The 60,948-nt window shown below is 38.6% G+C and overlaps 2 protein-coding genes across 7 annotated transcripts in view; one reads left to right on the forward strand and one right to left on the reverse strand.

The window, feature by feature from the left end:
• LOC115629094 (RNA-binding protein 1) overlaps positions 1–5,452 on the reverse strand; it is a 9,240-nt gene extending 3,788 nt beyond the window's left edge. Inside the window, exons 1-2 of one of the 2 annotated variants that reach the window (XM_030525411.1) lie at positions 4,975–5,452; positions 1,729–4,398 (exon numbers count right to left, since the gene is read on the reverse strand). In XM_030525411.1, the coding sequence (XP_030381271.1) occupies positions 3,687–4,398; positions 4,975–5,318 (1,056 nt within the window). In that variant the 5' untranslated portion in view covers positions 5,319–5,452 and the 3' untranslated portion in view covers positions 1,729–3,686. Of the gene's footprint in view, positions 1–1,728; positions 4,399–4,974 lie in introns of those variants that run through there. The other variant, XM_030525412.1, reaches the window with a different exon arrangement.
• Positions 5,453–17,852: 12,400 nt separating this feature from the next.
• LOC115629153 (6-phosphofructo-2-kinase/fructose-2,6-bisphosphatase 1-like) lies at positions 17,853–55,089 on the forward strand. 5 transcript variants are annotated; one of them, XM_030525518.1, is made up of 7 exons: positions 17,853–17,972; positions 18,660–18,779; positions 42,902–43,234; positions 43,305–43,381; positions 45,168–45,394; positions 48,443–51,781; positions 53,500–55,089. In XM_030525518.1, exons 3-7 carry the CDS (start codon positions 43,050–43,052, stop codon positions 54,787–54,789), a joined length of 5,118 nt encoding a protein of 1,705 aa, XP_030381378.1. In that variant the 5' UTR covers positions 17,853–17,972; positions 18,660–18,779; positions 42,902–43,049; the 3' UTR covers positions 54,790–55,089. The 5 variants fall into 5 exon arrangements, 3 of the variants coding, with proteins under 3 accessions (XP_030381378.1, XP_030381381.1, XP_030381380.1); XR_003995868.1 differs by lacking the exons at positions 42,902–43,234; positions 43,305–43,381; positions 45,168–45,394; positions 48,443–51,781; positions 53,500–55,089 and adding an exon at positions 33,292–33,426; XR_003995869.1 differs by lacking the exons at positions 42,902–43,234; positions 43,305–43,381; positions 45,168–45,394; positions 48,443–51,781; positions 53,500–55,089 and adding an exon at positions 33,292–33,426 and having other exon boundaries at positions 17,953–17,972; positions 18,701–18,779.
• The last annotated feature ends 5,859 nt before the right edge of the window (positions 55,090–60,948 follow it).

Below are 60,948 nucleotides of genomic sequence, written 5' to 3' on the forward strand. Positions count from 1 at the left end.
TAATTCAAGTGTGACTCGAAACACACACATACACGCGCTTTAAAAGATTGCAATTAAAGTATATATAACTACGCATGTCATATACACATACAAGTATGTAGTATAATAATGGTATCGCTTATTTTTTGAGCTTGAGTTTAATGCCTTTTGAATAAAAAGTTTTAATTTTAAGGATTTTTTCAAATAGGGAACAGGTGTGTTTTGAGGTCTATTTGCCCATTCCATATACAAATTTACCTATTTTACCGGTTGATAAAATCAAAAACTTGCCAAACAGTCGGAATCAAAAAAATTCTTAGAAATTGCAGTCATTAATTTATTCAGGGTATTTCTTTTAAGAAAAACGGAAGGATCAATTACATGGTCTAAAAGCATATCGAGCAACTGTTTATCTCGTTAGCCGGGATGGCGTTCACGATGTCGGTAAAAGCCTTTTGGGTGGCTTCTACGTCCTAAAAACGCTTTTTTCATCGGCAAATGCATTTTTCCGAAAAGGTAAAAGCGACACGGTGCCAAAACAGGCAAATAAAAGTGACGAACATTTTTTAACAGCGTACTCATGAACTCTGGTAATAAGTTTATCAATTGCACCGTTTCGGTAAAATATTAAAACAAAACTTAGTTCAATGCTGATTTTTGTTTCGATAACACAAACACTTTAGACGCAATACCTCCTCCTAAAGTGGAGCGAATGCCATTAAACTTGTACTGAAAGTCGGTAAGGGATGTACCTTTCCGACTAACCGTCACATACGGATGGCGCCATCACAAATGCCCTATGCCTGTTTGGAACGGACATAATGACGGTTAGCATAATGTTTATTGATATTAAACAAACTAACAATGGAATTGAGAAATCAGGCATGGAAATAGACCTTTGTGTGTAAGCCATAGATTCTTTAGGTTCGTATGACGAGCCTTACAATTTTGCAGGAGAAAAAACTAAGCTGAGCAGGAACAATCAAATTTGTATATAAACAAATTTAAAATTCACCTCTAAAAGCTAGACAAAGCAATTAGACAAGAATTTGATTAAAATGCTATTAAAGCAATGTTTTTTGCTTTTTCTGCCATAAAAGCAATTAGACAAGATCTTGATTCAAATGCTTTAAAAGCATTGTTTTTTGCTTTGTTTCCGATAAGTGATACGTATTCGATGTCATTATACAAGGTTTTATAAACATTGAGCGCGGCTGAACAAAATATTAGAGGACAAACGAAATTGGGATATGGTATTTTTCCAGCTTGCACCTATAGTTCCTATACAGAGTTGGAACAAATGTCTGTACATGACCGATTCAGAAATAAGTATGTATCCCTATACACGCAGTGTTAAGCCCTGTAACACAGCTGTTTCACATCATGTCAGATATATTTACTTTTTATAGACTTTTGTTGAACCTTTCACCAGTTATAAATAACATACAAGAATTTTAAGAAAAGGCCTACACAATGCAAAAGTGCGACAGCTTTAAAACGGGGATGTCAATGCTATAAAAACTAAGATCAACAAAGACTTTCAATATCAGGGTATGGTGTGGGACTTTAAAATGTAGCCTATATAGAAAACAACACAAGTTGAAAAAAAAAAAAAAAACATTAAGCTTAAGTGATTTTTATAAAATTAAAATATAATAATTTCAACTTTATCTTCATTTTCTTTAAATTGTCTGATTCTGATCAACGAGGATTTTTTTCAGAGATATCAAATTATTATTATAAATTGTATATTACATTGAAATTTACCCGTGTAGCAGATATAACTACTATCTATTTAATTCATGAAACCCATTAAGCCTTTATACCCGGGGAGAAAAAATTGGCATTCCGGCCGAAATTCAGAATTTCAAAAATATTAGTAAATTAGGAGAAACGTAACGAAGGATAAAGTAAAGGATAATTCAAGCGAATTTTCAAATGTTGCAAAGCACCTACAACATTTGTACAGATTGTACGTTTTTCATTTTTGATTCTTAAAGCTAGCAACATTTACTAAATTTTAAATTGACAATTCGACACATGTAAGAGTTGCTTTTTTACAGCGACCTTGCAATGCTTAAATTTAATGCCATTTAGATCTATAGAAATAATATACTATAGGTTCTAATATTGCACTTAAGAGCGGTACGTTGCCGTAAGATTTACACATATTTTACATGCATATAAGTATATACATCTACGTATGTATATACTTATATATATGTATGTATTTCCGGCCAGGCGCTGACGGAAGTAGGATTTTGTCGCCGAGAAATTATTTAAATGCTGATGGAATGCGTTAGTCTGTATTGATTAACACTTATAATTGTGCAGTTTTAATACGAAAAAAGTAAAAACACAATCTGTAAATATTTACACATACAAGTAGTATATACGTACACAGACAGACAGTATATGTATGTATAGTGGCGAGCAAAATTGAGTAATAAAATGACCGTATATTTGTTAGATTATTAGCTATAAAGGAGCAAAACTACTATAGCGATAAATGAGGCGGGATATATAGGAAAAAATAAATACCAGCTAAAGTCTAAATAATGAACTTGATCACGTGCTTCCTTTTCCTGCTAAATATATTCCCACAAACTTAAGGGCATTGAAATATTAAGAATTCTGTATCCACAAGCGCTTGTTAATTTAACCGTTATTTGCTTTCATTCTACTATATTCTATAAATAAGTTATAAGAATATTATTTTATTTGTGCCGCATTGCACGTAAGACAGATATTCATGAGAAACTCCCCTAAATTAGATTGAAGTTTGTGCTATTGGCCGACTAATCCATTTACTTAAATTCTTACTCTGATAACGTATACTGCACGTCATCATCTATTGTCGAAGACAAATGATTTAGCAGGCAAAGCCGTGAGCGAGGGGACTATGTGATTCGAATCAGGATTATTAAAAGGAACAACCTTTATTGGAGAACAATACAAGACTACATCGAAAACGTGGTTAAAATAATATGTATGCATTGAAGCGGCCGCATTATCTGTATGTAATTAATTCTACAACAAATTATGCCCCACAACAAAAATGTTATTTTTGTTTTTTGATTACAGGCTCGTTGTTTTCTTTTATTTTTCTGCTTTGCTCAGTTCGGCGAAGCGACAAATCAATTAACTCAGTTTTGCTCGCCAATGTATGTACGACTTATAAGCACCCTAACAAGAGCACACAAATTTGAGTTAGTAATTAAGCAATTTTTCGGTTATAAGCTTGGTCTATTATATATTATTTGCGAATTTATATACTTGCGGTTGGAGAACTAGAGTGAAGCAGCAGTAAAAGTTGGAGTGTTGTGATGTTTTTCTTTTATCAATAGTTCTTTAGCAAATTTTGTGCTCCCGAGAGTGAAATATGCAACACAGGCGTTCGGGAAACTCTAATGTGCTTGTAAGATGGGGCAGCAACAACTGAGGCCAGAGCATTTACACGTAAACGGTAAACTAACTGAACATATTACGCTGGAATTGTGCTTCCGTCGCATTTAGTTATGGTAGCTGTTGTGGTTGATTGATCGCTGGCGTTGGTGTACATATTTGATTTAGATTTGCTTGAGTGGTTGCTGGATTGCAGTTGGTTCTTGTTGTTCTTATGATGGTGAAGGTTGATGATTAGTTTTGTTAAATATAAAAAGTTATTGTGCTGTAATAAGATACTAAGGATGAAGGCTTTCGGTGCTTCATAAAATAAATCGACGCCTGATGCTGCGATGGCTGATTGAAATTTGTTGAATCGTAGAAAAATCAATCGAGGGTGTTTGATTTGGACATGTTGGTTTCGCACACATAAATATGTTTATATTTAAATATTGCAGTTGATACATGTGTCGATATGGCAATTTGTGTTGAATGTATCTGTAGTCGTGTTGAAAATTATCTATGACTGGAGTATGTTTATCATGGGTATGAGTATGCGCTTTATTCCTTATTATGTTGTTGTTGCTGTGATTAAATTTTAAATATATATTACAATATAGGATGCCTGACTGCCTGACTGACTTTTGAGGATTATGATCTAGAGGAGCGTATTTATGTACTGTTTTAGTTTTTAGCCCGTGCCAACAAAATGTATCATGCTTATTGTAATCTGCGTCTATTTTAAAGGTACAATTTTGTTTTATTTTTTGACTAGCGTTTGATATTGTGTAGTGGTGGTTGTAGCTATTGCTGTGTATATTGGTGTTGTTGTTGTTGTTCTTGGTGATATTGGTAAGTTTGATTGTTTTGTTGGTGAGATATGTGTAATAATAGGAGCAGGATCTGTAGTAGTTGTGAGACGTGAAGATGTTCTTGTTGTTGTAGTAGTAGTTCTTGTTGAAGGAAGAGGAGCTAGTAGTAGAAGTTCTAGTAGTAGTAGCTGTTGTTCTTGTCGTAGTAGAAGTAGACTTTATCCTGCAAAATGATTGTGAAACCACATTTAAATTTCCTGCATTTGAATTTTCATTTACGCATTACTATAAGACTACAATTTACCTACGGCTAAGCCGCATATAACAAATTGAATTAAAAACAATAAGCTATAAGTCACAAAAAACATTACAACAGCCGTGCGAAAGGGAGATTTACTGAAATCGTCTGATTCTGACATTTCCCTTTATTTCTACATACATACATATGTATATGGACAATCGGGTCTTCGGCTTATATGCAAAATAAAAATAGATTTATAAGCCCCCGAATTATTAATTCCTCTTCTATCAAATCGCAATTAATATAAACACGGACTTCACAGCCAAGAGGCTAAATAAACAACGTATTCCATATACGCACCATACCTGTGCGTGCACAGACGACATTTTTTTTTTGTGTATTTTATAGGTATGTATGTATGTATACACACGTTTTCTATCGTGTTTGAGTATATCGATTTTTTTTTGTCTGCTTATACATATGCAATGGACTATTCTTGTAGCTATGTTGCGATATATAATTTATGGATTAATTAGCCCAAGTATTCTATAAACTTACCTATAGCGGCTACTATCGCCTGCACGGGTGCCGCCACCGCTGCCACTGCGGCCCCCGCGACGACCACCACCACCGCGGCCTTCACGAGAACGCCCTGAAGACATTTCGACACGTATTCTAGTTCCACAGCAGCGTGTGCCATCCAGACCTCGCGTTGCATCCTCAGCATCTCGACGATCTTCGAACTCGACAAAAGCAAAGCCTGGGGGATTTCGAGCTACCCAGACATTTCGCAACGGGCCGTACTTGCTAAAGGCATTTTCTATTTCATATTTCGAGGCCGATGATCCCAAATTACCCACGTAAACTTTACAGGCCAGGTCCCATTCACGATAGCGTGGCATCTCTTTACGGTTTTAACTGTATCTTAGTTTTAATTTGATTGTATTTTGCCGTAAACCAATGCTGATGTTTCCAAAAAACTATTCTTTAGGTATACCTGATACACACAATGTCCGTACCAATGCGAACACAAGCCACAGGAAAATAGAGAAAATGTTATGAGCTCTAGAGATGAGCGATAGTTATATAACATAAACTTGTAACGAGCTATTCATAGTAGTGAAATTATACTAACAGTCCCCAAATAAATGAAAACTTATTATGTTAAGAAACAATATTAACTTTTATAACAAGACGACCACAAATTATTATTATTAAAAGTAATATTTGGAAAAAAGGGTAATATCAAAATTAATTTTGCTTGCATATATGAATTTCAAATCAGTCATCTATGTTAGTATTTCGAGACTAAAAGTTCTGTTAAAGTAAGTATTAAACTTCTGATGACAATTTTAGGATCGTTTTGACGCAAAGCAGTAAACCTATATCGCTACGCACATAATAATTAATAATTGATCTCGAGGGACTAGTTTTTAAAAAACTTCTAGCATTAACAATGTAAAAATGTGTGCTCTCTCCGCTTATTGTTGTATTCTAATATATTACAAAAAATACTGCAACTCGATCAAATTTTTACATTTAATTAATTAATAAGCAAAAATAAAAAGAAAATTCAAAGGAACACATGGAGTGTTTGTATATATGGACATACGTATGGACAACATATACATACGTACCTCGCTTAACACGGTACGTTCCTACAAAACGTCGTGTTAAGCGAAATCGTGTTAAACGAGCCATGTACTCCATAAAAATACCATTTCTTTTACGTTCCTAGACTTCGAAAAAGGCATACAAAATAGTTTTACTATTTAAATTATTAGTTTCCAAAACATAAAAAGGTTTATTCAAGTGGCAAAAGTTTTCCAAAAAATAAAAAGAGAACACATATGTACTATATATTACATATATTAAAATAAAGTGGAAATCCATTTGGTGGCATTTATAATCTGTAACGATGCTACTTTGCCGCGGGTATACTCGCCGTCCAGAGTTGGCTTAATTTTAATTGATGGGCATCCCAAAGTGGAAATATTGAAAGGCGCGTTTGCGATTTTCCAATTTTACTTTAACTAATTCACATGGCCTATATTTTCACGTCCACTCCTGAACACCTCCAGACTTCGACTAACCTAAAACTAAACTCAAGCCACGTTTCTTACTTACCTTACTACAGAATTCAGTACATATCAATTTATATACTAAACTTATAAACTAGGCTTACAACTTCACCCACGCCTTATGCGCCTACAGCCATCTCGCTCGTAACGACGCCCTGCGTGTCGCAGCATCCAACGAGCGCATCGTCACACATCCCCCTTTCCCCAAGGGGCCGAACGGGCGCGATCGGTGGTGTTTTCGAATTCTGCCAGCATCGCGCCACAATCGAAAGGCAGGTGACTACCGGGTGGGTGGCAGCGCTACCACCCCTCGCATTTGGCAACGTGCCGACGCCACCTATAACTTCACAGTCAGCTACTCGCGCTGCCGTTCTGTGGCTTCGCTGTCTTCACTCTGGCAGCTCGTCATTTCCGCCACGCGTTTGAATTCAAATTCCGGTGTGCGGAATATGTTAATGATTGCTGGGAAACGATCTGCATCTCGCTTCAAAATTACTGACCATATCTTCTAGTCGCAGCGTGCGTGGCCTGTCGCCGATGGACTACCTGTAGTAGGCGTCAGCTGGTTATGTGCCAGTGGCATGCACGTGCGGTTTAAAACTCGGTGTACATTTTATGAAGCGTCGACTGCAGCCAGTGCAACGGGCCTCCCAACGGTGCCGTCGATGTATCATTTGTGCTACATGTGACTGAAACGTAATAAAATCGATTACGTCTGCAGGCTTACGTGGACGGTATTTTTCTGCTTAGAACGCCTGCTTAGATTGTACCGACGCTTGACCGGCTGTGGCTGTGCTGGCATCGCCGCCATGGCAGCCGCTGCGGAGCGTTGCCTCCACTGTTGTCGCCACCTGTCATTGCGGCTGCCCGCGTCGCCACTACTGTCTTCATCAATATTGCCGCAGCCGATGCTGCACTGTTGCCGCTGCTGTTGATGTCGCCACCGCTGCTAACGTTGACGCCGCCGCAGCCGCCACTATTATGTTGCTTCTGCTTACGCGGCATCGCACTCGTCGCTTTGCCGCTGCCTCTGTCAACGTTCCTGCTGCAGCTGGTCTGTCGCTGTTGCATGCATTTAATGCCTTTAGATCTCGCACATGCGCCGCTCTGCCTCTGCCGCCCGCTACTGGTCGCTAGCGCACTATGACGTCTTCTTGTCCGCTTCTAGCCACTGCTAGGCCTTGTAGCACTTTCACAACCGGCACCGGCGCATATACAGTGTCCTTTAAACATTCCCTTCAGCAGTGAGACTTCGTTCCTGCACAATTTTATAAGGTCGTGTGTCCTTTTTGCGTTCAGGGGACGTCCATGTGAATCGAGCCCAATCACACGTGTGTGTACGGCCCCAGCGCTGCTGGGTCATTGAAAGGGCGTGGTGCTTAGTCTGCAGCCAAAAGAAAGCTAAAGGCATACTTATACCCTCCTTTTCAGGATCGATGAGTACGGTCGCTCTCTCCCTCGCTAGCTCATCTGCGATGCAGTTCCACTCAAGGTTGCGATGTCCCGGTATTCATATAAGATAGTCCCGGTAGTCTGTGATCTGTGAATACATTGATGGCGTCGGATCTGATTTGTGACTGGCATTCCAATTCTGTTCTTGTGGGAATCCTCACCGTGTACTCTTTTTCAAAGGTTGCGCTCGGTATGCAGCAGTCCGAGTGGGTCGCAACCCCCGGGTGACGGCGCAGTATGCTAATGCCCCTTGGCTGAGTCCTTCCTGAAACAGTTCTGCAAACAGCTGTGGGCAGAGCTTGGCAAAGAGTATACTTATTGATCTTCCTTTTTATTTGATCTATTATAACGAGACTTAACATGACAACACATAAGCACTATTTAAATGTAATGGTCGAATTCGAGTACATGTTCCAATAACGGCCTGATTTTTCCGCTAATAAGTCCTGGCAGCCAAATAGGCCGCTGTGCCCCGACTCACAGCGAGTGATTAGTATTGCATTAGTGCAAGTGTATTTAATAATGGTTAGTTAAGTATAAAAGTGCTTAAGTTACTAGGGGTTTGTATAAAATAAATTAAATGGTAGAGTTAATTATAATTTGAACACAGAACACGACAAGAAGAGTAAAATGCGAAATTTGACGTACAGTGCTGAAGATGTAGAGGCCTGAAATTTCTTGAAGGTCTAGAGGGAACTATGAAGCTTATAAGATTAATTAGGTTGCTTGAAGAGATTTCTCCCGCCAGTAGCTTGTAAATAAAAATTACGCCATGACAGGTTCTACGATCATGCAAGGTAGGGAGATCGATCAAACGTAATCTGTCTCGATAAGGTGGCAAACGTCGCTTGGGATCCCATTGAAGGCCTCGCATGGCAAATAATATAAATTGTTTTTGGACGGACTCAATCATATCCTGGTATTTCTTATACTGGGGAGACCATACATATTCCAAAATGGGACGAACGATAAATGTATAAAGAATCTTAGTTGTGTACGACCATCGTTTTATGAAACCCAGAACACCTCTTGCTTTACCAACCATATTTACAATATGGGTATTATAATTAAGCTTGCAATCGAATGATACACCAAGATCATAATAATCTAGTAGATAAGAGAAAATATGAGGTTTACTTCTATAAAATGACAACTTTGCTTTTGGCAACATTAAGGTATAACATGTTGGAAGTACACGACGATTGTAAACTATTAAGATCAGGTTGAAGTAGTTGATGCTCGCTAATATCAGATAACGTAAGGCGGAGCTTAACATCATCCGCATACATAAGAACACGAGAATGATTTATCACTCAGGGTAGGTCATTAATAAAAAGGACAAAAAGCAGAAGGCCAAGGTGACTTCCCTGTGGCACGCCCGAGGATACATATATAAGCTTTGAGATCGCACTATGGGAAAAACCCTTGAGTAAGACCACTCAGATATGAACAAATCCAATTAAGCAGTAGGGACGGAAAACCAATTAATTGTAATTTTAATATAAGCATATCATGATTGACAGAGTCAAAGGCTTTACCAAAATCAGTATAAACAACGTCGGTTTGTCGATTTTGTATAAATCCATCAATAACGTTTGAAGAAAACTCGAACAGGTTAGAGGACGTTGAACGGAACTTAATTAAACCATGTTGTGCATCAGAGAAAATAGATGAAAAATCGCTAGCTTTTTAGCGAAAACGACAACAAGATTTAACTATTTATCAAATGAGACGCGGTGTTCTTTGATTATTAATATGGCTTTTAATGGCTTGGTAATTGTGCAAAACGATGTTGACCGTGCGAGAAGTATTTAACAAGTGATTTGCCTGCTGCCGCTACAAGTCAGCGGGCCGGCATAAAAAAGGTAATGCACAAAGAGAGCGCAGTAAAGGGCGCGATAGAGAGCGCAACAGAAAAGGTTTAGAAGTTAAGTAGGGTGCTCCAACAATAGATTTACAATGATGTTGTATCTGAGATGTATTCATTTTTTCGTACATTTTTGGTATGGCCGATAATTTGGCGATACCTCTGTAGTTCTCAACGTCAGCCTTGTTCCCCTTCTTGAAAATGGGAGTGATAAAAGATTCTTTCCATAGAGAAAGAAAATAAGAATTTATAAGAGACCAATTAAATAGTTTTAATAGAGGACACAGTATTTTAAAACACATCTGGATACCAGATGCAGAGACTAAGAAAAGGATAACAAAAGGAAATGTACAAAGAGAGCAAATATTGAGCGCGATCAAAGCAAACATTATAAGAGTTAAACGTGTAGCGCTTCTTGCTTCGCAGAGCAAGGTACAATCTGTATATATGAATAATTATGCGTCTGCTGCGGACGACTGCTCTGCCTGCGCCTGCTGCTTGACCAAACATCATCCCCCCGTTGGAAGGCACGGGCTTCCAACCTCATCCTCTTTTGGCAATGCACACAATTTGCCAACGCTCGTCTAATGATTCCAGTTGCAGTCTGCAGCACCACGACCCTCGAAACACCGTCAGCTCCAGAGATCAGTAAAGTGAGGTACTCTTCGCGCCAACGATTCCAGAACAGCTGTTGCAGAGAGGTGACTCGCTGCCAACGGCCCAAACGATCGTAATTGAACTTGGTAACATCAGGCTCAATATATGATGTAAGCGGCGCCGTACCCAGGAAGTGAGCGGGAGTCAGCACGTCAAGGTCTGAAGGATGCTCTGAAAGTGGAAGTAATGGTCGAGAATTGAATATAGCGCCGATTTGGCAAACCAAGGTGCGCATCTCGACGAAGTCGAGTATTGCAGAGGTAACAGTACGGTAAAAATGATGCTTTGCCGTCTTCACCGCTGCTTCCCAAGGTCCGCCAAAGTGTGGTGAACGAGGAGGTATAAGTCGCCAGTCAATCGACTCAGCTAAGCAAAACTCTTGCACCGCCTGTACATGCTCAGCATTCAGGAACAGACGCTTTAGCTCTGCCAATTCATTTTTGGCGCCAACGAAGTTAGTCGCATTATCGGACCATATCCGAGCGGGTCGACCACGCGTGGAGATAAAGCGTTTTAAAGTACCAAGAAAAGCAGCTGTGGATAGGTCCTTGGCGTAGAGCTCGTCACAGCCTTTGTCGCGAAGCATATGTAGACGCTGATGTAGCATTTTATGGCTGGCCTGTTGCGAACTTCACTCCGGTAGAAAAATGGGCCGCAGTAGTCAACGCCAGTGACCTTAAACGTATACGACGAATCCACTCGATCGCCAGTCAAGTCGGCCATCAGATGCTCAACCAAGCGCGGCTTGGCTCTGAAGCATACTGTGCACTTGCTGACAACAGCTGAAACGTCTTTCGGCCGCCTATGGGCCAGTATTGTAGACGAAACGAGGCCAACAACGCACGTGGCCCAGCATGTAAGTTGCGAATGTGGTGATGATAAATAAGCGCTCTTGTCACAGTATGCCTGGGTAAAATTGCTGGATGCTTGGCTGCGAAATCCAACGGAGAATTCTTCAGCCGTCCGCCTACGCGAAGCAATCCAACCTCATCAATAAATGGCGCGAGTGAGGCCAGGGAACTGGAGGGTTTCACACCTTTTGACGAAGTTCAGGCAGCGACTGTAAGACTGCTTTCTGTAAGAAATTTGGGTCCATGAGCCCACAACGAAGATTCCAAAAGTTCACCGGGCAGAGCCCCTCTAGATAAAATGTCTGCCGGATTTAAATTCGTTGGCACGTATTTCCACTTCATTCCACATGTCAGCTCCTGAATTGTGGCTACACGATTGGAGATAAATATCTTGAAGCTGGAAGACTCGCTGCGAAGCCAAGATAATACGACGGATGAGTCCACAGAATATCTTCATCTTGGCCACTTCATGCATAAGCTGCGCCAGTAACGCAGCACCGCAGAGTTCCAACTTGGGTACTGTGGTCGTCTTTAAAGGTGCCACACGCGATTTAGCGCAAAGAAGTTGCACCGTCGTTTTTCCCTGAGCTGTAGAGACTATGTAGACGCAGGCTCCATAAGCGCTCATGCTGGCATCGCTGAAGCCATGGACTTCAATAGTTGCGTTAGGAATGAGCACCAGCCGTGGAAAAGTGAGCTTTGACACACGTTTAAAATTTGAGCAGAAACCAATCCAAGTGGTTGCTAACGCCGCCGGAAGACTCAAATCCCACTCCAGCTTCGCCTTCCAGAGATCCTGCATAAAGAATTTAGATTTGGTTATTACAGGACAAGCAAGACCAAGGGGGCCGTAAAAACGTGCGATAGCTGACAAGACAGAACGCTTGGTAAGCTCAGAAGGCAGTTCTAAGGGTGAGAGCGAAAACCAAAACTGATCGGAAACCGGATCCCAGACAAAGCCAAATGTTTTGGTGATGTCGCTACCATCATCAAATTTTAGCAGCGATTCCTTATCTGCATCAAGGACGCCTTGCAGTACTGCAGAGTTGCATAAGCACCATTTCCGCAATTTGAAACTGCCCGTCGATAGAAGACTAGTAGTCTGATGCATGATCTCCATCACCTCCGGAACTGAACTGCCTCCATTAATGAGATCATCCACATCCAACTCCTCCTTGGTAGGCAGCATATTCGTGTCGATGCAGCTCTCCAGCTCCCAGAATCTGCCTTTCTATGCGAACATTCGACTCTGTTTCCTCATCTGCTACAGACTGAAATGAAACGAGAGCCGATTTACGGATTTGTGAACCACCTCCTGTTATGATCCTTCTCAGGCGAGTCTTCTGAATCACCGGCAATCCGGGAGACAGTTGGATCTGCCCAACGCAGAGCAGTTCGAAGAACAGGCTGGCGCTGATCAGCATGTCAACTTATTGCGGCCTGTTGAAGCTAGGATCACCCAAACGGATATTAGATGGAATTTTCCAATGCGTCGTATCGAAATTAATGTTGGGCTGGTTGTCCGTGATATTCGGAGCCACCAACGCCGAAATGTTGGTTGAATAATCTGACGACCGAGACTCCAGACTAATGTCAACCGCGAATCCATTCGAAATGAAATTTGCCTCACCAAGGCCAGAGACGCAAGTTGTTGTTTTCACTTTGCGCAATTGAAGCTGATGAGCAAGTCGAGAAGTAACTATATGCACCTGCGATCCAGAATCGAGCAAGGCACGAAAAGGTACCAATATGCCAGCGCGACTCCTCACGTTGACAACGGCGATGGCAAGAAGCACAACATCAGTACTGAGAGTCTGGGCTGAAATGGGCGGATGCGGAGATGTGGCAGTCATGACGCTTGGAAATGACGACGATGTTGGCAATTGCGTTATTGCTTGCTGAGAGGAATCAGAAACTTGGGCATCAGATGCAAACACGTGCGCTACGGATCCTTCAAAATGCAGAAGGCTGGGATGCCTTCCACCGCAGACTCTACAGGACCGAGCCTTGCAGGTTCTATATTGACATTTTGGAGACAGTTGAGACACAGGGAAAGCTTTCTGGCCTCCTTATGGCGCAGAACTGACGACAAATTTGCGAATTGGGAGCAGGTGTGTATTGAATGGCCCGTGGCATCACAAAATACACAGACTTTCGTACTAGGGTTAGTAGCAACAAAAGACCTTCTATTGTTGTTAATATTTTTGCTACTCTTTCCCACCTGTGATCCAGAATTGTACACTGCGGTAACCTGTTCCATATTTTCCAACTTCTGACATCGCTTTTACAGAAATGAAGTGAACTGTTGTAGCGTCGGAACCGTTTCAAATGGGACAGTTTCTTCCCATTTGGTCTGAGTCGCATTGTCCAATCTCTGCAGCAGCTTATGGATGACACAATCGGCGAACCTCAGCAATGTGTGCCTGAAATAGAAGACGGCGGTTATTAAAACGTCGATTAAGCAAATCCAAATTTCCGTCGATATCTCTTAAGAGCGAATCGCATCTAATGCATTGCCCTTGAGGCACGAGCGTAAATGCTGCAGTTTTTCCACTTGGATTAACTCCAAATCCTTGTCGATCATTGTTGAAAAGAGCGACATAAAATCAACATTATCCGTGTAACTGCCGCTGAATGAAGGCAACTTTAGCTCGAGCAAGCGAGACCGATTTAGGACCACCATAGTTTGACTCTCTGTAGTCAAGTCATGCCGCATAGTTGACGAAGAGGGTGCTTGAAACTGGCGCTTCCGTAACTCTTCTTCCAGCTTGGCAACTACAAACGCAGATTTTTTGTCAAACTCCTCATGCAGGATGAAGCTAGCGTCACCACAGTCGAACTCCTCCAAGCTACTGAGCGCGCGGTTAAAATTAATCTTCTTATTCTCGAGCAGTTTTACAAGATAGAACATCTCATCTCATCTTCTCTCAACAAACCAATTTTGTCATCTTTTAATTCGCATTCCATTACCTTGAGACTTTCACAAAGATATTCACCTTTGCGCTTGAAAAATACTACCCGATATCCAGGCGCAGCCACGGCAGTGGGTCCACGTTCAATCTGACGCTCACACGGCGGTACAGATGAATCATCACCATCCATTATTAGTGCAGTACTCTAATACGAATGAAATGTAATGCACAACGAAAACACAAGTCTCGGTTTGGCAACGGCAGCAACAACAACACGCGATAATGCACTTCAAATGTTCGGCACCGAAAATTGTCACTCGCGCCAAACACCAGCATATAAGCAAAGGCGAATGACCGTACAAAGCAACGGCGCTTGCTTGCGGTTTATATGTACAAAAACTATGCGCTTTGTACAGTCAATTATGTACACACATACGTGCACTGATGCTGCAGTGATATGTATGTATGCACACTAACTTTACACACACTTAGTGCTTAGTTAGTACACCACATATAAGTATCGTTTTCAGCCACAAATTATGGCTTTTCAGGGTCACCGGTTTTTTAATGTAAATCACGTCGGGTGTTCACCAAAATGTTGAGACACCGAGCTTTTTCGGTAGCCTTTTTTAGTCTATGGGTTTTGTCTGAAGCGGGCGTCAGACACGACAATTAAAACAAGAACGATGTCTTTTTAAATGTACATATGTATATTTTGCCGCGCAGGGCCAATTATGTTTGTCTATAAACCGAATTAATATACACGAATTTAAGAGGCCACCAACTCAAACAATATGCGCAAAAGTAGAAGTGCGTTGTCTCGTACAACAGCACAGCGAGAAGCGTTAGATTGCCACGGCGAATCTAGGTCAACTAACACCGATTGCAGCTGCACTGGCAGCTGCAGCGACTAAGAAAATGATAACAAAGGGAAATATACAAAGAGTGTAATTATTGAGCGCGATCAAAGCAAACATTATAAGAGTTATTAAACGTTTAGCGCTTCTTGCTTCGCAGAGCAAGGTACAATCTGTATATATGAATAATTATGCGTCTGCTGCGGACGACTGCGCTGCCTGCGCCTGCTGCTTGACCAAACAAAATCATTACAACAAAGCCCAGTTTCACTAAAAGCTATGATATCAGCGTCGAAAGAGGCACTGTTTACATAAAGTCTATTAAGTTTACTACGAAGGCCACGGACATTTTGATAGTTAATTACTAGGTGTGATTTTAGTTTTTTGAACGCGACTTTTCTTTCCTTTCATATCCGTGCACAATAGTATGCTGAGGCCAAATAACAGGATCTACAACCTTAGAAAATAGTGACTCAGACAGGTCAAACTTGAAAGTGAAGTAGCTTCTTTTCCGTTTAAAATTAAACTTTCTAACAATTAACTCGGTTGTATCAGTAAGCAGAATGTGGTCAGTAATATGGAATTTCACATCAAGTTCAGAGGTGTTAGGTAAGAATCGCGAAATAAAATAGATTTATGGGAAGCAACTGTTTTCAATAATGGAGGCGCTACCATAACAGAAGGGAGGGGGGTGGAAACAGTGGACAAGGGCATTGGCTAGACAACATGATTGCCATCAGCAACACCGGCAGACATCTGATAGCAGGCGCGATGATTAAGATCATTAACAGGTGAAGCATTTCATTAGGAACATCAGACGAAGTTGACGGACGAATGTCTATTTGAATATTGTTACACTGGGCCGATAAAACCTCCGCTTTAGCAATTGGAGCAGTAGTGGTAACATTTGTAGAGGTCCCCTTTTCTGATTCGGCAATTAAATCTGTGGTAGTGACAGAGGCTCAAGGTAAAAGGGGAGACGATGGTTGCTGTGAGCAAGGGATTCCACCCGAGTTCTTTAAAGAATTATCAGTTTAAAAGGGCCGTGCAGGAGCATCAAACGTAGGCGACAATATGAGCAAGTTAGGCGTAGTAGCTCGGTCAGGAACTGAAATTTGCAAAAATGTTTTATTATCAGAATCAGTCAACGAGTTACGTTTATTCCTTTTCCTTTTAGGAGACTAAGACAGCAGTTGTAATCCGTTAAAAAACCAGTCGAGGGCATTAAGTTTGGAGGCCAGCGATCTAAAGTCATCCTTTATATCCTTAAATCCATTCCTGGTTTGCGCCATGAAAGTTCGCATCTTCATTTCCATAGGTCTGCAATCCGGACAAGTCCAATTGAGTCCGATGCGCAGCAAATAAAACCCAGTTCGCATCCATTAAGTCCTGCACATTTAACATGCGACAAGTTATTGCAAAGCCAGTATGATAAAAACTGGTCGCTTGCAATTTTGTTTTTAAACGCACAATTTTTATGCAGCAGGTAAACATAGCGACGATGTGTGTTTGACAATGCAGTAGCTAAACAGATGGCTGAGATGACAAGCAGAGTGCACGTGTATAGTCCACACGGTAGAAAAATATATAGGCAGAGATAACAAAAAGCAATAGCAAACACGGGTGTTTGGTGTTAGCGCGGTTAGCAGATCTTTTAAATAGAGTGAATTTGTGTTGTTGTTTACGCGTTCGGGCACAACGTATGCAAGAATATATGCAGAATGCAACAACAATTACAGAGAGAACTGCGGCGGAAACAATACAAGTATTAATTATTGGAGAAAATATAAAGTCACTGTCTTTCACAAGGCGATATTTAATAACAACTCGAAACGGCAGTTAAGACCGTATCTGCGTGAGTTATTTAAATGGTAAAAGAGCTCGGAATTTAAAGTGAAAAATAATAAATAGCGGAGCTAAGTAAAAACCGACCGAATGCAAGCACAAGCCAAAACTTTAGAATTATTTGAAACAAGAATTGCGTCAATTATATAATTTATTCTTAACTTTCGTTTAAATCACAAAATAAGTGTTAATTCAGCAAAATCTGATGTTCGAATAATGTAATTTTCTTTTTGAGCCAAAGGGGCATTTCTATTGCTTGGTTCTTTTGGATGCTGTGTGTGAATGCTGGTGTTTTAAGTATACATTTAGTAATTTGCTAATTTAATAATATTTACATAGGATATGCAAAATAATTTGATGTAGATTGATGATTATTTTTATATGGAAAAATATCTTTGGTAGTGTTTTAAATCAAAAAAAAACAATCGAGATTAGAAACCTCCTTCTGTGGTACCGGGAATCGGTTCTGAGGCGAAACTTGGGCGGAAGAGATTTCTGTGGCACCCCTGCATATGTATGTATAAGATATGTCTACATACTAAATTTATGTGCCTCTAACTATTATAGTTGATCAGTTTTTATAAGAGCGGAAATTTGATTTTTAGAGTACCTATTCACGAACACGGTATATACATATATTCATCAAATCTTAATTGCTATGTTATTTTGCAAAATACCGAGCTTTTGCTTATGTGGAATTAAAATGTGATACAAAAAATAGCTCATAGAAACCAATTGCTTAAATGAATCTTTTTTTTTAAATAAATTATACACAGCTGATTTTTTAATTTAAGAAGAGACAAAGTAGTTGCTACTGGAACACTTTGTTTGGACGACCTGCTGTATGATATGTATTGTCGATTGCGATACAGTAGTATCAGTTTAATCGATTACAGCATCGATATTTTGCAACATGTAGCTTGCGATGCCTGTGTGATTTGGATCTAAAGTTATTTTTTGCTTTGTTGCTACTAGTTTTTCGTGTAATTGCAATTCGATAATTCAATTACAAAACGGTGCAAGAACATATTCATGTAAAACAAATACAAAAATAAAAGCTCGATGGGAACTGTAGATGCACGCGCTAAATATAAAACAAAATATTTGCGTTAAATAGAACAATTTTCAACGCTTACCACTCGAAAGGCGAAAACGCCAAAATTATACAAAATGTGTCAAAAAAAACGAATTCTATATCAAAATATGTATTTTAAGCTTCTAACAAACGCCCAAGTCCTTTTTGATAGCTGTTAATGGCTTTTTACACAAACTTACTAGCATATGTATGCATATTTACACATTTTGTGTTTTTCGCTATAGTTTTATTCATAAAACAACAATAATTTAATGGCTTCCTCTAGTTCTTAGCTACAAATGCATACATATACACACGTATGTTTGTAGATATGTATGTACATATGTTTGTATTTATAATGTTGGTACACACGAAACATATACAAGTATATACATACATACCTATATGACTTTTGTTAACAAGGAGCTTAATAGTCTACATGTTTATTTGAATCTTGTATCATATATAATATATGTATATAAATAATATATGTATTAATAAATGTATATATTTATATATGTATATATATTAATATATATGTATATACATATATTAATATATACATATGTACTATATAGCACAACTTTGAGTCTTCAACTGTCGTTTTTTTGTATCATGCATAGTATATTTTTGTATGTATTCATAGTCGCGCGTGTTTGTGATTGTGGGAAACCGACTTTTTTTTAGTGTGAATAGCAACACAAAACGAGTACGACGTCAACATATGAATGTGTGCATTTTGATACTAATACAGAGTTGCATACCGGTAAGTTTCTAACTATACACACTTACGATAGTTCAATAGTTCTTATAAGCAGTCTGTAGCAATAATTGCAATCAGACAAGAGCGTTTAAACAGCGACAGTAAAATTGTATTGTAGCAATTCATATATGTATGTACACATATATATGTACACATATATATGTACATATGAATACACATAAGTATGTACATATAGATTTAAATGTACATATGCAAGAATTTATGAAATTTATTCGTTCTTATAAATACATGCATATGTATGATTGTATTTACCTACACATATGTATGTATGTATGCATGCCTTGATGCCACGCCATGGCTTGCATTTTCATAATTCTTGTAGCTATTTTTCTTTTGATGGCTATAGAAAACATGTCTCTTGCTGCTACTCAAAATAATTTAAACGCCGGTGTATCATCATTTATCAGTCTTACATATCGGTTAATGGAACATTGTACTAAAAGCGTATGAGTTATGTCACTTTACAATGTATGTACATACATACATATGTACTATGTATAATAACTAAATGTTGTAGAAAAGATCCTCAAAAAATGTATATTCATACATATGTACATACAATGTGCATATTTTAATTAATCTAAAATTGACGGCGTCGCGACCATGCGCCAAGAAAACGTTGACCAAAGTGACAATCCTAATTCCAAACTAAAGTCTCCATGCTTACTTATTTTTAATTAAGACAAGCAGACTTGTTTTTCATATGTATTGTATGTACATGTGTACATACATATATACATATGTACGTATGTATGTATATATGAGCGAATATTGTATAAAATCGTTCTCTGTTGCTAAAAAAAAATACAACGTAGTATTTCGACATTGCGCTCTCTGAGTGGCCCAATTTGGCAGTTAGAATGCTTTAATGTGCGCTTGCGTCTCAAGTGTAAGAGAGTGCGCTTGAATCAAGAACCATTAAAATATTAATAATCGGCGACGTTAAATTATTTGGAGAAAGGAGTAGAATCAATTGTGAAAGTAATTAACAGTAAGCGTCTGCACTCACAAAAACAATGTGTTTTTTGATATCTTCGTTGTTGGGTTATTTTATATGTTCATATAAGTATTAACACATGCAGCACAAATATTGCCGGTTCATTTCTCACGTTGTGTTTTGTTTCTTGCACCCTGATTTGTACTATATACCCTATATCCGATAGCTTGGGTACTATAAACGACGAATGTACACATGTATGTACATATGTAACAGCCAGAAGGAACGGCAGGCCCCATCCTAAATGTACTATGTACATACATACATATGTATGTATGTATGTACATACATAAACGATCTGCATGTCTAGATGATATACATATGTATGTACATATACACATATGTACATATACAGACATACATGGTCATATACTGTCCGTCTGTCTTGTAACAGCCAGGAACACCAAACTGGGGGTATGTCGACATAAATGATCCATATGCAGAGCAATTTATATATGTATGTACATACATGCATATATTTTTATTCATTTAGAAAGGCTATTTTGAACTTGGTCAGCCATTGTAAAGGCCACAAGAAGACGTGGAAGGTATGTATGTACATATTGAAATGATCAGAACGGTGAGTTTAGTTGATTTTGTGGATAACAGATATTCCAGCTGTTTTGCTTCGGAACTTATCCCAACCAAATTTGTTACTAATGTGTACACATACATATGTAAATACATATGCATATGTATGTATACATGAGAGAGATGTTAAATCCCTATATTACTGGGTAGCAACCTCCGTCGGCGTAGCAGCTTTCCTCGGTGTAGCCGCCTACCTCTTTCGTCAGTAGTCAACGCTCTGTAAGCCCTCACTAATGTAGAAACATATTTCATCGGCGAATTTTAATTGCGCATTTGTGTATTTTTTGTTTCGCCGCTTAAAATAGTTTTCATGAGAGCAGTCACTTCTCTCTGCTTATAGAATCACTGTTTCTTCACTACAAATTGTGTCACCTCAAGTACTTTTATTTTTTGTGACCCTTTTTCATCCGTTTATATTGGCAGTTTATTAAAACAAGTGGAAAAACTAAAGTCGGGTGCTCCGACTTTAAAATACTCTCTACCTATGTATGTGTAGAATAATTAGAGGAACGGAAAAAAGTAACAAAAATGTAACAAAAAATGTTGTGATCGATTATACCTCCTTTGGTATTCGAACTCACGTAGAGGGTGAGGAATAGAAATTGTGTCTAAGTGCGTTTCAGTGTGTAAGCATGTGTGCAGCAACAACAACAGCTGCGGTAAGAGCTTTGGCAGAGGTTACATTTATAGCTATTACTTCCTTTAAATTGTACCTAGCAAAATAAAACTTGACATACGGACACATCATCCCTAACAGAAGGTATTTGCTAAATTGCCTTGTTATACTGATCGAGAATATATATACTTTGTGGGGTCTGCCTTCTGTGTGTCACATACATTCGAATTTGTAACTCAAATATTATCACTTTCGGCAATTACTTTCTGTTAAGGCATATATGTATATTCGTATATTAAGATCCATCGTGTAGGTTAGCTCTAACAAGTGGAAAAGCGAACGTCGGGTAGAGATTACATTTATGAAATATTTGTTTAAATTCTAAAAAGTGTGAAGGTTTGGAAAGTCAGAAATAGCGAGGAAGAGGGGGAAGGAGCAAAATTCTGAAATACACATGTTCTGCATCTTCATATAGGGCTTGGCTCAAAAATATAAGTTGTTATAATCTCTGAGACTTAGGTGATTATACAAACGGCGTTACAGAATACTTTCTATAGGGGCGAAGTGGAGGGGTGCTGCGTATAGTCTCTGAGATCCAAGTGTTCATACGGACGGACACAGGACCGCTAAATCGACTCGTCCTGTCATCATTTCCCGCAAACCTAATATACTCTTGTACCTTTAGGTAGTTCAGGGTTTCATTGGTTCAGTGTTGCCATTACAGCTTTTTTCTATCATTTTAAAAATTGCTTCAGTCTGAAAAAATATCAAACATCCCCTATTCGAAAATCTGTCCTTTTTTAGGATAACATCATTTTTTTTACCCTGTACGTGACGGGGAAAAATAGTATATTAGATTAGTGCGCAGTATATGGCAGGCAAAAGTAGGTATTTTCGATCCCATAAAGTATATATATATATATTCTTAATCAGCATTACGAGAGGAATCGATGTAGCCATGTCCGTTTGTCCGGATGAACGTCTAGATTTCGGAGACGGTGAAGCGCACATTTACCAATCTTGGTATGTAGACTCTTATAATATCAAGGCAACACGAGTTAATTCTATTGTTTTGATTCTCCCTCTCCACGCTACAGAATTTCGTCAATACTGTGTTCTGCTATGGACGCATATAACTCACTGCCGGAAGTTTGTTTAGGTACAGGTTATTTCACTGTACGCTTTGGAAGCTTGTTATACTCTGTACATGAAATGTACAAGAGTATATTAGGTTTGCGCGAGCTGAAAATATAACAGGCAGAAGGAGGCGTGGCAGACCCCAAAAAGTATATATATTCTTCATCAGCGTGACAAGACGATTCCCGATTTTCCATTCGTATAATCGCCTATATCTCGGAGACTATAAGACCTAGGATCACCAAGATGCCTTATGTGATAACTCCCGTATTTCTTGGAATTTCGAACTCGAACTTGGCAAATACCTCCAGTTAGTGATAAGTCCAAATGCCAAGTTTCATAATGATAGGCCGATTTAACAGGACGTTATAGCCATATATGTATATATGACCAAGCAGTGCTCGCAGCTGTTGTTGTTGTTACTGCTTTGCTCAGGCACACGAGACATACACAGCCATACACAGACACACACAAACACACACATACACTCATAGTTATTTTACACAAATGTACAGAGTATTTCAAAGTCGGGACACCCGACTTTACCTTTTTTACTTGTTTTATTTTTTAATTTACCCTCCATTCACCTGATGAATTTTAATAGTTGAAAATTTCAGGAATTACAAGAGTTATAGAAAATCACTCTGTATTAGCGGCGGAGCCGTGGGTGCATCAGAAAAAAAAAACAAGTGGAAAAGCTAAAGTCGGGTGACTTTGAAATACTCTGTACATATGTATGTGTAGAATAACTATACGTGTTTGTGTCTATCATAATAAAACTTAGCATACGGACTCATAATCACTAATCGGGTGTTTTTGCCAAATTTGTGTCAAAAATTACAAGAATTACGGGAGTTATGGTAAATCACGGATTGCGTGGGAGAGAGAGGAAAATTTGCGTTTTCTGTGTATTAACATAGTGCATCTTGGACTAAATTTTGGTGATTTGCCTAGGGACTAGGATCGTCTACGTACCAAGTTTCGTTAATGTACGCACAGCCCAAATTCAGGGGTTCATCACGACGGACGGACAGACGAACGGACATGTCTGGATTGATTTCTCACGTCATTCTGATTGAGAATATGTATATATTTTCTGAGGTCGGAGATGATTCGTTCTGCCTGTTACATTGCAAAAGCAGGGTATAACAAGAGAGAACGCTACAGACGCGCAAGCCCGACAATGAAATACCTTATACCTAGACAAACTTCCGTCACTGAGTTATATGCGCCACATTTCTTAGAATTTACCGATTTCGATGAAATTTAAAATAAAAGTAGATAGTTGTACATATATAAATAATGTTTGCAAAGCTTGGTTTATGTAGCTTTCAAAATGTGAACAGTAGGCGAGGGAGGCGTTCATCCAGACGGACAGACGGACGGACATGTCTAGATCGATTTTTCTCGTCATGCTGATCAAGAATATATATACTTTATGGGGTCGGAGATGCTTCCTTCTGCATGTTACATACTTTGCACAAACCTTGTAAGTTGGCCGACGATGTGTGTCCAAGATAGTTTTTTCTGTAGTATATCCGTCTGGTGATCTCAACACCGGGAACTTTTGAACCATAACAGCAAGAAACAGCAGCGTGCGTCGCGTATATACTTGTCTTATCTTTTATTATTGTGTATATTATAGCTGCCATTGAAACGATCAGTGGAAAAATTACATTAAGTACACAAAATATTTTTGATTTATAACTTGCTTTTGTGAATAAAAATGGACAACAAAGATTATTGTAGTAAAATGAATATGATAGGGAGGAATTGAAGAGTCGGGCTGTTTATACTCTACATGAAATGTAAAAGAAAGTACTATACCTTGCGGGAGCCAAAAAAAAGTAACAGGCAACCCACAAAGTATATACATATGTACATATATTCTAAATTAGCATGACAGGACGAGTCGATCTGGCCCTGTCTGACCGTCCGTCCGTCCGTCCGTCCGTATGAACACCTGCAGACTATAAGAGATTGAGACACCAAATTTTGTAGAAATTTCTTTCTTTCCCCCCACTTCCCCGCAACTAGTGATTTTGTATAACTCCCATAATTCTTAGAATTTTTGATTCAGTTAGTGAGTCCATATGCCAGGTTCCATTTTGATGCGTCAGTTTGAAAGGAAGTTATAGTCATAAATGTAATATCCGCCAAGCTCTGCCCGCAGCTGTTGTTGTTTCTGCTTTGCACAGATGCACACATCCACACAGACAGTCATAGTCTCACATAGATACAATTTCTATGTTAATAAGTATATAGTTATACAGCCTTTACGTGAGTGATTGCCCAAGGAGGTACAATAAATCAAAAGAAAATTTGTAAAATTACAATTTTGTTACTGTTTTTAGTTTTTTAATTAAATAGCTCTAGCTTTTTATCCACTTGTTTTAATATTCATTAACATCCAACCGGAATGTTTGTTTGTAAAAAAAATAGGCACGAAACATCTACTTATTACGGATATTTGGCTCTAAATTTGTTTATTTTTTGTTTTATATAAATAAAAAGAATTTTAAAACAAGAAAGGAATGCTAAATTCCAGCGAGCTCAACTCTTAAATACCCTGTACCTCCCACAAAAAGAAAACAAGTAAAAAAGCTAAAGTCGGGTGTCCCGTCTTTGAAATACTCTGTACATAAGTATGTTTACAATAATTAAAAAAACCAAGAAAATAAAAAAATTGATCGATTTTACCTCTATCGGTATTCGAACTCACGTAAAGGGTGTATAATTGCACATATACAAAGCAATTGCGTCTATGTGAGTGTATGTATGTTTATGCTCGTATATTCGTGTCTGTTTAAGCATGTTAGCAGTCAACCAAACAGGAACATCAACAACAGCCTTGGGCAGCGTTTGAGCAGCGCTGCATCAGCAAATATATTTATAGCTATAACTTCTTGTTAAATCGGTCTACCATAGTGAAACTTGGTATACGGACACATAATAACTAACTGGGGGTATTTGCAAAATTTTAGTTCGAAATTCCAAGAATTACGGGAGTTAGAGAAAATTTGCATGGGAGAGTGGGGAGGGAGGGAAATTCCAAAATATACATTTTCTGCGTATTCACATAAGGCATCTTGGACTAAAATTTGGTGTTCCTAGGTCTTATAGTCTCCGAGATATAAGCGATTATACGAATGGAAAATCGGGAAAACCCCAATAGGGGGAAGTGGAGGGGGAATCAAAAAAATAAAACAAACTCGTATAGCGTACACACATAAGGCATCTTTTTGCAAAATTTGGTGTCTCTATCTCTTATAGTCTCTGAGATCCAGGTGTTCGTACGGACGGACAGACAGAGCTAGATCGATTCGTCTCGTCATGCTGATCAATAATATATATACTTTGTGGGGTCTGCCACGGCTCCTTCTGCCTGTTACATTTTTCAGCTCCCGCAAACCTAATATACTTCTGTACATTTCATGTACAGAGTATAAAAATATAAAAAAATATAAAAAAATTTTCCAAGAATTAAATTATTAATTATAAATATTATTATTAATTTAATTAAATACAAATATTCAAAAAACAATTCTGTAGCACGGTGAGGGAAATCAAAAAAGTAAAATAAATTCGTATGTACCCACATAGGGCATCTGTGTACCGAATTTGGTGTCTCTACCTTTCATAGTCTGTGAGATCCAGGTGTCCATACGGATGGACAGACGAACAGATATGTCTAGATCGATTTCTCTCGTCCTGCTGATTAAGAATACATGTATATACTTTATGGAGTCGGAGATGCTTCCTTTTGCCTGTTACATACTTTGCATAAACCCAACATACCGGTATAAAAAGAAACAAGTAAAAAAACTAAAGTCGGGTGTCCCGACTTTGAAATACTCTGTACATATGTTTAGAATAATTGTAGAAATTACAAAAATTTAAAAAAAAAAAATGTTGATCGATTTTACCTCTCTCGGTATTCGAACTCACGTAAAGGGTGTATAATTTCACATATGCAAAGAAATTTCGTCTATGTCAGTGTATAAATGCCTATTCGCGTCTATTCGTGGCTATGTGAGCATGCTTGCAGTCAACTAAAGCATCAACAACAGCTGCGGGCAGCGCTTGGGCAGCAATTATATTTATGGCTATAAATCGGTCTATCGTAATGAAGCTTGGCATACGGACACATAATCACTAACTGGAGGTATTTGCAAAATTTGAGTTCGAAATTCCAAGAATTACGGGAGTTATGTGAGATCACTAATAGCGTGGAAGAGGGGGGAGGGAGTGAAGTTCCAAAATACACATTTTCTGCGTATTGACATAAGGCATGTTGGACTTCAAATTTGGTGCTCCTAGGTCCTATAGTCTCCGAGATTAAGGCGATTATACAAATGGCGTTACGGAAAAATTCCCATAGGGAGGAAGTGGGGTGAAAATCAAAAAAATAAAACAAACTTGCACAGCATACACACATAAGACATCTTTGTGCAAAATTTGGTGTATCTAGCTCTTATAGTCTCTGAGATCCATGTGTTCATACGGACAGACAGATAGACAGACATAGATCGACTCGTCTTGTCATGCTGATCAAGAATATATATACTTTTTGGGGTCTGCCACGCCTCCTTCTGCCTGTTAAATTTTTCAGCTCTCGCAAACCTACTCTTGGCCGGGTAAAAGTTGGTCGACAGTGTGTGTCCATTGTTGTATGTATTATAGGTGCCATTGAAACAATCAGTTGAAAAATAAATTAATAATTTGGTTTTGTTAATAATAATGTGCAACAAACTTTATTTTAGTAAAACGACTGTGATAGGAAGGATGTCGTATAAAAGGGTATTGAAGAGTCGGGCTCTTTTTAATATTCATTAACATACAACGGAAATGTTTTGTAACTAAAGAAAAGGCACAAAACTACTTTTACGGATATTTGGCTCTAAATTCGTTTATTGTTTTGTTTTTATATAAATAAAAAAAATATAAAAAAGGGAAACAATATTTGGCAACAGACGGAACCTATAATTTAGAAGACCGCATTATTAATGTACATATGTACATAAGTAATAATATATATACATAAGTACGGCGAATAGCCGTTGTAAAACGAATTATATCAACAATTTCTTCGAGGGTGTATAATCTTCGGCGCTTCAAAGGTAGCGTTCTTTTTGTTTTATTATTATTATTTTTGTTCCCAAACCTCACTACTGCTCGCATGCTTTTTGTTTTGCTCATTCTTATTTTGACAACCGCCGAGTGCGGAACGCATTTTGCGACTGTGTGAAAACCTTTTTCAATTTTTGACTTTCGTCAAACGTCCAATCATACATATATGTGAGCATTGTATTGTACATTATACAATAAATTGTAAATGCTGTAGCAATATATACTAAGTACAAACATATGTATATTTAGTGCACGTGTGAAGAAACGCAGACCGAAGACACTTGGAAACTAAAGGCACCTCAAGGGAACTAACTAACTTTAGATGTTCAACGTCGTATGTATGTATGTACATACATACATACCTATGTAATACATAGGTTTCAACTGCTGCATATGCATTTGTTATTGTAATAAAATTGAAATTACGCCATGGCTCAGAGCTGCGGGACATCAAAAACGCCTTTTGTTTGTGTTGCTGCACAGACGCCAACGTCGACAGCAACGCCACCATGTATGTATTTGTTTTTATTGTGACATGCGATTTCAAATCACACGTAAATATGTATGTTTGTATGTACATATGTGTATTGTTCTGTGTATACGTAAATATGTATATACCGACATACATACATGTACATACATACATATTATTTCATATAATTACGTTTTTAGATTTCACATTACATATACATATGTACATACGTACGTATTTATATTTGCGCTAATGACGTACATATGTATGTATGTATGTACATATTTTACTTCATTAAAATTATTTGTACTTGCTGGCGGAACTGTAAATCTGTTGTCGTTATCGATTTGCACGTACATTTGAACATACAAACAATATATACATATGTATGTATGTAGGAACGAACTTTGTCGAACCACTTTGGTTCTAGTTGCAACTATACATTTGCATGCATGCTTATGTATGTATATGAAAAACATGTATGTATGTACATATGTACATATGTATGTACATATAGTATGTGTGCATAGTTTTGCATGTGTAACACAGCCTGTTAAAGCGAGTACCTGTTCGAAAATACAACCATATACAAATGTACAAATGGCAATATGTATTAAGCCAATTAATATACATGCATACATACATATGTATATTGATAAAGTAGAATGCAAATTTGTGCTGATTATTGTACATATTCACATTCGTGTGTATGTAATTTACCCATAGCAATGAAATTTCATTCGTTTTGTCATTGAACTTTCTATGTATACCCTTTACACATCTTTAAAAACTACATCTATTGGTAGTGTAAGGGCAATGGGCTATATTAGACAAATGTATGTATCATGCGGAAAAGGACATCTCCAACATAAAGTATATATGTATTCGTGCTCCTGGGTTGATGACTCGATTTAGAAAACGGCTGAACTAATAATGATCTTAGGCAACCAGATACTGCTGTATTTTTTGTGATATTGGAATGAAGCTACAGAATTTTGTCAAAAATTATGCGTACAGGGTATATAACGATCGAGGTTTCTCAACAACTCTCTTATCCACATTCAACCAAAATTACACATAATAAATTTAAGGAGAGACAATTTTTTAACCCTGTACCTGTAGAGTAAAATGGGTATATTAGGTTTGTGCAAAGTATGTAACAGGCAGAACCAGCCATTTCCGACCCCATAAAGTATATATATTCTGAACCAGCATAACGAGACGAATCGATGTAGACATATCCGTCGGTCTGGATGATCGACTCGATTTGGGAGACGTCTAAGCGCACATTAACCAATCTTGTAGACGGTCCTAGTCCCCAGGCTACACCGGTTTATTTTATTTTTTAACCCCTCCTATTTACTTTTGTTTCAAATTTCATTAAATTCCGTCAACTCTAAGAGAAGTAAGCAGATCAATTTCATTTCAGTACTATGCCCACAAATTGCAGCATCAAGTTCGCTCTTCTACTTCAATGCCGGAAGTTCTGGGTACAGGGTATTCCACATTCGGGCTTGCTCGATAATAGCGTTCTCCATTGTTATTTTATAGCCATGCCCGTCTGTCACTATAAACACAAGGATCTCGGAAGAATGTTTTTAGTTAGTTTTGTTTTTTGCTTTGTAAGTTCCTTCTTGTGAAACTTTACATAATTTAGTCGGAATGTTTTTTTTTGCCCTAATCGTCAGGGTTTCTATTACGAGAGCGACTCTCACTGTTTACTGAATTTCAGTAAATAGTTTGGGTGTTAAACAAATAAAGTAATCACTGTTATCTACAAGTGCCTAATTTTTTTTTTGCATATCAAAATAGATTATTTATACAAATTTATATGTACTTGTTTGCGAACATAAATGTAGCGACAATTTTTATAACATTAAGAGCGGACTTTGTTAATTAGAATAATCAAATATAGTAAAGGTTAAATGTAAAGTAATGTCGAAATAAATATGTACCTAAAGTGCCAGTCGTATGGAATTTTGAAGTAATATTTATAGAATTCGTTTATACTTGTTTAGAAGGTTATCTGATTATAGGTTATCTGACATATATTTTCAAAATGTTTATAGATTGTGTATGTATTATTTGGAAGGTATTGCTTGGTGCGAAGAGTACATTTATTATCGCATTGCGATCTTCACCTTTTTCATGATAGCTTTAGTTATTATAATATATATATTTAATGATGAATCGAAACGACACAGCCATCTAGGATTCTATTGAAGCCTTTAACCTTCCCGCCAAACTAATTAGCCGCGTCCGTAAAATAAAAACATTCGATGTTTATTGCTTTATTCCAAACACTTTCACCGGCTTAAATACGTGGAGAAAGCTGGCAAGTTCATAACTAAAAAATTCCATAGAATTTTTTTATTGCCACGAATGAAAGTGCTGCCCAATAGTGTCAAAACCCATCACGTCAAGATTAAGTTTTTTTTTGTCCGATAACAAAGGTGGGGAATGTTTTTAAACATACTTCTAACAATATGTTCTTAGATTCATTTACAGGTGAACCCTAAAACGGTCCTTCGCCGCACATTTTGGCTGTGTGAGGTAATTATTTTTGCCTCACTTCTATGACGTTGCCTCATAATACAGATTGAAATTTTACTTCAGTACGACACTAAACATGCTGTACAAGGTATTTTGATCGAAAGTGAGAGCTTTCTCACGTCCAATTCGTTGTTAAAAATTGGCAAACGCTTTCTTTAAACATCTTGGTGATCTCACCTGTCTTTGTTACTTTGATTCGGCGGTCGTCCGGAAACATTTGGTGAATTTTGGCGATGTTTTCGTCAGTGGTTATGTTTTGAAGTGTCGCCGATGTGTCACATCTTCTAAGTTCGTACGTCCAGCTGTTCTGTTCAGCTGCCAGAACTTAACAGTTATAAATGATAGGGAAGTCGTATGCGTATTTTATGAGCGCCCGATATTGAACTTTTTCCAGTTTTACAAAAGCGCTAATATCGACATAGCTTATGGATTTTTAAACAATAACTATAAATGCAATATCGTTGAAATTTAGGCGGAAACGCATTAAAAGATGTGTGATCACAATACCGAGGTTTTTTAGTTAATGCAATTGAACAAGAATGTCAATAAATGTATATATGTATGTACGGTTGTGTTCTTTATGTTACATATTACTAATTACATTATCTGTTTATACTCTGTATCAGAAAGGAACAAGGTTTGTGCAAAGTAGAAAATGTACATGAAATGTACAAGAGTATATGAGATTTGCGGGAGGTGAAAAATGTAGACAGAAGAAGGCGTGGCAGACCCCAGAAAGTAAATATATTCTTGATCAGCATGACAAGACGAGTCGATCTATGTCTGTCTGTCTGTCCGTATTAACACCTGGATCTCAGAGACTATAAGAGCTAGAGACACAAAATTTTGCACAAAGATACCTTATGTGTGTACACTGTGCAAGTTCCATTATGATAGTCCGATTTAACAGGAAGTTATAGCCATAAACATAATTTCTGCCCAAGCGCTGCCCGCAGTCGGGCTAAACATGTTCACACACACACGTATAAACATCCATACACTCACATAGACGCAATTGCAATTATACACACTTTAGGTGAGTTCGAATACCAACATTTTTTTTTTAATTTTCTTATTATTCTAAACATACATATGTACAGAGTATTTCAAAGTCGGGACACCAACTTTAGCTTCTCTACTTGTTTATAGCTACCGACGTTCTTAACAAAACACATATAAAGGCAACTATGCATCACGGCGGCTGCAGTGTGCGTTTTTGGGTCTGCACATATGCTGCAGGTGAAGGCATTTCGTCGGATACGAATTATTGATATTAAAATTGATATTATTAATGGGTAACGAAGTGGATCATTTAAGATGTAACATGAAACTTAACAGTATTTTTAGTTTTTATTACATATGTTGATAAATTATTAATTTATTTGTTTATAAGTTGTATATAATACAATTGTTGGCAATTTCTTTGTAATGTGTCTTGTTTGAAAGATATAGCGATTGTAAGCTTAACGAAAGCATTGGATCAATTCATTTGTGAGTCAGCGTTTCCGAGACCGAAGAAAATGTGGAGTTCATGGACTGCTTGGAAAACGCACCGCGCACCATCAAGTGTACTCCTCCAAATTTGTTCTTAGAAAAATAGAGATGTTCTTTCCATTAATCTCTCCAGTAATGCAAAAAAACGGCAATTGAACTATTTTCTTATCCGAGAAAATGTTCTGAAAAATTGAAATATAACTATTACAGTTTTTGTTTTTTTTTTCTCTCTTTTTGATGTGCTTGAAATAGTTTTCCCTTTTGTACGTCCACCATCTACATATTTCCAAACCCTGAACAAATTAGTTGCTCTAGGCATGCAACAGACCTTAGTGTATTACTACTCATTTATTATATCTTATATAATACATATTTTCATAAATAATTGAAAACGAAGGCATTTAATTTGCTAGGCATAGCAAAATCATGAATATTTTAGTCTAATGTAAACATAAACATTTGAAGTCAAATTTATAAATGCAAATTTAATAATTTTGAGCATATGAAGGCTCAACAAAAAATTAATAGCAAAAAAAACTGCGAATGATAATATAAATTATCTATATATTATTTGAATTTTTTGTTTAATACGGAACCACAATCGTTGCATAGTCATTTTAAACCTTTCCTTACATACTATACATTTTAAATTTGTTGATTATTGAAAATTGGGTTTCCATTATTGAGCCTTTACTGGACGGCGGCCATTGAAGAACTTTGACTAAAATTTGTCTAATGGTTGTTTTGTTACGCAGGCCACAGCACATTCTGTGCTATATTGTTAACAAGTTCAAATAACCGATATATTTTTGTATTCGACCACGATAAGAAGACTAAGCAAAATATCCACGTACCCACATATTAGAGAAACATTTCCCACTCTTAACAACACTTGGCATGGCACATCCCTTAGAACATGTGTTTTCCCCGTAATTTGTTGAGTGATCGTCGTATTTCCAGTTTGTCTACATTAATCGCAGTCAGCAGCGGGCATTGTATTAGTGTACGGACAGTGGTGTAAGGCTAGTATCGCCTTAATAATATATAGTCAGCTAAGTTTTTCTTATTAATGTCATAAGTCCGCGTCAAATTTTTCTTTTGAAATTACGAAGTATGCTCGACAACATACTGAAAAAAAAATCGTAACAGCTGTTTCTATAGCCGCCCCCACACAGCCATTTGGGTGTCGCTTTCTTTTATTTTTGGTAACTGCGTACAAGGGAATTTTTTCAAGTTGCAATACATATTGTAAACACTATTATCTACCCTCATATCTTCATTAATTCAACTACTTATAACAGAAAGAGCAAGATCATTTACTATTGACATCAATAACATTACAACAGCGAATTCCATAAAAAGCTACAAAAACTAACAAGGTTGAAGCTAAAAGTAGCTGCAACCAAACCGAACAAAAAACCAACAACACAAGTTCATTAAAATATTCCAGAACAGTAAGAACAACTGACCAACGCATATTCTACCGAAATACTTTTCTCCACAGCCGGCGAGAACAGCAGCTGCAACAACAAAAACCAGGGCAACTACTCAGCAGCAGATATAACTAGTCGCTTGGGCCAAAGCAGCAACAACATAGTCAAAGCCAAAAACAGTAGCAAAAATAACAACAACAACAACGACGACGACGACGTTGAGGGCCTATTACCGTTGTCTGTAACTAAGAAGACATCTCTGTCCCCGGTTCCATATACTTGTAATTCTTCACCCCCTTCAATTACATATTCATCTGATTCCTCTACAGACTGTATCAGTTGGCCTTCTCGTACCCCATCTTCCTTCAACAACACAACTACCCACAACACAGGTACTGCCGCTCTTGCCAATAAGCTTGTGCGTTCCGTCACTGCTGCTAGCATCATGGATATGCCATATAACACTTCGCCTTCGCTACGCGTGCGTACCACCTCACTTAATCAGCTTAAGAAAACCGCTGACTTGGCCATTGAAAACGAGCTGCATGTTTGTCCTTCGGTCATGTCTGATGAGCTGCGAAAGCTTCTGCCGCCAACATCAGAAACAGTAATGACTAAACCATTTCCTATACGTGGTGAACGTACCATTGCCGATTGCACAACACCCCATGTAATCGCCATGGTAGGATTGCCGGCTCGTGGCAAGACCTTCATTTCGAAAAAATTAGCACGTTATCTTAACTGGATTGGGATTGCGACTCGCGTTTTCAATTTAGGCGAGTATCGGCGCCATGCGACTACCGCCTATAAGTCGCACGAATTCTTTCGCGCTGACAATGAAGAGGCCATGGCAATACGCAACCGTTGCGCCAACCAAGCTCTCCACGACTCCTGCGAGTGGTTGCTTAACGGGCAAGGCAGTATAGCTGTCTTCGATGCCACAAACTCGACCCGCGATCGCCGTCAGTTAATCTATGACATTGTTGTCAAGCAACATGGCTTCCGTCTTTTCTTCGTAGAATCAATTTGCGATGATCCACAAATAATTGAGCAAAACATACTTGAGGTGAAAGTCAGTTCCCCGGATTATTACAACATGAATACCGAGCTGGTTGTGCGCGACTTTCTGCAACGCATCGAGCATTATGAAGAACGCTATCAGCCTATTGATGAGGTGACAGAGTCCCATCTGAGCTTTATGAAGGTATACAATGCGGGGAAGAAGGTAGTAGTTTACAACAACGAGGGACACGTGGAGTCGCGCATTGTCTACTATCTAATGAACATCCATATAACGCCACGAACCATATATCTGACGCGTCATGGTGAGAGCGAATACAATCTGAGCGGTTTAATTGGCGGAGACTCGAACCTGAGCACACGTGGTCATCAGTATGCGCGAGCGTTGTCCTCGTACATCTCACAGCAGCATATCAAAGGGTTACGAGTATGGACCTCGTGGATGAAGCGTGCCATACAGACGGTGGCCGATGTAAAAGCACCTCAAGAACGGTGGAAGGCTTTAAATGAAATAGATGCGGGCCACTGCGAAGAGATGACCTACGAGCAGATCAAGGAGCGTTTTCCCGAAGAGTTTAAGGCGCGCGATGTTAATAAATTTGCATATCGCTATCCGCGAGGTGAGAGTTACGAGGATTTGGTAGCACGGCTTGAGCCAGTTATAATGGAACTAGAACGTCAAGGAAATGTGCTGGTGGTCTCACATCAAGCTGTGTTGCGTTGCCTCTTTGCATATTTCTTGGACAAATCTGCCGACGAGTTGCCATACTTATATGTTCCATTGCACACGGTAATCAAATTGACTCCAGTAGCATATGGCTGCAAGGTGGAGCACATTAAGCTTCCCATCGATGCAGTGGATACGCATCGCCCTAAGCCAAAGATACCAGGTGATGTGAGTGAGCCTGGTCTAGATGGGCTGAGCGGTGAGCTGGTAGCGCCCGACGGCGTTGGCAAAGTGCTTATTGTGGGCGATGACATGGAAACTGCAACGAATGGCAATGGCGGTCGAAAGGAGCATTTACAACAGACATGACAATTCGCGCACAAATTCAAGACACTCTAATGGGCGTTGCCTCTTAAAACACCATATAAAATATCATGGAATTCTACTGTTGCCTTTTGTAACTTAACGCATTTCTACTTAGTTAATACTGATTTATTTTTCTATAAGCTTACTAACAATTTTATTTCAAAAACTTGCCGTAAACCGTTACTTTACAAAAATTCGTTTATTGTTTTAAAATTTCGTAATTTAAATTTGAAATTGCAATATGAATATAAGGAAACGACTGCAGTAATCTGGCAAAATAAAAAAGTAAATTGGCGGAATGATTATAAAAATATTTGCGAGTTAGATAATTTTTTAATTATAGAAAACGACATTGAAAAAATCGATTTTCTACCCAAGCTTGGTATAGTCCTCTTCGAAAATGTTTATTAAAATAAAGTTTCTATAAAAAATAGCAGGTTTTTTGGTAGGGTATTAATAATCTAAAACATCAACGAAGTAATGCTATCAATTTTTATGACATGTCGTGCGAAAGAATGTGAAAAAAATATTTCGCATAAATAAATCAGATAAAATTTTCGGAAAAGTACAACAGGATTTTATTAAAACACATGCATAACATTATTCTAAAACGGAACTTAATTGAATACTTAAGAACAAACAAAAAAAGAAAATGTACTTTTTAAAAAAATATAATTCTTAGCTCTTTTTGCGGAATAATGTGCTTTGTTAGACATTTTTCCAAGCGGTTTGTACTAAGCTTTACTGTTAAAAAACAAATTAAATCAATATATATCAATATATACATATATATATATAACCTGTATCTTAATATTGTATATTGACTAAAATCAATTTTTTAATAAATAAATAAAAACAAATAAATTACAAATTTAATTGAAATATGACGGCATTTTTTATGAAGAATTTCTTACACCCCATGTCCTTATCTGGAATATTTTTCTCACCTATTAGTAATGATTGGATGGTTGAATATATTTAAGGTTTGTTTGTCAATTGCAATAGGAACTCGAAATCTTTAGAATCAAATACTTGATAATATAAAAATCCCGTTGAAATATGTATATATATATTTGTCCCCATGTCGGTTTCGACTCGTAATCGGATGACAGGTGAGCATTACTGTAGTCATTCGTCTTGTTGTATTGGTTGTTGTGGAAGGAAGGATAGAATGAAAGAGTCATGTGTGGACTTGACCCTATTAATACAAGTATATCATTTTTAATATGTACATTAATATTAATTACTTAAATTTGAATCTCTGCTATTAGGTGTACAGTATGAGCTTGAACCAAAACAGCAACAGGCGCCTGAAGAGCGGGGCAGATAGATCTTACATTTACGAGTATGATTTTGGAGTTACAATGTCATTGAAACTAGACAGCAAATAATCTACTAAAATGTTGGGCAAACCACTTAGAATTATGGGAGCTATGAAAATTACTAACATCGAGCATTGGACTCTGACCCTTCGTATAATATAATAAGGCTTTGTAGGACTTGTAATAACCGTGATTTGCGTACGGACAAGACAAGCATACATGCTTCACATGTATAACGTTACTCGTTTTACTTGTATGTAGTACCCTTTTACCGTTTCGGGTGAAGGGTATAAAAAATACCATGAAACAAAGTACTTTTGGCGTTGAAAATGGAGCTGTGCATAAATGTGTGCATTATCGATCTCTCATGAAACTTCTGAACATCGCAAAAATCTGCAAACTAAGAACATTTTACGGAATGAAATATACTAGTTTTGTGCGAATGTATGTATCACACAGAAGGAGGCGTGGCAGACCCCACAAAGTGTATATATTCTTGATCAGGGTGACAAGCCGAGTCGATATAGCCATGGACCGACATGGCTATATCTGTCTGTCCGTCCGTCTGTATGAGCGCAAGGATCTCAGAAGGTGCAAGAGCTAGAATAACCAAATTCGGTATCCAGATCCCTTAAGCCCTAGGCAGGTGAAGTTAATATTTTTATTCTGATATGTATGTTCGATCACCCTTGCTGAAAATTCAATCAAATCAGATCTTTGCTTGGCTGCAAACGAGCTCGAACGAGTTGAGTACTCTCAATATTTTTCTTATGATCGAACTTGCAAGAGCAATCTTTCTATTTTTACGAACAAGCACCGGACTTGATTGGTTTGCTTTCGAGCACACCAGGCTCGGTCACTTTGCTTATTGCGGTCGGTTCGAACGAGTACCGGCCTTGACTGGATTGCTTTCAAACAGTTCAGGCTCGGTCACTTCGAGTATTCTGTTCGTTGCGAACGGGTACCAGCCTTGATTGGTTTGCTTTCAAACACTTCAGGCTCGGTCACTTCGTTTAAGATGACTGGGTCTTGATCGAAGCAAACCAGACTTTGCCGAATGAGCGTTTGATCGAACGAGTATAGTGCCGTTATTGGTCGAGGAACTCAAATAAGATATTTAATATAAATTATTTCTTTTCGCTAATAGTTTTGTTGGATTCTTTAATTTATATGCATTGTATATGATGTTACTATTTAACTAATAGCCGAAAAAACAATCGAAAATGTAAGTGCACGTGCACCCGCCGATATCATTGGTCATTTCGGTCATGCGGATATGATTGCAAGTACGACGTTCGATCATTTCTTGCACGCAGGCAAGTTTCGGTCACCGCCGCTCATCTGAGTCTTTGCAGTTGTGAGTCAAATGGACTGGTTGGTGAGCGTTCGTTCACAACCGGTCATTACTTGCATTCATGCAAGCACAACCGCTCACTTCTGAGTTTTTGCAGTTGTGAGTCGAACTGTACCATACCGGGTATGGGTAAATACTCGAGTATGACCGAAAATGTAGTACTCGTGGCAGTTCTCTGATACATACACGCAGAGACACGATTCTGATGTAAATGTATTCTGTTGAAACTGTACATGAACATATCTTTAATTTTATTAAATAATTTAATAATTATAAATTTTTTAAACTAATTATTTATTAATTATTATTAATTATTAACAAAATTTTTTTTTTTATATTTTCCTTTTTGGCGGATACATCGTACTTAATTTGTAAAAATGTTATTTTTATACCCTGTACCCGTAGGGTAAAAAGGGTATATTAGGTTTGTGCAAAGTATGTAACATACAGAAGGAAGCATCTCCGACCCCATAAAGTATATATATTCTTGATCAGCATGACGAGAGAAATCGATCTAGACATGTCCGTCCGTCTGTCCGTCCGTCTGGATGAACGCAAGGATCTCAGAAACTATAAAAGCTAGAATAACCAAAGTTGGCATCCAGATTCTCCTAGGTCCGAGTAAGGACGAGTTTTTTTTTTTTTTTTTTTTTAATTTTCCCCCCCTTCCCCTGCTACAGAATTTCGTCAATAGCGTCTACATTTCAAATGGTACCTAAACCAAACTTTGCACACATAATTTATATATAATTGTCTACTGTTGTATAAAATTTTATTCAATTCGGTCAATTCTAAGAAAAGTTATTAGCGAAACAAATTCTCTACAGTACAACCCCCCCAAACTGCAGCAACAAGTTCGCCCTTCTTCTTCCTCTTTTTGCTGCTGCTATGGGCGCATATAACTCAGTGGCGCAAGTTTACCTGGGTACAGGGTATTACACTGTCGGGCTTGCTCGACTGTAGCGTTCTCTCTTGTTAACATTTACAAACATGTATTTTGTTATAAAAATGTTGGAAGTTTTGTTTTGAATGTGTAACCTAAGTATGGTGTACAAAGCTTAAGTATTTGCAGTAAGCACTTACAGAATTTAGTTGGTTGCGCCAACTAATTATTTTTAGCGAAAGTTACACCTTAGGAGCCCATAGGTGATGTTAAAGTAAGAAGCTTCATTTAATATACCCTGTACCCAAAGGGTACAAGGGTGCTATTTTCGGCCCGACACGACACGGCCACGAAATTAACTTTTAGAAACACGCACGCGCACGCACGACGAAAATTTTTCTTAACACGGCCCAACACGAACTTTTTATATATTAAATATAAAAATTAAAAAAAAAATATATATATATATAAACATTACAAATGTTTATTCAGAAAGATTATCTTATCAATATTTGAGCTAAGAAGCCGAGTACGTCGCTCATTTAAAATATGTCCAGAAGTGGAAAAAACTCGTTCGCTTGTTCCAGAGCTGACAGGGATATTGAGTATATGCCTTGATAATTGCCGTAGCATTTTACATTTTGTTGTTTTTTTCCAGAATGTTAGCACACAAATTCCTGGATCAACTACACTACTTATATAGTCATCTATTTCCATATCCATTCTTGACCTGTCCAATTTAATTTTTTTTTTGAATTATTAGTGTCCAAAAATTCAGAAAAGTCGTGTTGACTATTGGGTGCTTCGTTTTCTGATTTTAGTGTTCTTTCGTGTTTCCTCGTGCGTGTTTTGTCGTGCCTTTTTGGCTCAACACGAACACGCACGGCCACGCACGAAATCGGAATTTACAACACGAACACGCGGGCCCACGCGTGGCACGAAGTGCCACGACAAAAAACACGGCCCGTGCCCAACTCTAGTCCCGACTTTGAAATACTCTGTACATATGTTTAGAATAATTATAGAAATTAAGAAAAGTAAGAGAATTAAAGAACTTTTCTTTGATCGATTTTACCTATTTTGGTATTCGAACTCACGTAAAGGGTGTATATGTTTATGCTCGTATATTCGTGTCTGTGTAAGCATGTTCGCAGTTAACCAAAGCACCAACATCAACAACGCCGCGGGCAGCGCTTGAGCAGCGCTGCAGCAGCAAATATGTTTATGGCTATAACTTCTTGTTAAATCGGTCTATCATGATGAAACTTGGCAGCTTGCACAGCGTACTTTGTGGGGTCTGCCACGCCTCCTTCTGCCTGTTACATTTTCAGCTCCCGAAAACCTAATATACTCTTGTACATTTTATGCACAGAGTAAAATAAAGCTGCTTTATTTCTAGTATTTCACACGTAGTCAAGTTGAGGCTACACCGGAAAAAATTGAAAAATAAAAATGTAACTTCAACACTATTATCTAAATGTAAGCAATATTAAGGAATAATTTATAGGTATGTACTGTATAAGCTTTTTACACCCGAAGGGACCTCATGTGCAGAATATATACACAGGCAGCGGCCTCGCGTTTGGTTACTGCTCATGTGCTGCGCACTTGCTGCTTACTTGCAGCCCAGTGCCGCGTACACACATTCATAACCAAGTGTGCAGCAATTTTTGCGAACCCTAAAACTGGTATATAAGTTTTGTGCAAACAGTCAAAAGAAAACATCTCCATCCGCACATACCGTTATCAAAACGACTAGAGAGCCCTAGCCATCACGAGTTTTATTATTTGTATACTACTTGTAAGGTACAAGAGTATAGTCGAAGTGAAAATTTAACAGGCAAAAGGAGGCGTGTATATATATTCTTGATCAGCATGACTAGCCAACTTAGCTCTGTACCCAGGTGAGAGCTGAAGCGTCAAGGCAAATAATGCAAACTTGTCCTTTCTCAAACCTGGGAAAACGTTTTAGGTTTCATATTTTTCAGAATCTTTACGTTTAATCAGATGGATAAACGGTAAAAAGGCTTGGTATATCGACTCGCGTCATCATACTGAACGAATGTAGGTTATGATTCTGTGCGCTACATACACTCTCATGCAGGGTATAAAAAGCTACATGATCAAGATTAAACAAGTGGAGAAGCTAATGTCGAATGTCCCGACTTTGAAATACTCTGTACTCTGTACATATGAGTAGAATAATTATGCGTGTATGCCTGTGTCTTGTGTGCCTGTGCAAAGCAGTAACAACAACAACAGCTGCGGGCACTGTTTGGTCATATATACATATATGGCTTAAAATTCCTGTTAAATCGGTCTATCATTATGAAGCTTGGCATACGGACTCATAACTGACTGAAGGTATTTTCTGAATTTCAATGACAAATTTCTAGAAATACGGGAGTTATGGAAAATCAGCGGTTGATGGGAAGAGGGGGGGGGGGGGGAAGGAGGGAAATTCTAAAATACACATTTTCTGTGTAGTTACATAAGGCACTTGGGACTAAAATTAGGTGTCCCTAGCTTTTATAGTCTCTGAGATATACAAGTAGGCGATTATCGATTAATAGAATATCGGAAAATCCCCCATAGGGGGAAGTGTGCAAAATTTTGTGTCTTCCACAAAGTATATATATTCTTGATAAGAATGACAAGTCGAGTCGATATAGCATGTCCGTCCGTCCGACTGTATGAACGCAAGGATCTCAGCAAGTACAAGAGCAAGAATTACAAAACTTGGTATCCAGATTCTCCCAAGTCCGAGAAAGGACGAATTTGAGTTTTTTCCGACCCACCCCCACTCCCCCGCAATTCGTATTTGTTCCATAACTCCCGTAATTCTAGAAATTTTTCATTGAAATTCAGAAAATACTTCCAGTTAGTTATGAGTCCGTATGCCAAGTTTCATAATGATAGGCCGATTTAACAGGAAGTCTCAGCCACATAGAAATTGTGTACTCACATTTGGCAAATACCACCAGTTAGTGATTATGAGTCCGCATGCCAAGATTCGTTACGATAGGTTGCTTATGACGAAAGTTATAGACATAAATATTTTCTCCGCCGAAGCTCTGCCCGCTGTTGTTGTCGTTGTTGCTGCTTTGACACAATTATGTTCTGCATACATACACGCATATAAGCACGCATAGGCACCATGATGTAAATGTATGTTGATGAAACTGTACATAAACATATCTTCAATTTGTATGTATTAAATATATTTAATTTAACTTTATTTTTTTGTGGGAGAGTACAGGCTTTTTTCCTATCGGGCTTGCTCGACTGTAGCATTCTCTCTTGTTATACTCTGTACATGTAACAGGCAGAAGGCAGACGCCACAAGGTATATACAAGTATATTCTTCATCAGCATGACAAGACGAGTTGATCTAGCCCTGTCTGTCTGTCACATTAACACCTTGGTCTCAGAGACTATAAGAGCTAGAGACACCAAATTTTGCACAAAGATGCCTTATGTGTGTACGCTGTGCAAGTTTATTTTATTTTTCGATTTCCCCCCACTTGTCCCCCATGGAGGTTTTTCCGATTTTCCGTCTATATCTCAGACACTATAAGCTAGGGACACCAAATTTGAGTCCCAGATGCCTTATGTGAATATGCAGAGTATTTCAAAATACAGAGTATTTCAAAGTCGGGACTCTACTTGTTTAGGATTATCTGTGCATTTTCCCCATGATTTGCAAATTTAAATTGTTATTCAGTCTCAAAAAATGTAATGATTAATGTTGAGTTTTACTTTACAACTTAACTAATATTATTAACTAACATTATTTTTTAAGCAAACAAAATAAAACTCATAAAATAATGATTGTTGTTTAAGTATTTAAAAAAAAAAAAAAATAATACTCAAGCTGTATTGTTTTAAAGATTTTTTTGCCCAAAACTACTATCTGGGCTTGTCTAGCGAACTGTTTAGGGATACATATAGTATATATAAATGTTGTCCTTATTCCCGCTGAAAGAGGCAGTTGTTTATATACATATACTATAAATGTATATATGTTTATAAATAATTCTAATACATATAACTCTTCTTTTCGTTTTAGCCAATATTTTCGGCGATGGCAGCTTTTAAAATGGCTACGAATGCTCCCAATGTGGCAACGTATTTGTAAAAGTCTCTAATGTTTTAATCACCTTCGACTTCAACACGTTCAACTGCATTTGCCTGCAAGGCAAAAAGCTTTGAAAATAATGCCGCGTTTTCGTAATGATAATAACGAACAGATCCGGTATCAAGATGGTGATGTGGTCTGGGTAAAAATACACAACACAGAAATCTGGTGGCCTGGTGAGATAACACTATCACAAGACTTTCGTTTCGCCAGCTCCAATCGACCTCCATTTGCAGTTGTTGCATTCTTTAATGAAAAAACGTTGTATGTATAGTTGCTTTAAGTATATTTCAGTTAGAATTTCAATATCTCTTGCATATTTTTTTTTTTTCAGTGAACAGGTCCGATCTCCTAAGTTAATTTCACCATTTCAATGCCCGCATAAGAATGAGTTAATACAGCGCGGCACAAGTAAGTTGAAATGCTTAACTTTTAGATTCAGCCAATATTTAAAATGGTTTTATGCACATTTTAAAGCATAGGTAATATTTTAGCAGCTCTCTGCACTATATTCCTTCAAATAAAATGAACTTTCTTATACCAAAGTTCCCATGGATATTTTTATACCCTGTACCTGAAGGGTAAAAAGGGTATATTAGGTTTGTGCAAAGTATGTAACAGGCAAAAGGAAGCACCTCCGACTCCATAATGTATATATATTCTTGATCAGCGTGACGAGACGAATCGATTTAGACATGTCCGCCTTTCGCTCCTGGTCCCTAGTCTACACGAGTCTATTTTATTTGTATGATTTCCTCTCCCCTCTCCTCGCTAGCGAATTTCGCCAATACTGCCCACATTTCACCAACTACATACAACTTTGCACTAGTAATCTATATACAATTATTTACTTTTGTTTATTATAAGCGAAACAATTGCACTCCAGTACTAACTTAGTGTTGGAAGTTTTTCTGGATACAGGGTATTTCACTGTCGGGCGTTATCGAATGTTTCGTTCTCTCTTGTTTTATAATATTGGCGGTACCAATTTATATATTTTTATACCCTATACCCAAAGGGTAAAAGGGCAAGATGACAAGACGAGTCGATATAGCCATGGTTGTCCGTCCGTCTGTCTGTCTGTATGAACGCAAGGATTTCAGAAAGTATAAGAGCTAGAATAACCAAACTTGGTATCCAGATTCTCCTAAGTCCGAGAAAGTACGAGTTTGATTTTTTTTCGATGTTTTTTTTTATACTCTGTACATGAAATGTACAAGAGTATATTAGGTTTGCCGGAGCTGAACATGTAACAGGCAGAAGGAGGCGTGGCAGACCCCACAAAGTATATATATTCTTGAGCAGCGTGACAAGACGAGTCGATCTAGCCCTGTCTGTCCGTCTGTCCGTATGAACACCTGGATCTCAGAGACTATAAGAGATACGCTATGTGTGTACGCTATACGAGTTTCGTTTTTTTTTTTTATTTGCCCACACTTCCCCCCTATGGGGGTTTTCCCGATTTTCCATTCGTATAATCGCCTATATCTCGGAGACTGTAAGACCTAAGGACACCAAATTTTAGTCCAAGATGTCTTTTGTGAATACGCAGAAAATGTGTATTTTGGAATTTCCCTCCCTCACCCCATCCCCCGCAATCCATAACTCCCGTATTTCTTGGATTTTCGAACTCATAATGATAGGCCTATTTAACAGGAAGTTATAGCCATATATGTACATAAGACCAAGCAGTGCCCGCAGCTGTTGTCGTTGTTACTGCTTTGCTCAGGCATACACAGACATACACAAACACACACATACACGCATAATTATTCTACACATATGTATGTACAGAGTATTTCAAAGTCGGGATAACCGACTTTAGCTTCTCTACTTGTTTTTAAGCATTTTTTTTTTTTTAAACTTTCCATTTGTGTGGAGAGTACAGGGTATTTTACTGTCGGGCTTGCTCGACTGTAGCGTTCTATCTTGTTTTATTTTGGGAAAATAATACCTCTATGCTTTTAACATTAATAGTTGTGACATTAATAGCTTTAACATTAATAAATATGAAAATATTTTATTTTAATAATTACTAAACTCGGTATGAAGTACATTTGAGTCGGTAGCCTTTCACCCTTTGGGTACAGTGTATAATGAGTTTCAACAGGCGATTGAACTTTGTAAATTACATTGCCCTTAAGAAATTACTTACAATCATTAAGTTGGCTGTTAACAAATCCATGGTTTTTTGCAGGAAAAGCTGATAGATTACATATGAAAGACAAATTTTGCGACGATGTGAACATTGCTGAATTTCGTTCTCAACAACGAGAAGCTGCAGAAAGAGTCACCAATAGGGTCAGAGGAGACAGTGACAGCAAGCCAGATAGTTTAATCAAAGCGCTGTTGTCGAGTAATAGCAGCAATAAAAACACCAATGCCCGCCTGCCGTTTCCCCAAGCTCCATCATTTATGCAGAATGTAAGTAAATAAAAATTTATTGACACTCAACTTTTATTTACTCCACATATAAGTATTCGCTTGGCCTGCTTTCAAACTTTAAACTTCGCTGGTGCACCTGTTCATCCGTACTATGTAGATGCTTTTAAGATCATATCGAAATCAGCCAGATATCTCTGTAATCTTACCGAACTATTACCAGGGAACTGTACGAAGTATTCTAGGAACACCGTGTTAAGCGAGAGCTAGGTGCACCCACTTTTTCCCCCTACTAATTCTACTAGTGGAACTTTTACTTTTACACAGGGTTCGTAAAATCAGAGCAAAACTCATTCGTACACACGAGAAATTCTGTCGCGGGTCACAGTGAGTTGCTGCCGATTGAGCCGTCTGAGCCGTCTGGCAGAAGCCGTGGGTCGCCATACTTCGCCGTGGGTCACTGCCGACGGCAACAAAGCGTCGTACGAGCCGGGCTGCAGAAGCCGAGCGCTCGTTCGTGGCAGGCAGGGATATGTACAGATGTGTGAAATTTGTTTGATGGTATGCCTGTGTGTATATATTTATACTCTATTAGGTTTGCGGGAGCTGAAAATGTAACAGGCAGAAGGGAGGCGTGGCAGACACCCCAAAGTATATATATTCTTGATCAGCATGACGAGACGAGTCGATCTAGCCCTGTCTGCGTGTCTGTCTGTCCGTATGAACACCTGGATCTCAGAGACTATAAGAGGTAGAGATACCATACTTTGCACAAAGATGCGTTATGTGTGTACGCTGTGCAAGTTTTTTTTTTTTTTTTTTTTTTTGATATTCCCCCAACTTCCCCACTATGGGGGTTTTCCCGATTTTCCATTCGTATAATCGCCTATATCTCGGAGACTATAAGACGTACGGACACCAAATTTTAGTCCCAGATGTCTTATGTGAATACGCAGAAAATGTGTATTTTGGAATTTCCCTCCCTCCCCCCTCTCCCATGCAAATTTTCTCTAACGCCCGTAATTCTTCGAAATTTTGCAAATACCTTCAGTTAGTTATTATGTATCCGTATACCAAGTTTCATCACGATAGACCGATTTAACAAGTAGTTATAGCCATAAACATATTTGCTGCTGCAGCGCTGCTCAAGCGCTGCCCGCGGCTGTTGTTTATGCTGGTGCTTTGATTGACTGCGAACATGCTTACACAGACACGAATAGACGCGCATGAGCATACATACACTCACATAGACGCAATTGATTTGTATACACGGTGCGTTCCAAAGTAAACAGGACCTTTTTAATCTAGCGCCCCCTGGTGGCGCTATCTATATGTCGAATGGTGCGTTAGAATCTGCTATCCTTATCGATTGTCCAGTGAGAATTTCATGACATTTCATCGATTGGAAGTGAAGTTATTGCGTTTTAAGTGTCAGTATGTTTGTGTTATCGGCGAGCTTCGAACAAAGAGCCAACATTAAATTTTGTTTTAAAATTGGTAAAACTTTTACCGAAACGTTTCAATTGATGAAACAAGTTTATAGCGATGATTGCCTATACAGTAGCAGAGTGCACGAGTGGTTTCAACGTTTTCAAAATGGTCGTGAGCACATAAATGATGATCAACATGTGGGCCAATCAAAATTCGTGATCACCGAAAATTCCATCGAAACTGTGCGTGAATTCATCAAAAATCAGCCGAAATCATCATTGAAATTGATGGAAATGGAATTGAACATCTCCAAAACATCGATTTATCGCATTTTGACCGAACATTTGGGCTTACGAAAGGTGTGTGCACGGTTAGTTCCGCACAAATTGACTGACGACTGACGTCGTCAGACGATCGACGCTTGTGTCCGATTATTTGACCAAAAATCACATTTTAACCATTAACCACTCGCCGTTTTCACCTGATATGGCACCGTGCGACTTCATTTGCCCATGAAAGGAAAGCGTTATGCAGACGTAGAGGCCATTCAAAAGACTTGCACCGGCATACTGGCGGCCATACCGGCCAACGGGATAAAACACTAGTTCGACATGCTTTTGGATCGTGCAATAAGCTGTATTGAAGCAGAAGAAGACTATTTTGAATAAAATAAATTGATTTTGCCAAAAAAACCATTTGTTCTCTTTTTTTTAAAGTCCTTTGGAAAACACCTTGTATGTGCAATTATACAACAAATTTTTTTTTTAATTTTTTGTAATTTCTATAATTATTCTAAACAAATGTACAGAGTATTTCAAAGACACCCGCCTTTAGCTTTTTAACTTGTTTATTTATTTGCAAATGGTCTTTTTATTTCGTATAGCCAAAAAAGATATTCATATATGTATGTATGAAATATAGTATCAGGTACCACTATGCAAACGCAGAAAAATCAGCTAGATGAAGCTAGATGAAATGGGTCGCGCACATTTCGCCTTGAAATATACATATACTCACAAGCATACCAACATAAAAATTTCATACATCCCACATACATATGTATGTATGTCTGCCTGCCACGAACGAGCGCTCGGCTGTTGCAGGCTGGCTCGTCCGACACTCTGCCGCTGTCGGCAGCGACCCACGATACCCACGGGCTCTGCCGCCAGCGACCCACTAAAACACGCGGCAGAATTTTTTCTGTGTAGCAACGGGTAGTGAGCACATTTTACGAACCCTGCTTTTACATGTACATACATGTGTAGTATAGTCACTTAAGAATGAAATTTGTATACCATATACATACTCGTAGGGTAAAAAGGGTATTAGGCTTGTGCAATGTGAAAGCCAGATAAATTCATCTCCGACCCCATCTCTATACATATATTCTATTCCATTTTCTATATATATAAAACAGTTTGTCCTGAGTGACTGACTGACACTCTGATTGGTGATCAATGCACAGTCCAAACGGTAAAAGCTATGAAACTGAAATTTGGACACAGCTAACAATGCTACAACTGTATTCTGAAGAGCTCTAAGACTCATTTATTAAATTTTAATCTTATTGTCAAAATCAGATAATTCCTTAAAGTTGAAACGTGGGCGATGGACTTTAATACTTACATATTAATATATAGTTTATTTTATGTTATGCAGGAGTCAACGTTCCGCATTATGGATATTGGCGGCGGGAAGCCAGCCAACACTGATCAACGCGTCAAAGAGGAAAGCTACGAGTGCAACACATGCAACTTTCGCACCACCAGCATGAGTGTGTTGCTCATTCATCGTCGGGCCCATCATAAAAATAGCGAACAACGTTCAACGCCAGAAAGGGAATATTATGGAACAAATGTGACAAATAAAACGCGCGCCAAACGCCGCGCTAACACAACAACAAGCGGCGGAACCAAATTGCGTTGCGATAGTCTGACACATGCCACATTTTCAAAAGATTCAGTTCGCTGTCATTCACGTCACGTATCAATTGTGGTTGATGCGCCATTGACGGGTGAGGATCAGCTGAAAGTGGCTGCTATTGTGAAAAAAACTATGGCCAGCATAGAACGTGTTGTGCAACCATCGGTGCCAACAGAATCGGTGTTCTGTCAAACATTATTGCCGAAGTCGAAGCAAACACAGCGTAGAAACACGCAGCATGCATCAGTAGGGCGTGGTGGTCAACATAATGATCAATTAAGTACTACAATGGCAGCCCCTGTACCGTCTATTACCAAACAGCGCCGCCTTACTCGCTCCATGACGGCAGCAACCTTGTCAGCGGCGCCATCAACAGCTTTATCATCCCCAGCAAAATCCACAATCCTGCATCCTCCGTTGCTATCACCACAGTCTTCACCCACCCGCAGGGTTGGTCGTCGATTGGCACCAGATGCGAGACGTCAGACCATAGTTTTAATTAATGCACCGATTTCAGCCACAGACAAAAAAGTGCCAACCAAAAGCAAACGGGCCCTGCGCAACACCCTTACGTTCCCACCACGTTCTTCTAGTTCTACATCAAGATCGAGAACCAGTGTGTCCCCAAGACCGCCCAAACAACAACGGTCGCATGTTAACTCCCGCAGTGTCGTCAGTTCACCTACAAGGAGCACAATTTCATCTGTTGTGACGCCAATCCTAAAGAATTGTGCAGATGTAGCCATGTCCCAGCGCAACACTGCTGCATCATTTGAACTACAACAGAGCCTCTTGGCTGAGTGGTGCGATGATGAGCTCGATGAGTCACCAATTAAAAATGTCGATTGCATAGTTACAGCCCCAACCACTTTAGAAACGACCACTGAAAATTGTGCCGATAATAGCACAGTAAAGGCAGTGGATCCTAAAGTTAATACTGATTATATACAAGAAAGTGATAACAACCAGAGTGTCAAGAAATGCGAAAATGGCACACCAAAGATTGATCGAGGTAAGGGGACCTTACAAAAGTTGAATGAGGCAACCACTGCAGCAACATCAAAATTGTATAGCGGTGTTGGCAATGGTAATAACTTTATTCCCACTATAAATATTAATAATAACTACTCCGCCTGTTGCTTCGATTTTGAGGAGGATGAGAAGCAACAGCATCATGAAACTTCGGCAGATAAGCAAAATGGACTCAGCTACAGAGATCGTTTAAAAGTTACCGCTAATGCTTCTGCGCAGACCAATATTGCTCCCCAGCAAAAGGTGGTGGAAGAAAAACTGCTGCCATTTATTGAAGAAAGTAAAGAAGGACAGCAACAAAATATGGAAATAAACAAACATGATATAAATTTATCGAACGATGAATTGTTTAATGGATTTGAAGAGGATTGGGTGCAGGCAGCTGCAGCAGCTGAGATAGAGGCCGAGCGCGAGCAGGAATCATCTAATAAATTAAGTTTACCAATTAAGGAACGCCAGAAGCGAATATTCAAATCACGCAACAAATCATTGCAAAACTATGACCATACGTTGCTAAGTTCAGTGCCCGTTTCGGTAGAACCATCTGAAAAACAGATTGGTTCTCGAAAGAGTATGCCGTCAAAAACAATTAAAATTGAACATGAGCAGCGGCAAGGAAAAATTAAATCAGTAGCTAATAGTTCGGATCATCACTTAACCAAAATAGACAAGCGACGCCATAATCAGAAGCCACAAGTTGGCAATTTGAAAAAGAAAGTTCGCACCGTGCTGAACCGAACTAAAGTGCGAGGAAAGGAGTACGATTATAAAGAAGTATCTTCTTCAACACAGGCGTCGGATTTTGGAACATCTAATCAGTTGCTGACGCCACCAGTAGTTGATGAGCTTAGCAACTTGAGTAGCACAGCTAGTTGTTTCGGCTTGGCATCCCCAGCATTCAGTTCTAGCACCAGTTGTTCAGTTGCTTCCAACATAGCGGTTATTTCGGCTGAGGAGGCACGTGAACTTCAACGCTTAGCGCCTAGCGCTGTAAATGATGATAGTGGTACTTGCGATATTCCACAGCATACCAACACTATCATTGATGCGACACAACCGGTTCTCCGTGGTGGCGTGCTCATATTGGAAAATATACGGCTGCCAAACCTTTATGAAAGACCACATGCTAATAGCAGCGAAACTACAACTACGAGTGTACCGATTGTAGCAGACAGTCGTGACTCAACCAGTAAGCAATTAAGCTCCATATCTGTCGATCTACAAACTGTCTATAGTGATGAGAACAGCGAGAGTGCTGAGAATTCAATGTCGCTACCCTCTTTGGTCATGAAGTCTGATAATGAAGAAGTTGCAAATAAAATGCAAGACATTGATGAACCAATTTTGATGGAAGAAGAGGAAATAAAAGTGAAGAAAACTCAATGCTTTAAAGAACACTCTACAGTGCAACAAGCACCATCGTCGGCAGACTTGGGTATATTATTGAACTCTCATGAAGGCTGTCCCGTTCTGGGAGCCGTAGAAGCGAGTCAGTGCGTTGCCCCATCACGACAAATGTTTACAAAACGCGAGCAGGAGCTATTGCTGCAAAACGAGGCGGATCAGCTCAACGGACGTAGTGCAGAGAAATGTCGAATGGCACGCGAGCGCTGGAGTAGAAGAAAACATACGATTCAGCAAAACGACAAGCCTTTCTTTGAAGATTCATGCGAATTGGATGCGCTGCACAGAAAAAATAAAATCGTCAGTCAGCCGCAGAAGGTAGAAACGATGATGCCCCAAACATCCGTAAAAGAAAGTACACAGCTGCGTCATCAAGATGTGGTGAAAGCGAAGCAACAGTTAGCGCATCTGCGAGCAAGACATTGCCGTCCAGCGTCCCTGCCAACATCTCTACCACTGTGCAGAACAGATCAACGCGAGCGGAAACGTTTGCGCAACGTGATAAGTGAAAACGACCACGAGAATATAGCGATGCCAGCAAAATTTAACAATCACAAGCACAAGGCGGATTTCATAGAGGTCAAGCAAGAGCCAACAATAGTACAGCGCAGTGCAACACCAATGGAGTGCGGGGAAAATGTAAGTACAATGACATCCGATGTCGTACCCATTTTCCAAAAAAAAAAACTCAAGTGATTAGTATAAAAAATTAATTAATTTATGAATTGTGCAGGCTGATCAAAGAACATCTTATTAAATGTTGAACATAATCATAGACATTATTTTTTTCTATGTATCATTTTTTAATGTGGAAACGTATAAATGTATTGAGATTGGGCAGAGTGAAAATTGTAACAGGCGGAAGGAGGCTTCTCCTCCTTTCTCCCCCCACTCACACGGTAGTAGGAATTTTCCATAACTTCCACAGCTTTTGTTGCAACTGCTTTGGCTCAACTCTGTACTGCACACATACTCACACACAGACATGCAAAGACTTAATACCAATGTAAATATGTACGCAGTCATATACGTGAGTTCGAATCCCGATGGAGGTATTATCGAAAGTATAATATTTATTTTGTATACCCTGTACCCAAAGGGGGGTAAAAGGTTTTACTAGTTTTGTGCGAATGTATGTAAAACACAGTGTCGCAACTCTGTACCTATGTGGGGAGTGAGGGAAAGGAGGAAAATTCACATGCACATATTCTCCGTCTTCATATAAGGCATCTCGGACTAATTTGGTGTTATTTGGAGTGGGGGGCTGAGTCAAAAAAAATTGAAACAAATTCGTTCATTTGGTGTCTCTATCTCTTATAGTCCCTGAGATCTAGGTGATCATACGGACGGACAGATGGACAGACAGTGCTAGATCCACTTGTCTTGTCATGCTCATCAAGAATATATGTATACACTTTGTGAGGTCCGCCACGCCACCTTCTGCCTATTCCATTTTCCAGTTAAGCTGCAAACCTCTGTAAATTTACAAATATCAAATATTTAATCTTAAATATTTATACTCTGTACATAAAATGTACAAGAGTATATTGGGTTTGCGGGAGCTGAACATGTAACAGGCAGAAGGAGGCGTGGCAGACCCCACAAAGTATATATATTCTTGAACAGCATGACGAGTTGATCTAGCCCTGTCTGTCTGTCCGACTGTCAGTCTGTCCGTATGAACACCTGGATCGCAGAGACTATAAGAGCTAGAGACACCAAATTTTGCACAAAGATGCCTTATGTGTGTACGCTGTGCAAGTTTGTTTTATTTTTTTGATTTTCCCCCACTTCCCCCTTATGGGGGTTCACCCGATTTTCCATTCGTATAATCGCCTATATCTCGGAGACTATAAGACCTAAGGACACACAATTTTAGTCCAAGATGCCTTTTGTGAATACGCAGAAAATGGAATTCTGGAATTTCCCTCCCTCCCCCCATCCCCCGCAATCCATAACTCCCGTATTTCTTGGAATTTCGAACTCAAACTTGGCAAATACCTCCATTTACTTATAATAAGTCCAAATGCCAAGTTCTTAATGATAGGCCGATTTAACAGGAAGTTATAGCCATGTATGTGCATAAGACCAAGTAGTGCCCGCAGCTGTTGTTGTTACTGCTTTGCTCAGGCACACGAGACATACACAGACACACACATACACTCATAGTTATTCTACAAATATGTACAGAGTATTTCAAAGTCGGAATACCCGACTTTAGCTTCTCTACTTGTTTATCTAAACTTTGCAACAAAATATCTCAGAAGATGTGTATTTAGGGAGATCGGGAAGACATTTTTCTAAAATCGTATTCCAACCTTTGTATAATTATTTCTGACTCTTTTTATATCCAACAGGCACCAGGCGCAACGAGTCAACTGGGCGCTGGTCGCATATGTGCTGTTATGACTCGACCCATACCTGGGTATAATCATACCTTCATGCTTTGTTCGTTAGCTAACAATAACTTCACGCCACTAAATAATGTGGCTCTGTACTTGGATAACGAAAAAAATCATTTAGTGCCTGTACCGGACGAAGTGCTAACCGAACCGCCTCGTCTGGCCGATGGACATCCACTCTCCGCTGTTTTCACGGACATTGATTTTCTCGATGGAGAGACCATGGGCCATATACTGGACCAACAGCAAGATCAAGAAGAAGAAGAAGAAGCAAATGAGGTGACATTTGCTGCTGTGCCGTATTCTTCGCCTGCTCTTGAAATTAATAGCGATCCAGAAAGCGAGCAGGGATCTGCTGTTGGTATTATAGATGAGAGGGACCTTGTCAGCAGTCACACCAACACAGTTAGAACTCACGACTTCTATGGCCATGCTGATAATACTATCGATGAGTCGTCTGATAAAGAAGATAGGGATATACTGCAAATGCAATCACAAAACAATAACCCTCAACTTACGCTGAACGACGATCAGATGCATCCTAATATGCTGCTGCTGAGCGTTAATGGTCATCGCCTGGAGCTGGATCCATTGGCGCTTATTAGCATAGCGGAACAACCCGACTCAAATATTGAACTAATCGCGGATGATGGTGACCGCGTATATTTGCACGGGAGCGACATATTACAAGCAGCCCAGGAATATCTTCAAGAGCGCGACCTGCAACTGGTCAATGTAGAAGAGCTTATGGCAAGCAGCAGTAACGAGGTTGAAACGCTAAATAGTGAGGAAATCAGCGACGACGGAATATCCAGACTCGCTAGCACTGGCATAGGTGTTCTGAACGTAAATGCGCGAACTGAAACTACATCATCGGCACTGCTGGCAGACAGTGACAACGATGATATTGATGATAAAAAAGTGGGTCATGTGTATATACCGCCATCGGCAGCAACAAATTTGACCCCTCCCATTACTGCGCGCACAAACGAAACAAACGCGCTGCTCAATCAGATGCCCATTATGTCCACGCTCGAGCATGTCAGCGGTGTGCAGCTACGTCGTGTTTCGCCACTAACTGATGCCAATTTAGAAGACAGCTTGGCAGTTATTGGTGTGGTGGCAAATAATGTCAATAGCAATGTGCCTACTTCTCTTGAGCTACCCATCACAATCACTAATCCAGCGATTGCACCACGCCTGGCCTCACCAGCTGCCGATATCGTAGAATTTAAACCATTTTAATAGATTTAAAGTCGTTAAATAACTTATGTTAAATAAATATAGTCGCAGTCTCCTGTGGAAGTCGGTTTTAAGTTCTATATATTAATTACGATTCACAACAGCTTGAAAATGAAGTTCATAAGTTGTATTATAATTTGATTAATATTACTACTATTTTTAAACAAACAATTTTCCTTAGCTTAAAAATGAAGAGTTTATATATATTTTTTTTATTTATTAAAATCGATTCACAACATATAGTACATGGAAAATTGCTTAGCTTTTTGATTTAAAGCATGCAATTAGTGCTTGAAAATGAAGTTCACACGTTGTATTATAATTTGATTAATATTAGTACTATTTTTAAACAAACAATTTTCCTTAACAAAAAATAAAACGTTTTTATTATTTTTTTATATTTATTTATTACGATTCACAACATATAGCACATGGAAAATTGCTTAGCTTTTAGATTTAAAGCATGCAATTAGTGCTTGAAAATGAAGTTCACACGTTGTATTATAATTTGATTAATATTAGTACTATTTTTAAACAAACAATTTTCCTTAACAAAAAATAAAACGTTATTATTTTTTTTTATTTATTAATTACGATTTACAACATAGCACATGGAAAATTGCTTAGCTTTTAGATTTGAAGCACACAATTAGTGCTTGAAAATGAAGCTCACACGTTGTATTATAATTTGATTAATATTACTACTATTTTTAAACAAACAATTTTTGTTAACAAAAAATAAAACTGATTTAATTTAATTAATAATAATAATAATAAAAAATCACAATTTAAATGTATGTAAAATCAATCATCTTTATCTAAGCAGTCATATATATTTGTAAGCATGTAAATAGTACATCTTAAAGTAATTAATTGAACAACAAAATAGGAAAAACACACACAGCTTTGCTTTAAAATAAATGTAAAACCTAATTTAAAGGCACCCCTTTTTAACAAGATTAGTTCAAGACGCATTAGGCACGGCGGCTATGTAAAAACACTTGTACTACCAAATACATCTGTGCCCATTAGAAACGTTCATTGCGTTTGGTTTAGTTAATAAATGACCTAGCCACGTAGTGGCGAAACCTGTAGAGGACAGCTAATTTTGAGATTTTGATGGGCTGTACTAACTAAGATAGTCGATATATATTGCATGGCGCCGATATCATATCAGAAAATGAAATGATGCCTTCCATCATGCAAGGAGCAGTCGTTGCTGCTGTATCTTATGAAAGTGGAGTTGAGCTGGTTTACTTTGGCTATGGTGCAAATAATGAGGTGGATTTCCAAAAATCAAAAATTGATCGCTTTCGGTAATATGAACATACCTATCTGAGAGGAACTTTCCCAGGGATTAAGAAAATTGTAGTTTCAAAGAAATCGATATCACAGCTTAGGAGATATTTAGATATGCTTGATCAACGTGCCAACAAGAATCGATCTAGCCCTGTCTTTCCGTATTAGCACCTGAATCTCAGAGACCTAGACTTACCAAATTTCGGACACCTATGCCTTATGTGTGTGTAAACTTGTTTCATTTTTGATGCACCCCCACTCCCGCCTATATCTCACAAATTATAAGAGCTAGAGACACCAAATTTTATTCCAAGATGTCTTATATGAGTACGCAGGCAAGTCTAGAAATCGTATCATAATGTACAATAATTTCTTTCAATTTGATTTTTGAAAATATGTTTATTCATTCGGAAGATGTGATTTTCGAATGCTGATTATTCTCTCTTATGCGCTGCAGAAACTCCGTCTACTTTGTAGTTGGTTGGGTGGTTTCTAATGCTTCGCACGCTGGAGTACTGGCTTGAAACTCATAATAATATAATGGTCGAAATAATTTGACGATCCGTACATAAAAATATACCCTATACATCTCTCGTTTGTCCCATTAAGGAATATTGCTCATGCGTTTGGTCTCCTCAGTATAAACAAGAGAGAACGCTACAGTCGAGCAAGCCCGACAGTGTAATACCCTGTACCCAGGTAAACTTGCGTCACTGAGTTATATGCGCCCATAGCAGCAGCAAAAAGAGGAAGAAGAAGAGCGAACTTGTTGCTGCAGTTTGTGGGGGTTGTACTGGCGAGAATTTGTTTTGCTAATAACTTTTCTTAGAATTGACCGAATTGAATAAATAATGAAATAATGAATAATAATTTTGAACAACAATAGACAATTATATATAAATTATGTGTGCAAAGTTTGGTTTAGGTAGCATTTGAAATGTGGACGATATTGACGAAATTCTGTAGCGGGGGAAAGCGGGGAAAATTCCAAAAAATAAAATAAACTCGTCCTTACTCGGACCTAGGAGAATCTGGATGCCAACTTTGGTTATTCTAGCTTTTATAGTTTCTGAGATCCTTGCGTTCATCCAGACGGACGGACGGACATGTCTAGATCGATTTCTCTCGTCATGCTGTTCAAGAATATATATACTTTATGGGGTCGGAGATGGGTATAAAATACCATGATTGAGTCCGTTCAAAAGCAATTTTTATTATTTGGTTTGCAGGGCCTTCAACTGGCCTGGATGCTAATCGATGATTGCCACCTTATCATGACAGATTACGTTTTATTAATCACCCAACCTTGCAAGATCGTAGAACCTGTCATGGTGTAGTTTTTTTTACAAGCTCGTGGCGGAAGAAATCACTGCAGGCAATATAAAACATCGTATAAACTTCGTAGTTCCTCTAGACCCAGAAGAAATAACCGGTCTCTGTACTTAAAATTTTGCACTTCACTCTCCTTTTCGTGTTTTGTGCTCTAATTATAATAAACTCTTCCACATAATCTCGTCTAATCAATCTCTTGGGACTTTAGACAGGAAAAACTTGTTACATTAAGCTAGTCAACCGAAAATACATATGCACTAATGCAATACTAATTACTCGCTGTGAGTCGTCCTATTCGGCAAGTAAAATACCCCTTTAAGATTAGTACCGTATTGCTGCATTTCTGGTCTATAATGTTTCAAGAATTTTCTTTATTGTAAAAAATGGCAGTATGATTTGTTATTCATATTCAAATAAATAATGAAGCAGACTTAATTAAAAAAAATTAAACATTATGTTAAAATCATTTCAATAGTTTAGAAGCTATCATGCAGTTTATGAGTTAATTCAGGTTCGAAGGTAAACCGAAGCCCCGACTTAAATTATTATTTATCTGTATCCCCCTTAAAAGGTGCCGTTGCCCCCTTTCAACAAATTTTGCCGCCGTGTGTTAAAAATATAGTGCACTTAACGCCAAATTAACCAAATTAATTCGCGAAAAGACGCTCAGGGTATGCATGGGCACTTATGCTCGTGTGACCCATGTAAATTGATCATATATTGTGATTAGAACTAATTAAAACGAACTAAATTTGAAAAAATAAATTAATGCCAACGATTAAGAGAACGCACTCTCTCCCCTGCGTTAATATGCTCACCCAGCTTTCTACAGAATTGGTTAAAAAGCTCACTACCAAAATTGGCGAAAACAAATTCTATGTTACGTCTATAAAAAGGGGTAGCATAAATGAAACTAAAATAAAAGTCAATAATGAAAATACCTATCGATCACTGGTCAAATACCTCGACGATGAAAATATGAACTACTACACCTGCCAACTTAAAAGTAGCAAGGGATTACAAGTGGTTATCAAAGGAATCGAGCCAACAGTTCCAGTCAGCGAGATAAAAGATTGACTTAAAGATAAGGGCTTTGAAGTCAAAATGGCCATGAACATAATAAATAGAAATAAAATCTCCCAACCAATGTTCAAGGCAGAACTGACACCTGACTGTATGCCTATAAATAAAAACTAAGTTCACCCAATTTATAAGCTGCAATATCTACTGCACCGTAAAATCACCGTTGAGGAAACGCACAAACGAATTTGACCTGTCCAATGCACAAACTGCCAGAAATATGGACACACAATAACCTATTGTACCCTGAGGCCTGCCCTGTAAATAATGAGGACCCCTCTTCTAAAAAATGTAACAACTGTGGGGGAACCCAAACTGCCAACTATAGAGGCTGCCCTGTATACAAAGGGACCAGAAACTACTACCCAACATACCACTGCAAATCCATCCCGATTGCCTAGTGGGATTGAATCAATTCTAGCAACTTTAACAAATACAATGGTAGCAATACAACAAACGATGCAGGAAATTATTCGGAATCAAAATCTCCTTCTGGAATTACTAATCAAAAAGAAATCTACTTAAACGGCTTCATTAAAAATATGTTTCTGAAATGCGAATGGCATTTCACAACACAAATGCGAGCTCTTGCAGTTCCTCAATCAACATGACATTGACGGCATGCTCATATCAGAGACTCACCTAACAAACAAAAATTATTTTCATCTCAATGGCTACAACTTCTATGCGACCAATCATCCCGATGGCAAGGCTCATGGAGGTAGTGGCATCCTGATAAAGCGTCGCATCAGGCACTATCCGTTGCCAGCATCTGCTTCAACTTATCTACAGGCCATAACAATTCATATCAAAATACAGAGTGTATACTGCCCACCGCGCTTCTCCGTTTGTGACTACAATGCCAAACACACACATTCGGGATCCCGACTCATTAACCCAAAAGGAAGACAACTATACAACGTTATAATAACACCACGAAACAAGCTTGACTTTTTTTCCCCGGGCTGGCCTACATATTAGCCCACAGATCCAAAGAAGCAACCAGACTTGGTTGATTTTGCTGTTACAAGAAGAGTGCCACAGGCTCAGATTTGTGTGGAGCACTTAACAGATCTATCATCGGATCACTCGCCAATCCTTCTTCACCTTTATGACCACCCACAGTACTAGGAGCGCCCACACTTTTTAGCTTCTAGAAAAACTGACCGGCTTAAATACAGGAAGTACGTAAGTTCCCATATTGATGGCTGCCCAAACATTAACTGCAAAGATGACATAGATACCTCAGTTGAAGCATTAGTGTCTGTAATGTCACGGGCGGCAAAACATTCCACTCCAGCTTATAAGCTTTACAAAAGCAGTCGTATTCCCAGGCATATTGAGCAGCTGCTACGAAATAAGAGAAGGCTTCGGCGGAAGTGGCAAGCGCACAGATCACCTGACCCAAAAGAGCGGTTAAAAAAAGCCAACCATCTACTACACAAAGCCCTAGAAGATGAGAATCACCGAGCTCAAATGGACTATATGGAGCAACTCTCCCCAAACAGCAAACGATTCCCATTGTGGAAATCTACATCAGGCGTATGGCCAACAATCGAGAGTGAACCACCATTACGTACATTACAAAGAGGAAAGTGGGCTCACAGCAACGCAGAGAAGGCAAATTTATTTGCCGCCCATTTCGAAAAAGTCTTCAATCCACATCCAGCAACAAATAGCTTTGTGCTCCCACTAACCAATCATCTTGAAGCTACCACACCCCTATCGTATTCGAAGCAGGAGAAGTTACAAGTGTCATTAAGCGCCAAGTTTCAAAGCAAAAAAAAGCGCCGGGCCTCGTTTTAATTTCCCCCAAAATGATCATTGTATTGTCGAGCTGTGCAGTAAATTTTCTCACAATCAATTTCAACAGCATAATGAAATGGGACTATTATCCTCAACAATGGAGAACATCTGTCATCACAATGATCCATAAAGCCGGAAAGGACAAGTCTCACCCATCATCATATAGACCTATAAGTCTCCTGCCGTGTCTATCGAACATATTCGAAAAACTACTCCTGAATCGCATCAAGCAGCACCTACATACCAACAGTGCAATCCCAAATCCCCAATTTGGTTTTCGCGAAAAACATGGAACCATTGAACAAGTCAACCGAATAACCTCTGAGATACGAAATGAATTTGGAAAACGAGAGTATTGCTCCGCTGTTTTTTTTTATGTCGCCCAAGTCTTTGACCGCGTTTGGCTGGATGGCTTAGTTCACAAAATCAAAATATTACTTCCACAGAATATCTATAAAATTCTGGAGTCATACCTACAGCAAAGAAGTTTCGCAGTTAGATGCAAAGATTTCCACTCCGAATACCATCCAATTGAAACTGGTGTACCCCAAGGAATCGTGCTTGGACCGACACTGTATATCATATACACAGCAGATATACCGACAAACAGTCATACAACAATTTCGACATTTGCTGATGATACTG

Source organism: Scaptodrosophila lebanonensis, unplaced genomic scaffold (genome assembly GCF_003285725.1).
Source record: "Scaptodrosophila lebanonensis strain 11010-0011.00,11010-0021.00 unplaced genomic scaffold, SlebRS2 tig00000136-arrow-arrow-pilon, whole genome shotgun sequence".
In the NCBI taxonomy this organism is placed as follows: Eukaryota; Metazoa; Arthropoda; class Insecta; order Diptera; family Drosophilidae; genus Scaptodrosophila; species Scaptodrosophila lebanonensis.

Excerpts from the sequence above, each read along its gene's own strand:
- LOC115629153 (XM_030525518.1), top strand. The coding sequence starts at position 43,050 with ATGCCGCGTTTTCGTAATGATAATAACGAACAGATCCGGTATCAAGAT. Across the intron at positions 45,395-48,442 it reads CTCCATCATTTATGCAGAAT|GAGTCAACGTTCCGCATTAT; the intron begins GTAAGTAAATAA and ends TATGTTATGCAG. Across the intron at positions 51,782-53,499 it reads CAATGGAGTGCGGGGAAAAT|GCACCAGGCGCAACGAGTCA; the intron begins GTAAGTACAATG and ends TATATCCAACAG.